Source organism: Triturus cristatus, chromosome 3_1, assembly GCF_964204655.1.
Source record: "Triturus cristatus chromosome 3_1, aTriCri1.1, whole genome shotgun sequence".
Classification (NCBI taxonomy): domain Eukaryota; kingdom Metazoa; phylum Chordata; class Amphibia; order Caudata; family Salamandridae; genus Triturus; species Triturus cristatus.
Genome location: NC_140583.1, coordinates 632,416,998 through 632,489,086, shown reverse-complemented (window position 1 = coordinate 632,489,086; position 72,089 = coordinate 632,416,998).

Here is a 72,089-nt window from a genome sequence, read left to right as displayed (position 1 = left end):
CGAAGTCTAGGGCTCGAGGGGTTGCAGCAAGTAGAGGAGTCGCTGAGTAGGAGCTTCAGTCTAATCTGTTGGCCTTTCAGCATTCGCATCTGTTTTTGCCTACCCTGGGTCACAATGTAAGTGGAAGCAGCGGTCAGCTGTCACCTGTGGGCGGCCACAAACAAGGCGTGGTGGGGGACGAGTCTTTCTGATGTCCAGTCACTTGCTTCTGTTACAAGCCAAGAGGAACAGTTCTTCTGAGGAGGAGATAAACTGTAATTGGAGAATGGATCCGAGGCTGAGAGCCACTATCACCATGGACTAGGTAAGTGGTAGACATTCTTAGTAAATACCTGTTAGAAGTGACTCTAGGCTATTACTAGTGAAAGGCAAATTTCATGTCACAGTACTTATGTCTTGTGCACAAGCAACAAATGTGTCATTGAGGGTGCTTTATGGCATGTACACCGTAGCTGCCTAAAAGGAGAGTGTCAGCTGAATGATGAACAATGAGATGAAATGGGCACAGCACCAAATGCTCTAATAAAAAGTTCAGTTTATTGAAATTTGCTGAACTTACATTGTCTTCCTCAAATGGAAGCACTTCAGGAAGACTATTCCACAGCCTGTACCCTTGAGTTGCCAGGAACACTGGCTTGTATGTTTTTTAAGCTGGCTGAAGAGATTAGATGGACTGAGATGGAGCATAATGTACGGGCCAGTTGGTTGCATAAGAGATATGATCACGATGACTTCCCGTTACTATGATTAAAAGAGTAGCAACACAATGTCATTAGGGTTTGCCATGCAATATTTCTTCTGGGTGGAAAATTGTGAGTTGGTGTCACCGGTCAAACTGTCTTGTGTGTTAATCCATGGAGAAGGAGAGGTTGTTTAATCTGTAATACACCCATATAACAAGTCCAACTCATTCATAAGTGGTGCTGATGCTCTTTCACTAGTGATCCCTTAGGATTGTGGTATCATGTTAGTAGTGGTTAGGGTGGCAGATGTGATTACATACTGGCCAGTGATGCTGCATTACTATCAGTGATAATATCGCTCCCCTGAGAGTCAAGAGCTGAAAGGGTTGTACTTTGCTCAGTTTTCAGGGCCATAGTAGGACGGCCCAGTGCACCATTGGCAAACAACCTCAACCACCACTGTAGAAGTCCATATGCCCCCTCTAAATGGGGTCTGGTAAATTACAGCAAGTGGTGTGAGATCTACAAGTGCCAGTTCCAACTTTCTTGAACACAACAGTAAGATCATCTTAAACATATTTTTGCACATGATAAGGCAGATACAAGTTCATTGGTTGTAGACTGAGACACCCTAGGCCAAATCTACTGATCTTTCACGCAACGCAGAGCAGCAAGGCAACTTGTTGTGCTGTGTTGCGTGAAATAAAAACAGCAGAACGCACCATATCTATTAAGATATGGTGCACTTATGCTCTCTCATAGCACTGATGTACTTCAGACAGTCTAGCCCCAATTCAGGCATCCTTGCACCACAGTGCAATGGTGCCTGCATTACAAACAGAATTGTTTTTGTGCAGGAACGACTACCTTCATGCACAAAAACAATCCCTCAAGGTATTTTCTTCTTTCTGTGTGTGCTGCATAGTGAAACACACATAGAAAGAAGAAATAACAAGGGGAAAAACGATTTGTCTCCCCGTTAGGCCATTCTCTGGGAGGTGTGGTGATTTAATGAAATCCCAGGTTTACATACTTTGTAAATCTTGGATTGAAGGAAATCCATGGGTGGATGCTTGGGAAAGCCCATGATCCACTCATTGAATGCATCCCAGAACTAAATATAATGCAATGCAGGACAAGGTGCTGCGTTGCATTCTATTTCTTTACAAAGCCACACAAGGCGGTGCAAATCGCCCCTTGCGTGGCTTTGTAAATACGTACCAGCATTTTGCATCATGGCTGCGCCACAACAGTGGGGCAACCACAACACCAAATGTTAGTAAATAGGGCCCCTAGTCGTTAGATCAGTTTAGGGATCATTGTTTGGAGAGATGATGGATGGCTCCCAGAAACAAGCATATGACCTAAAAATGTTTTATCCATAACTTTTTCCATCCACATGCCAGGCACCATGTTTTCCCATAGCTTCAAATGTTCTAGATTTGCCTGTCCAGGCCTTTTTCTCAAGCATGTGGGGAATACATTGTTCATTCTGAATAATCATCCGCATAAACCCAATGCTTTTCGGGCTCCATGGCCCTTCATCAGGGGTAACTGCAAAATTAAAAACCACCATTTGTTATTTTGCTCCATTTCACCTAATGTACCACAATCACAACATTTCACATCTCTTACTATAAGACATTCATGTAGCGCATTTTAGAACGAAACTCTTAATTACCCACGTGTTCATCACCCTTTACCCACACTGAAATTCCCCCACCCCTTTCCATCCACCATTCAAAAAATTATATATCACATCACCCTGTGAGTCTGTATTCTACAAAGTATAACCCTGATTAACCTACACCTAACTGCCCATGAACAAGAACCTCAATTTGTACCTGCGAACTCCTCGACCTATTCTCCGTAGTGAAACAGTCTCAGCTGCTTTCCTCCATCGCGAAAGTACAAAAACCATTCTTTCCCCACGTGACACTTTATCTTCCATATCCATCAACGTGGCCCCTCCCACCTACGTACATTCAAACCTGATCCATGAATTAAACTACCCATTACACCCAACTATCAATGCATAACAACTACAAATCCCATCAATCACTTTAACCTCCTCCCATAAATACGCTATGGAATGTTCTATAACTCTTCTTCATTTTGTTGTTTTCAGTTAAACCATTTTTACATGTACTTAATCATGAAATGATCCCCAAGTTCATAGAACAATGTTCTTTGATCAAAATTAAACAACCGATGTTGGCTTTCTGGTGGTTCTTCAAACACGAAGTCGACTACCTCTGATAAACGTACTGCCTGACATGGGGTGAAAGGGGCACAAATTGCTCTTTTACTTTCCTTGGATTCAAATGCACGTGCCAATGGGGCAGAGCATGAACCCAGTCTGCACACTGAAGATTATTTGTTATGCCTCAAGCAATCATAAACAAAGCAAAGAATGATCGTGTGCATTCTATCAGTTAATTTTGACACATCCTTGTGTACCATGCCTACAACCCACTTTGGTATCAAACTTTCAGCACATTAAACCCACACTGATGCTAGTGTGGGATTTAATGAAAAATGCACTCAGAAGGCATCTTAGAGATATGCCCCATGAAAAATGACCTAACACTAGTGTCCAGGCTGAGTGGGTGCTCCCCAGCTGCCACCACTAGACATGTTTCTGGAGCTCCGATTCGAGAGCCTGCTGCTCTCGGGGGCCTGAAACAATGCACATCCTGGTATGAGGTGCCCAGCCTCCTCCCCCAGGTTGGGAAGGGTCCATGAAGGAGAAGCTTCAAAGGTTTGCCACCTTTGTGTGCTTCCCCAGGCCTTTTGCTGCTCCCAGCAATTGGTACTCACCGCTTCTGACCCCCATTTTGGGTGGGAGAACAGGTGGGAGAACCAAGTGAGGAAAGGAGGTGTGCCCACCTTTGCCAACCTCACCCCTCAGGTGGGGGAGGCAAGGTGAAGCACAACTCTCAGTCCCCGCCATCTTGCAGATTGGGGGACCCAGCCAACCAGAGTGAGGCATATGCCCCCCTCCTACTGGAGGGTGGCATAATAGGGGGTTTACCCACCCCAAGGAAGGGACCCGTTGGTCCCAACCTTTTACTTACCTGTAACGCACCTAAATCTGGCATTTAGGGGCCCCCCAGAACCGTGCCTCCTCAGACCAGCCAGCAATGACCAAGAAGAAAAGAAGAAGAAAGACTGAACAGCCGTGCTGAAGCTAAGAAGAGGAAGACGTCCACTGACATGGAACCAGCCCTACCGGCCTGTCCCCACCTCGAACCTGCAGAAGCGAACCTCCGGTGTGTCCTGCAGCCAGCAACCTCAAGGACCTGCACTGCCTTCCAAAGAAAGGTTTTTGTCTCCCGTGAACACCGGATTTGTTCACCCATAGATTCCAGCTCTGGCCAAATCCGCGAGTCTGCACCCGTCGCCCACGGCCCGAGTTTGAGTGGCCAAACACCACAAGTAGGTCACCCAAACGATTCTACCCTGAGATCTGGTGATCTCTGACCTGCCTCGAATCTCCCAGCAAAGCCTGCAGCCTCTTTCTGGAGGATCCCCCAGACCATGACCAGAGCTGAGAGAAACCCAGCTTACCTCTCCAACCGGTGGTCACCTCCAGTAGATCTTCGTCCCCGCGCCTGCAGTTTTTGTTGAAAACTGAGAATCCCTATTGAAACCAACACGGCACCCGATGCCAAAACAGTACCATGCACCCAGCGCCCCTGCGACGCTGTGGGTGTACTTTGAGTGCTAACTCGAATCCCCATTTGCCCTGAGCCTAACACCAGGAGCTTTTTTCCCACAACCCAGTGTCTTGCTCGTAAGCAGCCATCAACCGGAGGCCCCCTATCCCTCACTGGATAACATTGGGCCTCAGCACTCTGCACCCGGCCACCCTAGTGCCAACTCGGCGATGCAGTGAGCACAAGGTAAATAGTTTTATTTATTTACTTACCTTACTCCATGCCATCGTATGTCCGACTCCACTACCCACGCACCCTGCCCCTGCACCGCCCCACTGCACTCCCTCTGCGAGCTGCCACCGGTAACAAGAGTGCATCCTTGACGCCGAGGAAACCCTTGTTCTAACCCCTGAAACTCAACCCCAAAGACCGAGTACTTACCTGGTAACCGTTAACTTCATTTCTCTCCATAGGAAACTATAGACTGTTTTTCTCAGAAAAATGTTCTAAGTGCGGAGTTGATTTGTATGAAAACCTGAAAAATTAAAATTGTGCAAAACTGATTTTACTTCCCTTTTCTCTATTAAATGTCACAGTGTGATATCTAGGCATATCACACTGAGTAGAAAAAGTAACTTAAAAAGTAATCTAAAAAGTAACAAAAAAGTAATCTGTACAGTAAGTTCAATACCTTGACTTACCTGTATTTCAAACAACTGCATTTGAACCAGCATTTACTTGTAAACACTGCATAATCTTTTGCAAAGCATTTAATTCATTTACCTGTGCCAGGCTTGGCTTGGTTCTAGAAATAAAATAACAACAATATTTTTATACGAACAAAATTGGTCTGAGTTCATTCTTTGAGTGTGTGACATCATTTGCTGGTTGATTGTATACAGCAAATGCTTAACACTACCCTTTGATACAGCCTTACTGCTCGTCCACACTACCACAAATAGAGAGTAAGGTGCTATATACTTTTACCTCGGCCTACCTTTGGGGTTGCACTGGACTCTGTGCACACTATACCTCATTTTGGTATAGTATATACAGAAAATAAACAAAGAAGGGGGTATCCTTAAATGGGGGAAAACCCAGGACTCACTTACTCCACAGAGGATGTTGATGCCATTCTGGCAGAATCTTCTTTGTTCGCTGATACCAACATCTCGCAGACAATCTCCCAGACCACTGACTGGGATTCACTCTCAGAAAACAAGAGGAACAGAATCAGAACTATTTTACATGGCACAATTCTGACAGAATATCTAAGGACGAATATGGCACCCAAAGGTCTCCTAGTTACTAATGCCCCACGAATTTTTCTAGATGACCCAGTTTTTAGAAGGGATTGGGCCCAGATAGCGTGGCACTGTACACGAGACTGGATAGTGCTGATAGTTAAAACCGCCAAAAGACTATCAGACGCTATGCTTATCGAAATACAGCTCACTGAGACACACATTAAAACCACCATCATGGGTTATAAGAAAAAACTAGAAGAAATTAACAAAGAACTCAACGAATACAAAGAAAACCTGACACAACAAAAGATCCAGAAATTCCAAAAAGATCTTAAACGGTTTTCATTTGTAAAAACTTATCCGTACTCAGACCCAGACTTCATTCCCCCCCCTAGGACTGACAGGAATTCAGATCAGTCGAGTAATGACTCATCCGATAGTAGTACCTCCAGCACGAACAGTGGTAGGTACAGAAACAAGGGCAGATCAAGACCATTCAGTGGTTGGCCCACCGTAAATCCACCAATGATGGGGGGACCACCTGTCCTTTTCAATCCACATCAGCAATATCCCATGTACGGTTGGCAACCACCTTTCATGCAACCCTCTTTCCCACAAAATATGTTTAGGCCGCCTTTTTTAGGGAGAGGCAGGAGGGGAAGAGGACGAAGGAAGCCGCAAAATCAACAACAGGTTCATTGGGAAGAAGACGAGGGGGCAGTGGGACACAACACGAGGAGCAGGACCAAGGAACCCCAGGCAGGGACGAGCAGCAACAGAGCCTAGTCACAAACCTGTCGAAAAAAGAGCTCACATCGGCAGAAAAACAAGTTTTGGAAAAGGGACTGGGCTTTGTCCCGACACCCAAACTAGATAAGTTCAATCTACACTGTGAACTTGCCACTTTCTTCCGTAAACTAAGACTAAAAGCGTTCTTTGCTACTAAAAGTAACGACATACCAATTGTTGACACTAATGAGACGGGCCTACGACTCAAATCTAGTTTTACACCACCACCACACATGGTCCCTGGTGAAATAAGCACCTTTGAACAAGCGGTCTTCAACGAAATCGAGAGATTACCAGACAAGAAGCCGTTTTTCAATCTCAACAAAGATTGCAAGATTGCTTTAGAGGGTCTTAAGAACTGTGAGGACATCGTAATAAAACAAGCTGACAAGGGTGGAGGGGTGGTCATACTGGATAAAGCAATGTATCAAGCAGAATGTTTGAGACTGTTATCTGACAGGAGAAATTACCTCCCACTCCCCTCTGATCCATCTAATGACCTAAAATGTGACATCAGTTCATTGGTTAACTCAGCAGCCTGTAACAATGAGATCTCCAAAATGGAGGCAGATTACTTGACAACCACGGAAGGCAAAATTCCTTACTTTTACATCCTCCCCAAAATGCACAAAGATAAGTTCCCACCACCAGGGAGGCCCATTGTCTCTGGGATTGGTTCACTCCTGGAACCACTATCACGATTTTGTGACTTCTTTTTCAAGACTATGGTCCAACAATCGGAAACATATCTCCAGGATAACAAAAGTCTTCTGTCATTACTTAAAACAATCCAGGTTGACGAACACACCATCCTCGTCAGCCTGGATATTGAAAGTCTCTACACCAGCATCCCTCAGGATGCGACCCTAAACGTGCTTGAGCAGTCACTCGAGAACTCAGAATGGTCCCATAGAACCCCCAAGGGGTTTATCATCGACTGCGCCACTCTAGCCCTGAAACGGAATTTTTTTGAGTTCGAGGGTACCCTGTATTTACAAACGGGCGGTACTTCTATGGGTAGTACCTTCGCTCCTAGTGTGGCAGGACTCTATGTCTACGACTTTGAGAAGAAGTTCATCCTGACCACATCCAACCCCTTCTCTAGAAACATAACACTATGGCGCAGGTACATCGACGATGTACTCCTAGTATGGAATGGACCCCAGAATGTTCTCAATGAATTTTTCTTATGGATAAATACCTGCGATGACCATCTCAGATTTACTCACTGTAGTGACACCCAGTCCTTAGTCTTTCTGGACGTTGTGATCACTATAGAGAACGGGGCCCTTGAAACCCGCACACACTACAAACCGACTGCGAAAAACAATTTACTTAGGTTTGATAGCTTCCACCCTAGGCCCCTCAGGGAAAACCTCCCTTTCGGACAATACCTCAGAATTAGGAGAAACTGTAGCAAGAGCTCTGACTTCCGCTCCCAAGCTAATGACCTGTCACTCAAATTGTCAGACAGAGGATATCCCGAAAAGATATTGGCAACTTGCAAAAAACGGGCTGCTAATCAGAACCGTGAGGCACTGTTGGAACCCAATCTGAAACAAGTGACGGACACGCCTCTTACGTGCGTCACCACATACAGTACTATCTCGAACCAGGTCACAAGGACAATCAACAAACACTGGAACATCCTGAATACAGGCAATCTAAAATGGGAAAAACCCTTGTTCTCTTTCAAGAGAGCAAGGAGTATTAAAGATGCATTGGTACACACCAGACCAAAACAACCAGAAACACCAACAAGATGTACTGTCCTTAATTCATGGGGACTACCTAACATTACAGGTCATTTTCCATGCGGTGACTGTAGCGTGTGCCATCTCACCACAGCCACAAAAACACTATCCCTAGAACCTGGCAGAGAATGGTCACAAAGAAAACATACAAACTGTAACACCACTAATGCAGTATATTTAATTACCTGCCCGTGTGAACTTCGTTACATAGGGATAACAACAAGGAAAGTGAAGCAGAGGATCTGTGAGCACAGGAGCACTATTAGATGCAAAAAACAAACCACGCGTCTAACAGAACACTTTCTTCAACACCATCACACACCCAACGATATGCGTTGGACGATAATTGAAACTGTGACTGGTACTAACACACAGAAATTTCTGTATGAAAAAGAACAACGCTGGATACACAGATTGTCCACCCACAAACATGGTATGAACGATTGCATACCTTGGAACTCTGTGCTGAACAAATAACCTCATTGTGCCTTGTAATTTTAACTGAATTACTGTTTTCCTCTCTGTAGCATTCCTCCTACGTGTGGAAGGTCCTATTCCATGTAAATATATGTTTAATAATCACTCTTGACTCCCTTTATTTTCTCACCTATGACTAGCCATTCACCGGCAGAAATCGACCTGTCGCTTTAAAAATTGTCTCCTCACTCCAGGCCACGCCCACTAGTCATGTGACCAGGAAGTGAGGAGTATTTAGTTGAAGCCTTGCTGCCCATTCAGTAACATCCGGGCGCCTGGGGGAAGCACAGCAGGTTTGTGGCAGGCAGTCGGTGAGCTGAGGTAAGAGTATGTAGGGAAGAGCTGGTGGCCACGCACACGTGAGGCACTTAGAGTTAAGTGTTCTGACCATTGCCGCCCGTGTTTTGTGTTTCTTGTCCAACAGTAATGCAGCACCGTCTGTCTCCCTTATGAGCCCATGACACGATTCGAGTAAGAATCGCGAGTGAGTCTTGAGTCGTTTCCTTTTTCCACCGTGTTCTGTTTTTAAATAATTTCCTTAGCGCACGCATGTCACAAATAGAGTTTTTTTCACGTGCGTCTTTGTCCGCTCTATAGAATCACACATCAAGTATACTCACAATTGCTGTGTAGCCGTAAGACACCCACGATTTCCACAATGATTTAGTGGGTTGATGCTAATCTCGCATAATATGGAACGAATGCTCGGTTCCAACAACCAATGGTAATTACATGGGGCGCATAACTCAGAATGAGGTGATTATATGCGCACAAATGAGAGTTCACACGGAAATGGGCACTGTTCATTCTAATTCTAAATGGATCATTTTCTGATTGCCCAGAACTGTATGTGCTTTTTTCAGGTTCATCTGTACACAGAGGACTCCTTGAACCCTTTTTACCACCTTCGCAAGTATATGTAGGTGGCACACAGACGCTCCAGGGTTGGATGCACCTTAGTGCGTGTAGACCGCCCGGTGTGTCGATAGGTCCTGACGAAAACCTGTGATTATACTCTAAGGTTGAAACATGTAGACCGTCAATATTTGGATAATACTTTAGGTCAAATTAAACCTACATTAGTATTACACTTCACCACTTTTTTAATCGTGACCCTGCTGCTCCATATTAAATTTGTTAGGGAGTACAGTAGGATTACTTTTAACTTTATTTCACTCACTCACACACGTCACTTACACGTACTGATATAATAACAAACCTGCTCCGCTGTAATCAGGCGTGGAAGCACACCCGAGTGGTATTCGACTGCTCGGGTGGACCCCGATGATGAAGCATGTCACCAACCAGGTTGGTGAGTGAGGGGTTTCATAAAAAAGAAATATTTTCTCTTTTTACTTCTCTGAGAACTCTCTAACAGACAGAAGGTCTTTACCTTCTCTCATTTAAGGATACCCCCTTCTTTGTTTATTTTGTGTACCTCAGGGGACTGGGAGTACCCCTTACAACTTAGTTGTGAAATCCCTTTCTCTCTCTTTTGTTATATTATAGTATATACAGAGCCAGCTTCCTATATTGGTAGATCAGCAGTGGTATATACAACTTTGTTTTGTTGGACTTACTTGGTTACCACCTGATCACACGACAGAACTCTTAAATAGTCTTTAGAATTCTTATTTTTGAATTGACAACATTTTTCTAAATTACTAAAAGTCTTTTTAGGGCCTTGGTTAAGTCCCTTTAGAATTTTAGAAAAACAAAAGTTTACTTTAGCTAGGGATAAGAGGAGTTAGAAGTTATTTTAACAATGTCTCTTAACAAGAACCCAGCTTTTAGGGAAGATAACCACAATAGCATAGAGTAGCCGATCCAGGTGCTCGACCTCACCCCTTATCTCCACTTGGAATTTAGGGAGTTATGGTCTCTATGCAAACGTAAAAATATAATCATGGGGTACCATCCCTCCAAACAAAATCTCCAGGAGCTGTTGGCAGGGTATGCTAAGGACCATCCTTCTGAGAATGGTGAAGACCTCTCAGATGAAGAAGTAGAGGGAGGAGATGAGGATAACTACCAACCTCTCCTACTTCATAGGGAGAGAAGGGCCCCAGTGGCCCTGACTCCAAAAATAAACCCCCCAGCACCTGGAGCCCACACAGGTGGATCAGGTGCTGCTGATGACATTAAGGACAGCCTCAATGAGGAGGACAACCTTTTAGCAAGGTTGACCAAAAGGTTGGATCTAGAGACCAGATTCCTGGCTCTAGAGAAAGAGAGAGCAGAGATGGGCTTAGCTCCCATCAATGGTGGCAGCAATTTACTAAATAAGGATAAAGAGCAATCTTATGGTCCTAAAATCCCCAAAGCGATTGTCTCTAAATATGACGAGAGTGATGATATCACAAAATGGTTCACAGCCTTTGAGAGGGTCTGTGAAATGAGAAAAGTGAAGAAGTCACACTGGGAGGCACTCCTTTGAGAACTGTTCTCTGGTAACTGCAGGGACAGACTCCTGACCCTTCCCTTACACGGGCGGATGCTGGGTCTTATGACCTCATGAAGAGAACTCTGATTGAGGGCTTTGGACTCACAACTGAGGAATACAGAATTAGATTCATGGGGGCTCACAAAACCCAAAAACAATCCTGGATTGACTTTAACTACTTGTTTAAGACACTAGATGATTGGTTAACTGGAAATAATGTGCATGATTTCAATGGATTTTACAATTTGTTTATGAAAGAACATATTTTAAGTAATTGCACTGAGGAAAAATTACATCAGCGTTTGGTAGACCTAGGTCTAATTTCTACCCAAGAATTGGAAAATAAGGCATACCATTGTGTTAAGACAAGGGTAAACAAAAACAGCCACTGGGGGTGACCAAAAGAAAGGGGTTACATAACCTCCCCAGGGGAAAGGTGGTGAGAATCTCCAAGATAAAAAGTTTGAGTCTTCAAAAGGGCCCCAAAAATCTGCACAGGGGGGTGGGTCTCAAAACTCTTCCCAGTCCAATAATAGGTACAGGGGAAATAACTTTGATCCTTTAAAGGCCTGGTGTAACAACTTTAAGAAGTTGGGACACTTAACTGGAGGTGCTACGTGTCCTAACAAGAAGCTCCCTAGTCCTCGTACAGCTACTACTGGTGTAGCCAGTCTCCAGATGGGATCAGTAGTGTGCCCAGAGCAAATTGGGTTGCACACCGAAGCAGTTCTAGTCACACAGGGTGAAGTTGAGTTTGCCACTTTAGCTGTGTGGCCACCCAACTTAAAGAAGTATTTGCAATACCCCTGGATCAATGGGACTAGGATAGAAGCCCTGAGGGATACAGGTGCCAGTGTCACTATGGTGAGAGATACACTGGTTTCCCCAAACCAATACCTGATTGGGAAAACTTACCCAGTCACCAATGCTGACAATGTTACTACTAACGATGCAATGGCTATGGTGATATTAGACTGGGGGGGAGCGAGGGGGTTACTGACCTGAAACAGGTAGTGATCTCTCCAAAGCTTCCAGCTACTTGTCTGCTTGGTAATTACATGGAAACCTCAGCATGGGCTGAGGTTGAACTAAAAACCCATGCAGCAATGCTGGACATTCCTGAGATTGTGTGTGACAAGACTAGAACACAGAGCCGAAAGCAGGGTGAAAAAGAAATGTTGGAGACCGAAAGTATGGCCCAACCTTCCAAGAGGAAAGGTAAGAAGACTGGGAAACCAGCTTCTGTACAGCAAAAGGATCAGGACCCCTCTCCTCAGGGAGAGGACTTAGACACCCCAGAGGGAACTGAGCCCATGGAGCTTGACCCTTACCAGGTTGAACTCTTAGGCCCAGTGGGACCCTCTAGGGAAGAGCTGTGCCTTGGACAGCAGGACTGTCCAACTCTTGAAAGCCTGAGGCAGCAATCTGCTACCCAGGAAAAGAGAAATGTCAGTGGTGCCCACAGAGTCTATTGGGAGGACGGAATACTGTACACTGAGGACAGAGACCCCAACCCTGGAGCCACTAGGAGAGTGGTAATGTCTCAGAAGTACAGGGAATTCCTACTAACATTAGCTCATGACATCCCCCTAGCTGGACATCTGGGCCAAACCAAAACCTGGGAAATGCTAGTTAGCCACTTTTACTGGCCCCAGATGTCTCAGAAGGTAAAGGAGTTTGTCAGTTCCTGTGTCACTTGTCAAGCCAGTGGCAAAACAGGAGGACACCCAAAGGCCCCCTTGATTCCACTACTAGTAGTTGGGGTTCCCTTTGAAAGGATAGGTGTGAACATAGTAGGTCCACTTGAACCGCCCACAGCATCAGGAAACAAATTCATACTAGTGGTAGTGGATCATGCCACTAGGTATCCTGATGCAATTCCCGTTAGGACCACTGCAGCTCCTGCAGTAGTCAAGGCCCTCATTGGTGTCTTCACCAGGGTTGTTTTTCCTAAGGAGGTGGTTTCAGACAGAGGGTCAAACTTCATGTCTGCTTACCCAAAACACATGTGGAAAGAGTGTGGAGTGCAGTACAAGTTTACTACACCCTATCACTCACAAAGCAATGGTCTTGTGAGTGCTGACTGCCAAGATCCTTGCTGCTGAAGGGTGCTGCCTACCTGTGTCCTCGGTGTTCCGTGGAGGGTCCTGCTTCTCCGCTGTGTCCCGCGCCTCTCTCCCGCCGTCGCACACCATCGCGACCGCTGTGTGGGGAGGAGCTCCAGAGGGGACTACAATACCCAGGGTCCCCAGCGAGGCAAAACCGGAAACGGAGCTGTTTGCGCGCCTGGAGGCGCTATTTAATTGAACCTGCCCCGCGTCGCGGGTCCGCGCGCGGGCTAAGCCCGGGCAAAGGGCGGGCCGTCTGTGGCCGTCCGGGGCCGGAAGAGGCCGGGCTGGGCCACATTATTGACGTTTGTGCCTATGTGTTACCTTCCTTGGGACTGACTTACCAAAGGTATTGTTGTTGTAATCATTAGCTCCTTTGGGTTACTATCACCAGCTTGATTTCCAGCCAGCACCATTGTAAATGGAAATAATGTCTAAGCAAAGGAATCCCTCTACGACAAATACGATGGACAACTATCTGGTACAGATTGTTAGCAAAATTAACAATGATAGGAGGGCATCTTTGGGGCTAACATGTTCTCCTAATTCCCCTCCGTCAATTCCTTTGTTTGGCTTACCCTTGGACTCTCCTTCTCAGGCTAATAGTAGCAAGTCCACTGATTTAGTGATTTTAGACAGTGATATTTTTGACTCCTGTGCACCCCCAGCCCCCAATTCGCCATTAGATCTTGTCTTAGATATAGAGGAGGTTGGGGAAGGGGTTGACCCACAGTCTCCCGCTCTTCCTTTGAGAAGTAAGCTAGTTAGAGCGTGTAGAAAATCCCAGTTTAAAAGCAATGGGACTCGTCTAGGTAGAAAAAGGGTAACCACTGAGAAGAAAAGTGTCAATAAAGAAGATATACAAGGGTCACTTTCTAACAAAATTCCTGAGGTTGAGCTCTCTGCGAAGATAGTAGCCATGATTGATACCAAAATAGAAAATCTCATTGCTCCATTGGTAGCCAAAATTGATCATCTAATGGCAGAGGTAGCCAGGCTGAACGCTATAATAAATAGACCAGTGGACGAAGCCACCAGACTAATTCCACTATCCCCAAATGTACGTATTGTAAATGGGGCGCCCCCAAATGGAGGACAAAGCATCGCAGTAAATGAGAAAGCTAATGCCCCAATCCAGCAATCTGGAATTAATAAAACCCCCAGAAGGCAAGTATAGATAACCACAAAGGTCGAACACTGGCAAGTGACCAATTCCAATGTATTACTGAGGCTGAACCCCTATCATTGGTTCTTGCCAATGTCCCTACTTTGACTGCTGATATAACAGAAACCACATCCTCTTTGATCAGCAAATCTTTACATTGGTTGGTGAACAACATGAGGATGTCTCCTTGGGGTGAGCAGAAACTAGCAGGGGAAATTATCATGGCTTGAAGGGTCCAATGGCTAGGGCACCACCCCAAGAAATTCAAAGGAGATTGTGTGGTCCTTAATTTTTCAAATTCCGAAGTGCTCCCAAATGTTTTGGCCAACATAAAACCCCCGCAGCAAAGACAAGGAGTTATCATCCCGCTAACTCTCAAGTACTTTTACCACAAGAGAAATAGAGATACACATAGAGTACCATTGAGGCCAGGGTGGACTCCGTCTTTAAATAAAGGGGGTAGGAGTGAATCTACTAGCAACTGGAATATTAGCCTAGAAAATAGGTTTGGGGTGCTATCTGATTTAAACGCATGTGATTGACTCGGTGATGGAATTATCTTGGCGAACACAAACATAGCATCGCCCAATACTGTGGCCACCTCTTCAATATTTACTAGTCCTAGAGGCGTTGGGACAGAAGGGAACAAACGGGCAATCCAGGTTGACGCCATTGAACCATTGGGGTCGATATCGACTAGCAATCATGGAGGGGCGAGTCTAGCATTTGATCCATCAGTAAATGTTACACTAGGAACTCTAAGTTCTACCATTGACTACCTGGCTAGGACAAATGACGAGACATTAGGCCCATTGACTAACATTCTTCCTTGCCCTCCCGTAATTGATCCAGGACTGACCATCTTATCCTGGAATCTTGCTGGCATAAAAAACAAGCTTCATTCTGGAGTATGGTGCAGCTTTGTTGACCAATTTGATATAATTTTATTCCAAGAATCGTGGTCTTTGGTCCCAGTCTTCCGTTCTGGGTTTCTTAATTTTTACACACCTGCTATTAAAAAAACAAAAGGCCGACCATCGGGTGGATTAATAATTTGGGTACGTCAATCATTACGATGTAAAATCACTCAACCCAACCTTCCATCCGATGATATTTTGTCTTTAAATTTCATTTGGCCCAATGACCAGGGCATGGCTATTTTTATTATTTACGCTCGAGGGATGGTTGGAGGAACTTTGTCTGAGGTGACAACTGTTTTGGACCACCAGCTCGCAGCTCTTCCTCCTGAAACGATAAAAATTGTAGGGGGGGACTTTAACACGACTTTTGAGCCTCTTGGCCCCGAGGACCAATTTCTCGCTGTCGAAGAGGACAACAGGTGGGGTATTCCCCAGCTGGATCTCCCACCAGTCAAGAGATGGTCCGCTGCAGCCATCCAACTAAAAGCTCTTTGTTTAGAAAGAGGCCTTAGAGCCGCCAATGGGCGTACTAAGTCAGATCGCCTGGGCGTAAGTACGTTTGACAATGGCAGGTTTGCTAGCCGTATTGATTATTTTCTGGTGGATGTCAGAGCCTGGAATAGACTGAATGATATGTCTATAATTCAACGTGATGAAAGCGATCATAATCCCCTGTGCTTAGAATTACAATTATTAAACACCCCAAGAGAATCGAAAACTGGGGGAGAGAAAATAACCCTGGACATTGTCGTATCGAACAACATGCGACATGTCAAATGGGATAGATTTGTAGAGAAGATGGGAAACTTAGAGGACCTTAAGAAAGCGACTATATGTGAGGTGGCTAATTTAGGTCCCAAATCAACTAATATCAATTTCCATCTAACTATGCTTGAGGCCCATAATATCTTTTTCTCAAAACTTCAAGGGTTCTTTATGAAGCCCACTAGCGCTGGAAAAGCTATTAAGGGATGTCCACCAGAGGAGGGATGGTTTAACAAAAATTGTAAAATAGCACGTCGTAATTTGAGTGCTGCTCTGAGATCAAGAGACGCGGAAGATGTGAGACTAGCCAGGAAGCTATATAGACAAGCCCAGCTAGTCGCTAAGAAAGATTGGGATGAGAAACAGTGGCAGGATTTGAAACACGCATGCCAGGCCAAAGATCAAAAACGATTCTGGGCTACAGTAAAGTGGGGTAGAGGTGGGTCTGCACCTCCCCCACAAAATAATGTGGCAAAAAATCAATGGGTAGACTTTTTTAAACCACAGTACGCTTCTGCTTCCCCTATAGGAGAACATCCACTTCCTGCCACTATCTATTTTCAAGTGCAGGTGTTCTCAATTGAAGAAGTTAACTTAGCCCTGGACAGCATAACAGTGGGTCGAGCACCGGGAATGGATGGGATTCCCGCGGATGTGTTTTTAACAGACAGACTATCTTGGTGCCAATATTTCCAATGGCTAGCCAATTCAGTAGCCATGGGTGCTCCCATTCCTTCTTCATGGAAAGGGGCGGAAATAATCCCGGTCTTTAAAAAAGGGGACAAATCACTCCCAAGCAACTATAGACCTATTAGTCTCATAGATTCAGCACAAAAACTAATAGGTCGACTAGTACAAAACAAGTTACAATCTTGGGTTGAAGACAATAATATTTTATCTCCATATCAAGCTGGGTTTAGACCTTGTACCAGCTCTATTGACCAAGTTTTTTATTTCTTAGCTCTTTACTGGAGGAATGTGAAGCTGACCAAAGGGACCCTTTACGCGGTCTTTATAGACCTGAGATCAGCCTTCGACCTGGTGCCCCGTTCTAAACTTTGGAGGGTCCTCGCCCAAGCAGGCATGGCCCCGGAACTACTAACTTTACTTGTCCGCTTACATGAGAACAATTACGCACAAATTAGATGGGGAAGCCAGGGAGAGGTGACTGACCCATTCCCTGTCGAACGTGGCGTTCGACAGGGATGTGTCTTGGCGCCCACGTTATTTTCCTTGTACATTAATGGGATAGTTGACCACCTTGGATGTTCCCCCACGGATGCCCCTATATTGGCAGGCTCCAGAGCGCCTGTTCTCATGTTCGCGGACGACACGCTGTTTGTTTCGCGAACTCCAAGTGGACTACAGAAAGCGTTAAATATATTTGCTGATTTCTGCCAAGAACGGGGCCTTGAAATAAATACCTCTAAAACTAAATTTATGTGTCTAAACCAGCGACAAAACTTTAGAGGAGTGATTAAATTTAATGGCATCCCGCTGGAACAGGTTGAGGCTTTTACATACCTAGGAATATCCCTTCAGAATAATATGAAATGGTCAAACCATATTAACATGTCTGTCTTAAAGTTCCATCAGCTAGCAGGTGCAATCATTTCTAAGCATAAATCCTCATTGACCAAACCAATCGGGCCCGCCCTGGAAATTTACAATATGAAAGTTATTAGTGCGTCCCTGTATGGCTCGGAACTATGGGGTTTTGCTAACTTGAATTGCTTAAGATTGGCTGAAAACAAGTTTTTACGTAGCTTAACAGGTGTTCCCCAAAGTACTCCGATGATTCCGTTAAAATATGATTTAGGGAGGAAAAAAGTTGAAGATCTGGCGCGACTACGTCCACTTTTGTATTGGCGGCGGATTATGGCAACGCCAGAACTTGCACACTATGCTAATGCCCTGAAAGATATTATTAGGGCTGACCGTTTTCATTCCATTTTATGGCTCAAAGAAATAAGGAATTTGCTTATAAAACTGGAGCTGGGGCATTTATGGAATGATCCAAACGGTCCAAGCATTCCAGCAAAGCCAATCCTCAAGAAATTGTACTGGGACATGACCTTGACATCTGCCTCTCGTGCTGGCCAAGACTCCAATCTGACTGGTCGTTTTTTGGATGTTAAATTTTTACCATCTTACGAGGCATTTTGGGATATTATAGAGAGGCCCATGGATAGGAAACTGTATTTCCAGTTCAGAATTGGGTCTCTCCCTGTAAAAGCTTTTACACATAAATGGTCATCTTCCCAGGTTGACAAATGTCATTTTTGTTTAGACTTGATTGAGGATATTGGTCATTTGTTGTTTGTATGTCCGCTATATAGTGCTCCCCGCCTTAGGTGGTTAAAGCCAGTATGTTCAAATCTGGGTACACGTAGCTACAAGGAGGCCCTAAGAATTCTAGAATCTGATTCCACCCCCTGCTTGGCTATTGCTGTTGCAAAATTTCTGGGATGGGCATGGATATTACGTCTTCGTGCCCTGAAATCCCTTGAAATTGATCAATGAATGTTTTACCACCAAGAAAAGTCTAATAAATTTTTTATCTAGTGTTGATCTTGTTAAGATTTTTATTGATTGATGTTGTTTTTATCTGATATTATTCGCCAGCATTATGATTTAATGTATTTTTAGTATATTTTAGCTTAGTATTTATGAAATTCTTAGGATGTACCTGCTTTTATGACATGCTGTCGAATAAAGCTTTTGAAACTTGACTTGCAATGGTCTTGTTGAGAGGTTTAACAAGACATTGAAAGGCATGATTATGGGGCTCCCTGAAAAACTCAAAAGGAGATGGGATGTCCTCTTACCATGCTTGCTTTTCGCCTACAGAGAGGTGCCTCAAAAGAGAGCAGGGGTTTCCCCCTTTGAACTTCTGTTTGGCCATCCTGTTAGGGGACCACTCTGTCTTGTAAAAGAGGGTTGGGAAAAGCCTCTCCAAAAACCCAAACAAGACATTGTGGATTATGTACTAGGCCCAAGGTCCAGAATGGACATGGAAAAAGCTTCCAAAAATCCTGAGGCCAGCCAGGAGCTTCAGAATCACTGGTATGACCAAAAAGCTGCACTGGTAGAATTTCAAACAGGGCAAAAGGTGTGGGTTATGGAGCCAGTGGCACCAAAGGCTCTCCAGGACAGATGGAGTTGCCCATACCCCATCTTAGAAAAGTGAGGTAACCTACTTGCTTGACCTGGGCACAAGCAGGACACCCAAAAGGGTGATCCATGTGAATCGCCTTAAGCTTTTCCATGGCAGGGCTGACATCACCATGCTGATGGTGACTGATGTGAATCAGGAGACAGAGAGTGAACCTCTCCCTGACCTCCTCTCATACAACCCCAAAGATGGGTCAGTAGATGGAGTTGTCTTTTCAGACACCCTCACTGCAGCAGACTGATTGCATCAAGTCTTGCAGAAGTATGCTAAGCTCTTTTCCTCGACCCCTGGACAGACAAACTGGTGTTCCCATGATGTGGACACTGGTGACAGTGCACCTGTCAAGAACAAAATCTATTGAAAGTCTGACCAAGTCAAGGAAAGCATCAGAGCTGAAGTCAGCACGATGCTGAAGCTAGGGGTTATTGAACCCTCTGAGAGCCCCTGGGCCAGCCCAGTGGTTCTGCTCCCCAAACCTCATCCCCAGGGTGAAACAAGAGAAATAAGGCTCTGTGTGGACTATAGAGGGCTCAACTCTGTCACCAAGACCGATGCCCACCCTACCACAAGAGCAGATGAGTTGATAGATAAATTGGGTGCAGCCAAATTTCTAAGTACCTTTGACTTAACTGCAGGGTACTAGCAGATTGGCATGGCACCAGGAGCAAAAGAAAAGACAGCATTCTCAACAACTGATGGGCAATATCAGTTCATTGTTATGCCTTTTGGTATAAAGAATGGCCCTGCCACCTTCCAACGGTTGGTGAATCAAGTCCTTGCTGGATTGGAGTTCTTTAGTGCAGCATATCTAGATGATATTGCTGTCTTTAGCTCCACCTGGCAGGATCACCTGATCCACCTGGGGAAGGTTTTAAAAGCCAGGCACACTGCAGGCCTAACTACCACGGCATCCAAATGCCAGAGAGGGAAGGGAACTGTAGTATACTTGGGCCACCTTGTTTGTGGAGGCCAAGTGCAACCCTTACAGCCCAAGATCCAGACCATCCAGGACTGGACAGCTCCAACAACCCAGACCCAAGTCAGGGCATTCTTTGGCTGACTGGGTACTACAGTAGGTTTGTGAAGGGATATGGGTCCATTGTGACTCCCCTCACAGAACTTACCTCCAAGAAGATGCCTAAAAAGGTAAACCGGACAGTTAGCTGTCAAAAGACCTTTGACACCCTGAAAGAGGCAATGTGCTCAGCACCAATTCGACAAGCTCCAGACTATACCAAGCAATTCATAGTGCAGACTGATGCCTCTGAGCTAGGGATAGGAGCGGTCCTATCCCAGACCAATGATGAAGGCCAAGACCAACCTGCTGCTTTTATAAGCAGAAGGCTTCTCCCTAGGGAGCAGCGTTGGATGGCCATTGAGAGGGAGGCCTTTGCTGTGGTTTGGTCCCTGAAGAAGCTGAGACCATAACTGTTTGGTACTCACTTCCTAGTTCAAACTGACCACACACCTCTCAAATGGCTAATGCAGATGAAATGTGAAAATCCTAAACTGTTGAGATTGTCTATCTCCCTACCCCTTGAAGACAAAACAATATGCAAAAAGGGGATATCGAGGAGAGACGGTATTTCAGGTACACGTGGACTATCCAAAGCGGCTTTCAACCTGTATATCAGAGGAGCACGTTATAAAATTAAGTGCTGTCCAGCAGACTCTCTCATTAGAAAAAATCCCATTGGAAGATGACAATGCCTGTTATGAAAACACAATAAGAAAACTGGTGGAATTCCTAAGGGTAAAAATTAAATGCAGTAAACCCGGGGCAGCCAGTAATTATAGATCCCACATTAAAGATCGTCCATGGTTTGATGAAGAATGTCGTAAAATAAAAGCATGCATTAGACAAAAGGAAAGAAGACTAAGAGTAAGGTTTAACGTTGAATTATCATCTTCCCTCCAGAATCTAAGGATAAAATATAAAACGACTATTAAGAATAAAAAAAGATCCCATAAAGATAGTTGTTGGGCAAGCATGCTAGCCGTAATTGAGTCCAAAGACGTGAAAGGTTTCTGGAAGTTGGTCCAAGAAAGCTCCGGTAAAATATTAGGGTCTCTACACTGTTCAGTCCCCGAAGATAACTAGGTGGGTTACTTGGTGAAAATGTATGGGAAATGGCCAACGTTAGAGAAAGCAAGTGCAATAGTATGGACAGGAGTGAGGGTGGAGTTAAAGGAACACTTTACCTCCAGCCATATTAGGAAAATAATATCTAGTTTAAACCTAACCCGGGCCACCAGGCCGGATAATCTGCCGGCAGTGATTATAAACACAAGGCCTGAGTGGTGGTCAGAGTATTTTGCAAAAATGTTTAAGAGGATACTTCACACAGGTATTGTGCCAGAAAACTGGAGAGGAGCTATCGTAAGGCTAATCCATAAAAAGGAGATGTAAATGCCGCAAAGAACTATAGATTAATAAATCTCCTTGACATAGGAGAAAAAGTCTTTGATAAAGTAGTCTTGGGAGTACTTAAGGACTGGGCTGAAGTTAATCGGATCGTGCCCCCGGAACATGGGGGGTTTAAAGAGGGACATTCAACGGTCGACCACTGTTTTGCGCTCTGGGCCATTGAGCGGAAGTCGATTGAGCAGAGGGGCAATTTGTTCTGCTGCTTCGTGGACTTCCACGCAGCATTTGATCTGGTGGATCGGGAGCAGCTGTGGGAGACCTTGATTGGGTATAACATCCCAAGAGACTGCTAGTGCTGATTCAAGTACTTCATACTGATAACTGGGCCCAGATAATCTTAGATGTAGTGGGGGGTCTATCTCAGAAAATCCAGATTGGCAATGGGCTGAGGCAGGGGTTCGTATTGGCTCCCCTGCTTTTTTCCTTGTTCATTGCAGACTTGCCCTCAATTTTAGGCAATGTAAGTGTGGAAAGCCTGAAGCAAAACGGGAAACATATCTCTTGTCTACTTTATGCGGATGATCTTGTAATTATGGATCAAACGGAGATTGGCCTACAAAGGAAGCTAAAAAGGTTCAATGAATACTGCCAATTTAAAAATCTCGTTCTCAACATGGATAAGACAAAGATCTTATGTTTTGGTCGAAGAAAAATAGGGTTTACTTGGTTTCTGGGCACCGTGAAGTTGGAAAAGGTAGCAGAATATTGGTACCTGGGGATGTGGTTTGAAAGAAGCCTGAAATGGCATACGCATCTTGACACACTAAAACTGAGGGTATCGCCATCGGTCAAGGGTTTAAAAAGATGTAACAGTGCTTATGGTAAAATGTCTGACAGACCGGTCCTAAAAGCTTAATCAGCAATGGTACCACCTCAATTTTTATATGGTGCAGAATTGCTTTTTTTGTGTGGCAAAATTGGATGGGATGTTGAGGAGGGAAACATTCTGAAAAATCTATTCTCATTGCCTAAATCGTCAATGGTCCAGGCAGTGAGATTGGAATTGGGAACCACCACATGGGGCATAACAGCTTGTATGGCCCTAATAAGTTTCTGGCAGCGTCTGGGAACGGGAGAAGATTATAAAATCTCACAATGGTGCAGAAATGAGATTGTAAAGAGTGAGCTAACGTGGGCAAAAGAGATGAGAGCTACCATCAGCAAAGCGTGCGGTATGATAAAGCTCACACTGTCCACTCAGACCCTCCAAATTAAGATCAACAAGAGGGAAATTAAGGCCCTGGGGAAAGATATTTCTCGAATACAGGACCAAGATTACCTCTTGAAGAAAAGCTCTGTTCATTACATGGCTTCGGCGTGGCAAAATGATCAACATTTCCCTTATTTCTATTTCTATTTCTAGATTTGGTAAAGCGCAACAGCTACCCCAGCAATGGGGTGTCCCGGCGCTAGCAACAAGCAAACTCCTACTGAACGGTGGAGGGAGGGCCAAGAGCCCTAGAGAGCGGGGAAGAGGTGGGTCTTGATAGCTTTGCGAAAGATTGGGAGACAGTCTATGGAGCGGATGCTGGGTGGGAGATCGTTCCATAGTTTGGGCCCTAGGACGCTAAAGGAACGGCCACCAATGCGACTAAGTCTGACTCTGGGAACTGTCAGAAGAAGTCGATTAGAGGAACGAAGGTCACGGCCAGGGACGTAGAGTCGGGCCAGCTTTCGCAGCAGAGGGGGATTTCCCTTTTTGACGATCTTGAAGATCGTGATAAGAGCTTTGAATTTCACTCTCTGTTCTACGGGCAGCCAGTGCAGTTTGCGGATGGTGGATCTGGCTGAGCATCTACGAGGGAGACCGACCAGAGTTCTGGCCGCCGTGTTCTGGATGCGTTGGAACCTGGCCGTCTCAGCTTTATTTGCTCCCAATAGAAGGACGTTGGCATAGTCCAGACGAGACAAGATGGTTGTCTGGATAATTAACTGGCGAGCTTTAGAGTCAAATAGCCCGAGTATAGGCCGGAGGTTTCTTAGGAGCCCAATGCAGGTGGCTGCCACCTTTTTAGTATGTGACTGAAAGCTGAGGTTGGCATCCATCCAAACTCCCAAATTTTTTACACAGTTTTTTGGGGATGGAATGGTGCCAAGGGATGACGGCCACCAGTGCTCATTCCATAGGCAGGTGTTTCGGCCGAGGAGTAGCACCTCGGTTTTCCCGGCATTAAGCTGGAGGTAGTTGTCCGTCATCCATTGAGCCACTGATTCCATGCCCTCTTTGAACTTGGATGCCGCAGTGGACGGGCTTTCAGAGAGGGTGACGACAAGCTGGGTGTCGTCGGCGTACGAGACCAGCGTAAGCCCCCACTCTTTGGCCACATCAGCAAGCGGCTGGACGTATAAGTTAAAGAGGGAGGGGCTCAGCGCTGAACCCTGGGGGACTCCTTGGGCTATGGGGTGAGATTTAGAAATAAATGGGGGGGCTGACACCTTAAATGATCTGTCCTTTAGGAAGGATTGGAACCATGAGAGAGCACGGCCTGTCACACCGGCCTCCTCTAGACGATCCAAGAGGATGTCGTGGGACACCGTGTCAAAGGCTGCGCTGAGGTCTAATAGAATAAGCGCAGCACTTTGTCCGGAGTCCAGGATCGTCCTGAGGTATTCGGTGGTGGCCAATAAGGCAGACTCAGTGCTATGGCCCGCACGAAAGCCATTTTGGGAAGGAGCCAGGATTCCGTGACGGTCCACATGTTTCGAGAGAATGCCGTTGACATGGGCCTCTGCTATCTTAGATAGCCAGGGTAGAAGGGATATTGGACGGTAGCTTTCCGGTTTGGAAGGGTCGAGGGAGGGTTTTTTAATTATAGGTGATACCCACGCTTGTTTCCAGGCAGTGGGTACAGAGCCCGAGGAAAAGGACAAGTTGAGAATGTCCAGCATGGGAGATAAAAAAAGTTCCAGTGAGTCCAGGAAGTGAGAGGGGCTCATAGGGTCAGCGGGGGAACCAGACTTTACCTTCCTGCAAAGTATGTTCAGTTCGGCGGCCGAAATGGCGGGAATTTGGGTGAGAGGAATACGGCTGGGGGCTAAAGTTGCAGGCTGTCTGGATTGAGGGGAGTTCTGTAGAAAGGTGGCATATATTTTTTGAACTTTTTCAACGAAGTATATGGCAAGCTGCTCACATTGTTCGTTGGAGGAGATTTTTGGAGAAGGTGCCCTAGGGTTTTGGAGATCTTTGACTAATTTAAAGATGGCTTTAGCTGGGTTTGAGTTGGAGCTGATTTTGTTAGCATAAAATGAGGCGCGGGAGGATCTGATGGCTTTATGGTAGATTTTAAGTTTGGATAAATAGTTTGTTTTATCCTGATTATCAAAGTTTTTCCTCCATTGGCGCTCAGCTTTTTTACAATCCTTGCGTAGCATTTTGAGTGTATCGTCGTACCATGGATTGGAGGGCGTGTTGCGTCCTTTAGTCAGTTTGGCTGGGATGAGAGTATCGAGGCCATTGGTATTGACAGGCTACCTAGCAGTCTGTTAAGGAGAGAGGTGTTAAGGTTAAGAATTGGGGTAAACCCATGCTATGCAAATTACGGGGTAAAAAGATCTATGTTAAATATTAAGGGAAAATGCATATGCACTTTAGGAACAACATGTGATATCTTACATATACTTTTGGATTGCCAGATGGTTTTAGAGATACAAAGAGAGTTTTTATGTTCGATTTTTAAAAAGTCCGATATTAGAAATAGGGCTCAAGCAGTAAATCTTGTAACAGAAATTATTAATTTAGACATAGCTTGTGCCATGGGGAAGTTCATACTAAAGGTTAAAGAATTGCTCAAATGTGTTTAGAACTGAGATGCCTTTTTTTTTTATAGTTTTATGTGACTTACGTGTTAGGAAATATTGAAAGGAATGCAGAATATAATATAGGAAGTTTTATGAGGTAATATAATGAACTGTGATTTTAGAAATTTTTTATGTAGTTTTAAATTGTTAAGGACCATTCGATTAAATAGATTCGTTCTGAAGATTGAATTATTGCTTTTTGCACAGTACATAATTTGCACATGTATCTTACTGAGTCTATTGGTTTTGGATTTTACGACAGAATTGAACTACAGGGCTGGATGCCTTTTTCCATTTGTATTTTCTCACCCCATGAATTGTATGTTGTTTTTCTTGTATACCTTTATGGTCGTAAAAGACTAAATAAAGTTATTCTGACTGACTGAATGGACTTTGTAGTGGAACACAGACCTGCGACTGCCCATGCCAATGCAGATGGACTTTCCAGGTTCCTCCACTTAGACAATGAAGACTCTCCAGGGAAAGGTTAGTCTCATCCTCTTTCGTTTGGGGTGTGTGTGTAAGAAAGTGCCCTCTTTTTTCATGGTTGCCCTCACTTTTTGCTGAATTGCTGATGTACTTTGACTGAGTGTGCTCTGAGCTCCTGCCAATCAGGTATCCAGGGCCTATGTTCTTTCACTAAAACTGCATTGAAGACAAAACCCAATTGGCAGTCTCCTGCCACAGGTCAGCCCCTGGTAAATGGTACCACAGGTACCCAGGGCACTGTGACCAGGGAGGGCTTCTAAGGGCTACAGCACTTATTGTGCCACCCTTAGAGGCCCTGTAGCTTTACACTCGCACACTGCCTTTGCAGGTTGCGTGTTTTGGTGCAAAACAAAGTGAAGAGTCGACATGGCACACATCCATGAGAGCGAAGGCCTATATCGGACCCAAGGTCCGAAATTGAGTTATCTTCATCGTCGTCATCGTCTTCTCCCTGATCATCCTCGTCGTCCTCCTCATCATTCACTGAGAAAAAGACGTCATCACCCGGGGAGCCAGGAATAAGGGTATTAATGTCTATTTCTACCGCAGTACCTCTTTTTGAAACTAATACTGTACTATTGCGGTTTAATTCCAGATTTCCCACAGCTGGGGGATCTCTTACTATAAGCATCTCTGCCAATGTAGCACCTTTCCCCTTCAATTGAGATTTTGGGAGCGTGGGCCTGTCACACACCACATCTGCAATTAACTTACTACTATTCTCCATAATATCACTTCTCATAACGTGTTCATTATCCAGTGCGTGTATGTGCCCTCCCTCATGCTCTCCAATATTTCCTCCTACTTTGCAGCTTGTTGACAACCGCTGCCCATCCTGGCACTCCTGTAACTCCTGTAAGTCTGGATCTACTACCTGAGATACAGCTCTCAAAGCCTTGGGAGATCCGTGTTTTTCCGGATAGTTTAGCTCCTCATCCAGGACATATACCGTGGTGCTCTCTGTGCTCTGCGTGCTGTCCTGCGGTCTCTGCGCCACCAGGCGCTCTGAACTCCCGATCGGCATTACTGCCTGCGTACGAGCATCTCCAGCCATATCCGGAGCAACTGAGGTCGGGTTCTGTAACCCCAGCATCAGTGTCGGTGTTGGTGTAGCAGAAAAGGAAGCGAAGGATTCCATCAAGGTAGATTGGCGCAGAGATGCCTCCCTCACTGAGCGGTCGTCTCCTTGCTGTACTTGACTGTTGTTTCTTGCAGGCAGCTCATTTTCTTTACTCTTTTCCTTATCTCCGTTCTTCCTCTCTCTCGCCTCGGTATTTTCAATATTACATCGTGCTTCAATACCTTTCTCCGTTGCTCCCTCCAGTGCTCTCCTAGTTTGAACCTTTGTTGGGGCTTTTGCTCTTACATTTAGCACATCAAGACTCCGGGGTGCAGTTCTTCCCCTTTCAGTCTTCCCCTTCTGCTCCTTTGAGGGTTTCTGTGTTTTCGGTGCCATAGCTCGCGCAGATTGCAACGGACGTCCCAACGTTTCCTAGCCGTCAAAGCAGTTAAGATTATTGCCTGTAGAGATTTCAAATATCTTCTCTCAGAGCCGTATAGCTGAAATTTCATAAGCGTAGTCATATTACAGCTAGTTCCGTAGGCATTCTGTAATCCGCTTCTGGAGATAAGCACAAAAAAACCTCCATGTTCATAGATGCAGCATCTCTTCGGTTTTCATCTGAGAGGGGGGAGAGAGCGACTGCTCCCTACAAGCTGACAGCGGCCATCTTGCCCCTTGAGTTCTAGCACAAATTCGGAACTTCTGATGGAAAGCACTATAAACAACACATGACAGAGCCATTCGGAGTGACTCTGTAGATTCAAGCACCCGTTGTGGTTTAGTGTGTAGTAAAGGAAGCTGTGCTTGAAGTCATATCCTCTTACTCTCCCATTGTGAAAATATAATTGAGAACTCCACAATGCAAGTGTCTACACAACATTTAGATTGTAAGGTTGGAGTGTTGATTTGTAAATTGAATTGTCTGTTTTCCTGGCTCCAATGGAGTAAAACGTTGTGCAGTTGAGGGCTATAATTAACTTAAATGTTAACTTACCTGTACGTTGTGTCATTAAACCGTGGCATATCTCAGAAGGACCACAGTCTGAATCCCTCAGCTTAGTCTACCTGTGTAGGGTGTAATGCCTTCTTACACTCCAAAAGGTAACTAACTAACACATTGTCACTGTGGCATAACATGGCTGTTGGGTCAAGTAATGTGCACTCTGCCCATTTACACCTCGGCAGCAAAGGCCATTCTCCATGTTTGAAGAAGACTTGTCAAGAAAAAAGAAAAAATATGGATCTCTTGTTTCAAGTGACAGGAAAAACCACATTGAGTGTGTTGTAAGAACCAGCTTGTCTAGAATATCACTGCCTCCTCAAGGTGTGTCTTGAAATGCAGTCAGGGCTAGAGAAAAACATCCTTAAGCTAGAGCAACTGTTTACCAAAAATGACCTTCATAGGAGCCGAACAGCCCCAGGGTACTGTAAAGAACTTTGCAGCTGCCCGAGGCACCCTCAGAGGGGCAACCAAAGACCATATCCAACCAGAAGAGACTAGCAAGGTGACAGAGTCGCAAGGACAGACTGTTTCTCCTGGCACCACACCTGGAAAAGGTCTCATGGTGGGTGGGTGACTTCATGGTTGAAAACGTGGGCTGACTGAATGGCCAAGCCTGGTTTGCTGGACAAATTCTGCTGTAGGAGCATTTCCAAATCAGGCACCTAGCTGGTGAGAGGTCTGGTGCAAGAGAACCAAAGGTTCCTGAGAACTTTGATTCACGAGAAAGACTTATTTCGGTTGATGTACTAGGAAAATCTCTGCCACTCTGGCTCAATGCCACCGAATTCCAGGGAGATGCCTATGAAAGAGAAATAAATGGCCTAAAGGGCATCTACTTTCCACACCCACTTTGCAAGCTTCCACCAAAGGGAATCTGGAGACGAATTCAGAAGACCATTATACTTTTCAGCAAAGATGTTACGTTTCGAAGATTAGCCCTTCACCAAATATGAGAGAAATATTTCCTGTGAAACACTAAAGCCCTGAAAAAACATTCATGCTCAAGCAGTCAGCCAATGGTTGATTTCCGTTCCTTCTCAAGTAAGTGTGCTAGGGGACATCAATGTTATGCTTATGAACCTAAAGAAACAATGCTCTTGATAAATCACCATTAAACTCCAGGTCCTGGGGAGTAAAGAGGTGTAACTTGCCCACGTTTTACAGGATGCTTTTGGAAGTTAGGAGATTGGATACTCTTAAACTTTTCTATTGACAGGAAAGAGAGTGCTACAAATTATTAATCCAGGTCTCCATGTAACAATGTTTACTTGTAACATGTGTTGCAGTTTTCTGTAATAGTGACAGGAACGGGAGTCTTACCATTTATTTATCCAGGTCTCTGTGTAAGAACGTTATCTTGTAACGTGTGTTGGAGTTTTCTTTAATTAGAAATACATATGTGCTTACAAATATGAGGTGTTCACAACTGAAATGAAAAAGCTATGATGTGTTTTTATGGCCTAGTGCTAACTAGGTCTCAACTAAGACCCAACTCCATCTTTAACCCCTTCCCTGCTCATGACGGAACCGTTCCGTCATGAGCCACGGTTGCCGTGTGCTCATGACGGAACGGTTCCGTCATGACAATCCTGTCGGCGGCCGCTCCGCCTGCGCGGCGCTGTTTCCCCGCCTGTGCGGGGCGACAACGCAAATGGGCGGAGTCATGACGGAACCGTTCCGTCATGAGCACAGCTCAACTGTGGCTCATGACGGAGCGGCTCCGTCATGAGCACAGGCCCGCCGCGCTGCCCCCCTGCCCCCCCAGCGCTGCAGCGGAATGTCCGCAGCAGCGAAGGGGTTAAAAACCATGGCTGCTGACTTTAGGAAATTCTTGTGTGTTTATATTTTCCCTTTTCACTACACTCCGCAAAATGTGCATTGTTTGTTTTGTAATGATATATTTTTGTCGAAGGACTCCAGAGACAGCCTTTGCTACATGCAAGGCACTTCCTACTGGCATACTGTATATCATCATTCAAGATTATTTTCATTGCTTATGTAACCAGTTTGTTCTAACACCTCTGGATGACGTTAGGCCAGAAGGGGTGAATCAATATTTATGGAGTGGGATAGTGCTAGAGTGACTGGGTTATATGACGTTTTATAATGCTGAGCTACAGGAATGGCCCATGCAGGTAAGAGCGGTGGGGAAGTGGGGACGATAAAGAGTGAAAATAAAAAAAGAAAACCACTTACCTTGCGCTCGCCTCATCGCCGAGTCAGTGATGCAGTGAGCGCAAGGCAAGTGGTTTTCTATATTTTATTTTATTTTCCCTCATTGTTGTTTGTCAAATACCCCCCAGCTCACCCTGCCCTACCGCTCTTACCTGCTCGGAATGCTCCTGCTGAGCTATGATTTGCCGACAATATGTTACTTTTACTCGCACCATGCTGACATTACAGTTTCTATAATATTCTATGGTGAATTGGCTATATAAACACTCACATTTGGGGGTCAACCTGCTCTTTTTGGGTCTCTGCTAGGGATGCTGCCAGATTCTCTATTGATTTGCTGCACATTTGAGAATTAGTCAATTTTTCAGATTTTGCTCATTGCTGCATTTATTAGAACTCCAAGGGCCTTCATGGCAATTGAATTCTAGGTCCTTTGACTTATTATCGAGAATGTTATATTATTATTTGTGTTGTATTGTACTTTAATATTTTAATAATCATGATTTTTCAAATCTCTGATCTCAAACCAACTTTTTGAGTCCATCTTCACGTCTCAATTGTATTCTATTGAATATTGTTCGAATCTTGTATTTAGGGACATATTGCCTCATCTATTCTTGAGGACAGCACTGTCCACAAATCCGCAGTTTGGTGCTATGAGTACTATGAGTTAAATGTAGATTATATAAGAGCTAGTGCCCACAGTTTTTGGGGGCCCCTACAGGGAAGATTAAAGATAAAATGACAGATCTTTCTTGAAATACTTTTTGACCCAGTTCTAAAATCTCTCTCCACTGTTCGATATCCATGACCAGACCAGGATTGGATTATTTGCAGTGTCCCATCATTCCATAATTGTTCATGAGCTGCGGAGTATGAGTATTAGTAGGGGTAATGTATTGTAAGTGATTGCGATACTTTGCATTGTGGGATTTGTAGTTGGAGATTGTGGATTTGTATTGAATTGGTTTATGTGCTTTTGATGTGTAGTTCAATAGGTGGATTGATTACTGGATTTTTATGATTTTGTCATATTTGTGAGTTAGGGTCTGATTTGTATTTTTGTGTTGGAGAATATTGGATTTCTATGTTTATTGCTAGTTAAGGTAATCAGATTTGTCTAGTCCAGTATCTCAAGATATTTTGTTAAATTTGTCTGCAAATGGTTATGTGTTTATGTGAGGCTACACAAAACGGAGAGATAGGTATTTCTGAATTAATAAGAATCTTGGAGTTGAATGTGTTCTAACTTGGATTAGATTGGTATTTGTTTATTCTTTGGTCCACAGTAGCAAACGTACTGTTCTAATTAGGTGCATTACCACTGGTCATGGATCTGCCTTTGTGCAATTGACAGTGCTGAAAGGGTACTTATTCTCTTCAAACTGTGATTTTCTTTTTCTTTTGCCCTCTTATTTAGATTGACCAGACAGGGTTTATTTATTTGTGTGTATACAGGTAAAGGCATTGCATCGATTTTCTATCATGAAGAAGTCACGCTGCAATTGGTTTCACAGGACTGGAGAGCCACAGAGGGATTGGTGAGACACCCTGTCATTGGTCAGTTGATATTGTAGGTTGCGCTGTCATTGGTTGACATTTGCCATAGCTGCACCATGATTCGTTTATTGTTTGCTTATTTGTTTCTGCGTGGTTGTGTATATTTTGATCAGAAGAAATGGGTGCTGGATTGAAAAAGTCTGAGGAGTCTAAAGTTGTTACTATTATGAAAGGTGAAAATATCGCTCCTGTGGATTGACCTGTGTTTGAAATGATGACGGACATGGATTTTCATACGTGTGTAGTTAAGACTGGAATGCAATTACATCTGGTGGTGAGAACTTGTGATTTCCTTTAAAGGGTACATTTAATGTCAGGAAGCTTAAATATCTCAGACATGTGATGTGCGAGAAAAAGCCACAGCCTAGACCTACACAATTTAAACCATTATATGAATGGTATTGAGTGGCAATTGAGAAGGAGAATAAAATAATGAAAAAACAGTTCAAGAATAGAGTGGGCTAATAGTTAGAGTTAAAATGGAGCATGCAGAAAAAAACAATGGAAACAGGACACAATGTTAGGAGTTTGTAAGTGTCCTGCGGTAGTTAGCAAAACTGACAGGAAGAAAACTAAGAATAAGTCTGATGAATCTAAAAATGAAAGATGAAGGAGAGACAAAGAAAATGACTCTGACCAGGAGGATAATTTCTTAAATGATCTTTAGATTCAAGACCTCCTCATTATACTCATGATGCACAGATACCAAGACCGCCAACACATATGGGTGGAGGGTTACCTAGCTTAGGTATGCATAAAATAACAGCATTTGGTATTGCAAGTGCTCCACATGAGGATGTTTTACCTGGTCCCAGTGGAATTACTGTTCCATCTACAACTGATGTAATTGTCCCAGTCTCAATGGCTATTTTTCACTGTCTTATCCCGCCAGATAGATGGGTGGACCATTTTAGTGGTCTTTATTCTGAGATTCATCAACCTAATCCAGTGAATTATGGGGATATTAAACAGGCTTCAAAAATTCATTTTAAGGACGATGAAGTCCAGGAGGCCATTGTGTCAATGGCAAAAGGTAAAGCACCAGGTCCGGATGGCGTCCCTGTGGACCTTTATAGGGCAGATCCAAGGTACTGGGCAAAGATTTTAACTTCTGTTTTTAATGCAGTATCAAAGGCGGGTGCTCCTATGTCATGGGGCAAAGCAGTTATAGTTCCATTATTTAAAAAAGGTTCAAGAGAAGATCTGGCATGTTACCGGCCCATCTCTCTCTTGGATTCTGCTATGAAGATAATGGGTAAAGTAGTTCTCGTTCGATTAACAAATTGGTTGGAAGATAAATCCATAATTTCTGACTTACAATATGGGTTTAGACAAGGTAAGGGCACAGTGGGTCAATGCCTCAATTTACATCTTATCATTGGGAAGTACACGGTCGCTAAGCAGGGGGACTTACATCTGGCATTTATGGATTTGTCCACTGCTTTCGATCTTGTAAATCGTCAAAAATTATGGGCCTCCCTAGTGGTACTGGGGCTTGACCCTGTGTTGATATCCTTCCTGGCGGTTATTCACGAGGACACTACCGCAGTCGTCCGCTACAATGAAGACGGGAGTCTGTCAGAAGCATGGCAGGTAAAGCGAGGGTTAAGACAGGGGTGTATTCTTGCCCCCCTGCTTTTCTCGCTTTACATTAATAATCTGGGTGAGGCTCTAAACTCGACCAGTAAGGATATTCCCAGAGCCGGCTCAAAATTTATTCCCGCATTATTGTATGCCGACGACACGGTTCTGCTGGCAAGAACCGTGAGAGGCCTACAAGCCCTTTTAAACGGATTTAATGATTTTATGGTCTCTTTAGACTTAACAATAAATTTTAAAAAATCACATTCCATGTCAATTGGTAGTGGGAGGGTGAAAAAGGCTAAATTCTACTGTAATGGGCAGGAGCTCATAAAAGTGCAGACCTTCCCATATTTGGGGATTGTTTTTGATGTTAGGAGATCTTGGGTCATGCAACGCGCCCAGAAAAAGAATATTCTTGCTAGGGCGACAGGAGCGCTGTTGGGCTTTGCAAAACGTTTGGGGTGTAAACCCCTACCCGCTCTTATGAAGATATATAGAGCTAAGTGTGTTCCTATGGCCCTATATGGCAGCGAGGTATGGGGTTATAAGGCTACGACTGAAATCCAAACAGTAGAAAATGCCTTTTTTCGGAAAATGTTGTCACTCCCCCCTTCTGCTCCTATTTTTAATATACATGAAGACTTGGGGGTAGGTTATCTTACTGATCAAATTTCTGTGGCTCCATTGTTAGGTTGGTTGAGAGTTTGGGCACATCAACCCCCGAATCTAAACCAACTTATTATTCAAGACTGTTTGTCTCTTGACAAAGCCATGTCTATTCCATGGTTTCGATATATTAAAATTAATTTGGAGTCACTTGGCTGCCTCGAATTGTTTGACAAACCAAGTGCGTTGAGTAAAGCGGAGATAAAGGCTTTTAAGACTCAGTTCTTGAGTAGAGCGATGTTATTGAGGGAAGGAGGTGAACTGGGAAAGCCGGCAGTCAGGTGGTTTGTCACACTTAGCATAGGTAGAGAGATCCAGCCATACCTGACCTATATAAACAAACCATTCCATCTGTTTTTGTTAATAAGGTTCAAGCATGGCATGCTTCCCTGGCTATTGGCTTACCCTAAGGGTTTTTTCAAAGAGGGAACCCTGGGGCCCTGTCCTTGCGATAACACCTCAGAACAAAACACGTTGCATTTGGTATTTTTTTGTAAATTTTACTCTTTGCAGCGTAAGAAATTTATTTTTGCCATTTTTAAGAACTGTAATTTTGAGCAAGTTAGGCCCGCACTGGTTTATCTGCAAATGCTTGGGTCACCACTGGTATGCTTCGGGGTAGCCAGCTATATTACAGGGGCCATTAGGTATAGAAATAGGGCGCAGTCTTCTTAATAACCTCCCCATATTTTATTAGTATTGTTTTTGATAGTTGGTGAAAGTGGACTGACTGATGGATTTGTGAAAATTGTAGAATCAGTTAGATGATATACTTTTATTGTGTATTACGTGCCAATTGTATTGTATTATTTATTATTTATGAAATGTTGTAAATTGTGTTTTAATCTGTATTGTGTTAGTGGTCTTATTTGATTTTTTGTAACTGTAACTATTTGCATTATGAAACATTGTCCTGTGCTTTGATGGTTTTAAAATTTTTAACCGAATAAAGCAATCTTTTTGACTTTGACTCAGACTTTGGCTATTTTTCAACCAACTGAAACTGAACCAAAAAGTAGAGAAATTAATATTGCAAATTTGAAAATTGAGTTTGGAGACATTTTACAGGGTGCAATTGATGCAGGGAGCTTGTTAGTGTACAACTGAGATGAATTAAAATATTTCATCAAAGAAGAATCTAGGTGTGCTTGTGAAGCACATGACAGACTTAAAGAGTTGGCACAAGAAAACAACATAGATATGTACAGAAAAACGAATTTGCGAAGAAACTTCAGAAAGGATTTCAGTGAAGCTGAAACTGACAACATAGGTTTATTGTCGTTACAAGCGCATATTATAGAGTTGGTTGATTGCATCAAGGACTGGGGGCATTTAAGGAAGTACAGAGATAAATGGAAGAAAAGGAGTTATATTAAAGGGAAAAAGATTGATACCGAAAAGAGAGTGAATGTGGTATTGGGTGAACCTGAAAAGGAAATAGTTGTGTCAGAATTTCCTCTTGTACAATCACCCTCGGGGGATCCGAGCACTGTGGTGCGGGTATCATTAAAAGAGCCAGGTCTTGAGTCCCTTCCTGAATTCGGTCAGTGATGGTGCAGTGAGGAGGTGGAGGGGGAGGGTTTGGTAGCGAAGTGGGAGAAGGAGCGTCCTCCAAAGCGGCTGCGGTGGATATGTGGTGTCTAAGCAAGGTCGAAGTGTGTGGAGCGGAGTCTTCTGGTTGGTTGGTCGGTGGAAAATCAGGCGGTGGTTCATGTGGGCTGGTCCTTGGTTGTGGAGGGCTATGTAGACGTGGGTCAGGAGTTTGAAATGGCATCTCTTCTGGACGAGAAGCAAGTGAAGTTCTTTTAGGTGCTGGGTGATGTGTATTCTTTTGGGAAGGTTAAGGATCAGTCTGGCTGCAGCATTCAGGACGGTCTGGAGTCTTTTGCATGAGTTTGGTGGTGGTCCTGGCTTAGAGTGTGTTGCCGTAGTCGAGTCAGCTGGTGATGATAGCCTGCATCACAGTTTTCCTTGTGCTGTTGGGGAGCCATCTGAAGATCTTGCAGAGCATGTGGATCATGTGGAAGTAGGCCGAGAAAACAGCATTCACCTGGCGTTCTATGGAGAGTTCACAGGATAATGCAGGCATGGTTTTTCGGCATGTGGGTGGGTCCGAGTTTCGCTGGCCACCAGGAGTCATTCCAAAAGGCTGTGTGTCTTCCGAAGATCACAACTTCAGTTTCGTCCTTGTTGAGTTTCAGGCAGTTTTCCTTCATCCATGACGTGACGTTCTTCATGAAGTTGTGGAAGTTGGTCTTCGTCGAGTTAGGCTCTGCAGAAAGTGAGAGGATGAGCTGTGTGTCATCAGCGTAAGAGAAGATGTCAATGTCTTGCGATCCGACAATGTCTGCAAGAGGTGTCATGTAGATGTTGAAGAGGGTTGCGCTAAGGGATGAGCCGTGGGCTACTCCGCAGATAGTGTGCTTGGGTTGCAAGGTGAATGGGGGGCTGAATTTCTGGGTGCATCCCGTGAGGAAGGATGCCATCCATTTGAGCTCCTCGTCTGTGACTCCAGTCCGTTATAGTTGATCTATGAGTTTATATTTGGAGATGGTGTTGAAGGCTGCGGAGAGGTCTTGGAGGATGAGGGCGGCTGATTCTCCTCTGTTGAGTAGGGCTTGAATGTCACTTGTTGCGGCGATTAGGTCTGTCTCTGTGCTGTGGTTGGCTCTGAAACCCGATTGGGATGAATACAGTAGTTTCTTTCTTTCCAGATGATCAGTGAGTTGGAGGTTGATAGCCTTCTCCAGTACTTTGGTGGGGAACAGGAGAAGGGAGATGGGACGATAGTTCTGGAGCATGCTGGGGTATGCCGAAGGTTTCTTGAGGAGGGTTTTGACCTTTGCATGTTTCCGTGCATCAGGAATGGTGGCTGTAGTAATGGAGGTGTTTAGGATGGTGGTGAGCCGGTGGCTGATCTCGTTGCATCCGATGTTAAAGAGTTGATGGGGGCATGAGTTGGTGGGTATCCCTGAGTGGACGGAGTTCATCAGGGTGGTTGTTGTCAGTGTGCTATGTGGTGAGCAGGTGGTTGTGGTTGATGGGTTACTGAAGAAGGGCTGGGGGTCAATGTTTCTGTAGATGGTTGCTATCTTGGTGCGGAAGTGGTTGGCGATCCACGTCTATGCTTATACAATGAACTTCCAAAATTGGGAGAGAAACTAGATAAGTGGTACATAGAAGTTGAAAGAAAGTGCTTCGAGGGGATTTGATCACATTGAAATTTTTGTTCTAGAAGATTTGTGAGCTGAGTGCAAAGGGGCTGTTACCTGGGTAACAGATGAACATCAAAGTTTAGCTCCCAATAATGGTTCATCTCCTCCTGTGATGGAGAAATAGCAGTTATCGAGCATTTGGAAAAGAAAGTGCCAGGGAAGGAGGTGAATTAGGCAAATATTATGAGAGCTACACAAGAGACAATGGAGTCAGTGTATATACAGTATATGAGAATTATGGATATTTATAGAAGGTACAGTGGAGTTGAAGATCCAGCAAGTGAAGATTTTATATCGCCTTTCGTCTTGGGTTTGCAGCTGGAGCATAGTTCTCATATTTAGCAGAGCATGTTGTGTTGGCAAACTAAGACTATAAATGAGATTCACAAGTATGCCAAATTTTGCTGTGATTGTTTTGATCTTAAACAGAAAAGGATTTGGGAGAAATTGAAGATTGCATCAATGAAGCAGCTTCAAAGAGGTGGTAAAAATCAGATGATTAATTCAGGTTGTGATTTTTATTATGCTGAAAGTGAAAGTTGTGCATATTCTGGTGTAGATTTCGGAACACAAGAAATGTAAAGTGTTGACATACAAGGAAATAATATGTTGCCTCCAAAAGCTGAGAAAGTGGTTCTACAAGGCAGAGATAAATGATCCGTGAAAACTCCTGGAACAAATGCAAACTTTACATGCTTAAGAAAAGTACTGCTTGTCTTCTCTAATGGAAATTTGTTCACTTGAAGTGCAAGTGTTGACAGAATCCAGGTCCAATCCAAAATGATTTTGTTTCTCAAGTGCAGCAGAATGCAAATCAGTTACAAATACAGATTACTGTCCCAGTCAACGATTGTGAGCAATTCCATATGAACATGCCTGTAGTTCTAATGTTACAGCAAAACATGAGACATAAAATGCCCCAATACTAGAGATCGGGGTATCAATAGGATTCTTTGATTCTGAATAGTGATTTTACCCAGTTTGCGCAGTGTTTGATCAATTCACAGTGGCGGTGCTTGAGAGGGAGGACGATTGCATGCTTTGTGCAGTCTTAGTGGTAGACCACAGTGGCCCATATGTAGATGGTAAACTGAACAGCCACCCCATATATTTTTGATCAATACTGGTGCAACCTGCTCCACGGTTCGTTGAATGGAGGTCCCAAACCTACCACTCTCAGGAAGAGAAGTTGTAGGAATCAGCAGATTACTTATCAGGTTTCAGCAAGTGTCCATGTAAAAATAGGCTTAATCGAAAATGATCAATTCATATTGTGTGATTCAAGTCCTGTTAATTTGCCTGGAAGGGAATTGTTGTGCAAGATGAATAGTGTGATCTACTATATACCAGATGGTGTTGCAATTCAAACTCAATATGAGGATTTAGAGTTTAAAATATAATCAAAAGTCTAAACATCAGTTATTTCCAGTTGTTACAAAAGATGACCTGCCTCGTGACTTAAGACACACAGTGAAAGATTAGGTATGGGATTTCACAGGTAAAAATAAGATTGATAAAAAGTGTAGAGCCAGTAAAAATTACACTGCAGCCAGATGCAGTTTACCCTCGAACCTGTGAATATAAACTTTCAGGAAAACAAAAGGAAGGCATGAAGCTCGTCATGGGAAAAAATATTGAACAGGGAATTCTATGAGAGGTGCTTGGTAAGCCTTGCAACTCTCCTGTGATGGGCATAAAAATTAAATGGTAAATCGAGATCTTAGCAAGATTAATAAAATTGTAATACCATGTTGTCCAGTGGTACTGAATCCTGCTGTGATTTTGTTTATGTTTCGTTCAGAGGCAGAATGGTACACAGTCATCAACTTGTACCAAGTGTTCTTCTCCATTCCTCTGAGGATGGCCAATATCTTTTCGCATTTCAGTTCATTAATAACATTCTTGTTTGGTATTGAATCTCATATGGGTACACAGAGAGGCCCTCAAACTTTAGTCAGATCCTAAAGACAAAATTTGGAGAGTCTGCAACTGCACTGGAACTCAGTACTAGTGGAGTATATTGATTAACTAATGGGAGTATCCAAAACAAAAGTTGGATACAACTGTACTCTTAAATCCCCTTGCTGACAATGGGCATAAGGTTTCACCTACAAAGATGCAGTACTGTAAAAAAGAAGTGACTTACCTTGGTCATCATATTGAGAGGGGATAAACGTGCCCAAAGAATATGTTTCTGCAATCCTGAGAACGAATCCTCCAACTAACAAGAGAGAAGTGAGGATGTTTTTGGGAATGGCTGGTTACTGTTGTCAGTGGCTTCCAAAAATTTCAATGATTGCAAAGCTTTTAGTAAGACTTACTCACAGCAACATAGTAGATTCAATACCATTTGATGAAGAATGCATGAGTGCCTTCCTAGAACTCAGAGACAAACTCTGCAGCCCACCAGCTCCAGGAATGCCTATTTATGATAAAGAGTTTTATCTTTTCTGCAATGAAAATGATGGGGTAGTCAGGGGTTGCAGCTGTGACCTCTAGCTTGCTCCCTACTACTCCTGGCACTTCCATTGCGACCCCTGGCCTCAAAAGAGGCAAAGTGTTTGCCCATTGTGAGGCCAGGGGTCGCAAAAGAAGTGGCAAAAGTAACAGGGAGCGAGCTAGAGGAAAAAGCTGCAACCCCTGACTACACCCAAATGACGTCAATGTTACTTCTCTGCGACATTAGATTCAATAGCCACAGCTCTTCCTGGTTGTTTGAAGTACGTAGCAGCTGTTTGCCTGGCCATTGAACAGAGTGAAGAGAATGTGATGGGTTACCCACTTATTGCTAGTCCCACATTCGGTTGAGATTTTACCAAGTCGTACACAAACTCAGCACATAACATGGCAAGCGGGCATCATACAAAATACGAACAAATGATCTTGGCTGCTAACATCGGAATCAGGAGATATACTACTTTGAATCCTGCAACACTGCTGTGGATTCCAAACAACTCATTTTAGTGGTTGTTTATTTATTGTCTAAATGGGTGGAGGCCTGAACAGCATGACAGTGGCCAAATTATTGTTCAGGGAACAGACACAACAGCATGGAATGCAAACTTCTATTGAGATAAAGGTACCCACTTTAAAAATGAGATCGTAAAGTTTCTATGTACAGCTTTGCAAATTAACCCAAAGTTCCACTGTAGTTACAGACCAGAAGAATCGGGTGTAGTGGCAAGGCTGAATGGCACAATAAAATCCAAGCTAGCCAAGATATTTGAATAACAACTTGGGGTGCCGTTCGTGGTTGGAGTTTCAGCGTGTCTTTTAACCTGTTCATTTTTAACTTCACGAGTGCTGCCATCGGAGGTGTTGCCTAATCAACCATTGGTGAATGCTGCCTGAGGGAATCTAATACGGGACTGCGAGGACCAGCAGCCCCGTAATTGCAGCCAGCTGTGTCCTCTTCCCGTACTCCCGCCCTGACGCTATAAGACTCCTCACGGCCCCCGCTTCGCGGGAGCCGTTCGTGGTTGGAGTTTCAGCGTGTCTTTTAACCTGTTCATTTTTAACTTCACGAGTGCTGCCATCGGAGGTGTTGCCTAATCAACCATTGGTGAATGCTGCCTGAGGGAATCTAATACGGGACTGCGAGGACCAGCAGCCCCGTAATTGCAGCCAGCTGTGTCCTCTTCCCGTACTCCCGCCCTGACGCTATAAGACCCTCACGGCCCCCGCTTCGCGGGAGCCGTTCGTGGTTGGAGTTTCAGCGTGTCTTTTAACCTGTTCATTTTTAACTTCACGAGTGCTGCCATCGGAGGTGTTGCCTAATCAACCATTGGTGAATGCTGCCTGAGGGAATCTAATAAGGGACTGCGAGGACCAGCAGCCCCGTAATTGCAGCCAGCTGTGTCCTCTTCCCGTACTCCCGCCCTGACGCTATAAGACTCCTCACGGCCCCCGCTTCGCGGGAGCCGTTCGTGGTTGGAGTTTCAGCGTGTCTTTTAACCTGTTCATTTTTAACTTCACGAGTGCTGCCATCGGAGGTGTTGCCTAATCAACCATTGGTGAATGCTGCCTGAGGGAATCTAATACGGGACTGCGAGGACCAGCAGCCCCGTAATTGCAGCCAGCTGTGTCCTCTTCCCGTACTCCCGCCCTGACGCTATAAGACTTCTCACGGGCCCCGCTTCGCGGGACGCGCGCGGGCGTGCGCCGGGCCCGTCTGAACCCGTCCGAGATCGTCAGAGAACGGAACTCGCACAATTTTTTAGTGCGAGTACAATCAGTGCTTGCCAAGGACATAGAATTAACAGAAAAAAGATTATCTTTAGACATCCTTTGTGACAAGAGGTCTTCTCTGGGAAACATAGGCAACATAAGATCACCACCGTGCCGCCAGTCTGTTATGTCAAATTCCCCCGGCTTCAATATCTCCTCTGGTGGAGGAGCGCACTGGTGAAATAATGACATGTTCTCCTTCCTTAATTGAAATACCGGGTGAAATCGATGATATTTTGAACACTGATAAAGTGGTTCCAATCTCTAAGCCTTTGCCAAGCATAAACACCCGCTCTGCCAGTAAAGTGAAAACAGTTCCTGCCCATCAACAACTAGTCCAAACCCTGAAAAAAAAACGTAGGGGAAACCAACAGACTGCCGCTGGGAAAAATGCTAAACCTGATCTTGCTTCTGTTTCAAGGAAGGACATAGTTCCATGCCCTAAACCTATAACTATTGAGGCAAGGGCTAACTCATCATTACCTCTGGGGCCAAAAACTACGGAAGATTTAGATATTGTTTTGGAAAAAATTGGAAAGTATTGTAAAGGATCTATGTGATCCAATTTATGAAAGGTTAGGCTCTATCGAAAGTATGCTTGTTTGTATGGAACTTTCACTTGCCTCGGCCCAGTCACAGGGAGGTAGAGAGGGTGTGGGTCTGCAAAAGGATTGCCCTAGTGTGATAGGTCAATGCACTGAGATCAAATCTACCACCAATAATCCAACAAGTGGCATTGCGAAAGACAATCCCCCTATTTCGAAGGTGCCTCAAGTTATCTCAGTCGCCGACAATCAGTTAAGAGCTGAACATCTTCCACCACGTGCTGTACCAGATAGTCCCGGGGCAGCAAGAGTTAGAACTGCTAAGCAGCCTACATCTGTACAGCCTTTAGCGCAGGCTTCATCAGGTTTAATTGATATACATCTACCCCCCCGAAGCAGCCCCCTATGTGGTGGTTTTAACAGGGGTTCCACCATTGGCGAACGGAACAAGGGAATCTTACAGGGACCTAAAGAACAAATGTACATTTTGGCTCAATGTTAAGCGACCATTGCCGTCCCATACGTGTGCTGAAATTTTGTACGCTAGAAGAGTAAATTGGGTGGGCAGGAGATCCAAGTTGATTAAGGGGGATTGCATTATCATTCATTTCAGGGATAGGCGCTGTGTGGAATACATCTGCTCTTGGCCCCAGGATGATTCTTCATCTTTAATCTGCACAATGCCATTGTCTTATTTTTACGCTCCCTTATCTCTGCCCCCAGGTGGGGTAATACGTGGGGGACCTCTGACAAATGGATGTACTTTTGAGGACATAAGGTCCATTAACAGATTTGATGTGTTATCCGGGTTAGCGGATTGTGATTGACTGAACGGTGGAAGAAGATATCCCAATCATGAAAAGCCATTCGTATCTCGAGAGATAGAGGAGGGTATAAAGCAAGGTGTGTGGTCTATACTAGATAGTAATAGAGTCGATGTGGAGCCTTCCGCTCTAATAAGTACTATCTGGGCTGGGGAACGAGGCCTACAAGTTGTGCTACAAAAATAAATGTTAAGTAATGAGGGTAATCTACCTTTCAGGAATGGTGTAGCTACTCCTCCTATGTTAAATATAAGGAGTGACGAAGGGGGTATTAATGCTGTAGGTCACATCACGTTTTTATCTTGGAATGTGGTGGGCGTGGGATCTAAATTATCTTCTCCCCTTTGGTCAGACTTCATTAATGAGCATGACATTTGTCTTTTCCAGGAGACATGGTCACTAGAGCCCGTGTTTATGTTGGGTTATTTGAATTTTTTTGTCCCAGCAGAGAAAAAGCCCAAGGGCCGGCCAGTAGGAGGTCTGGTTATCTGGATTAAACAAAGTTTGGAGTGTAATATTCAACCTGTCCCAACTCAGAATAATGACATTTTGGGAATTAGGTTGATTTTCCCGCCAAACTTCAAAATTGTTATATATAATGTGTATGCAAGGGGCTTACCAGGCGGGAAAAGATCGGAGGTGGTATCAGCACTAAATACCCTGGTTGAATCCAGTTCCATTGATGTGCTCCCACTGATTGCGGGAGATTTTAACACGACTTTTGAGCCACTGGGGCCTCATGACATGCTTTTAACAGAGGAGGAAGACCTTAGATGGGGTGTCCCACAGCTCGAGATAAAGTCAGTCAGCAAATGGACAGAGGCGGCCCTGTATTTGAAAGGGTTTTGCCTGGGTAACCAACTGAGGGCAGCAAATGGCAGAACTATATCAGACAGGATATGTAGTAAAACATATGATAATGGTACCAGGGCAAGTAACATAGATTACCTTTTGGTCCACTTGAAGATGTGGCATACTCTAGTGGATATGGTGGTTACGTCACGGATTGAAAGTGACCACAATCCATTAGTTGCTATTTTTAATTTGGGTTTGGGAAATAGAAAGGATCGAGCTTCTGAAATGGCATGTCCAGCTGCTGCTTTATCAAATGATGAACGCCACCTTAAGTGGCACAAAGTTGCAGAGCATCCTGATCTCATAGCCAGCATTGAGACTAACGTCGAAGACGCGCTGACATCAATAATGGCTGGAGGCTCCAAAAGTCAACCTCCAGCTGTAATTGAGAAAATACACGAAAAATGATTTGCTAATCTTAAATCCTGTTTTTGTAGACCCTTTTCAGCAAAACAAGTCCCTAGAAGTAAACAGGAGGAATGGTATAACGCCTCCTGTAAACTAGCTCGTAGAGATCTGGGACTTGCTCTTAAATTAAAAGATCCAAGCAAGATTAAAGTAGCTCGTAATACCTACAGAAAGGTCCAATGGAAAGCAAAAAAGGAATGGGTTGAGAGTAAGTGGCAAGACCTAAAGACAGCATGTACTGACAAAAACCAGAAAAAGTTCTGGGATATTTTTAAGTGAAAGAGGGGTGAAATTACTGAAAGCCCGCACAATCATGTTCCCCATAGGTCCTGGGTTGAATTTTTTAAGCCACAATATGCAAAAGGCGTTGAGGAAGTCAGTATGCTTCACCAGGAGAGGGTGTTTTATAATAATCCTGTTTTTAGTGTTGAGGAGGTTGATATGGCGCTTGATATGGTAACCCAGGGACGTGCACCCGGCATGGATTGTATCCCGGCCGACGTATTTTTGCACGATAGACAAAGATGGTGACTATATATTACCCATTTAGCTAATGCTATAGCTCAGGGAATGGCCATTCCCCAATCCTGGAGAGGTGCCGAAATTGTCCCGATATATAAAAAAGGGGATAAATCGCTGGCTAGTAATTACAGGCCTATTAGTTTAATTGATGCTATGCAAAAACTTTTGGGCCGGCTGGTCCTGGGCAAAATCCAGACCTGGATGGAGGCTAGTAATATTTTAAGTCCTCTCCAGGCTGGGTTCCGTCCAAAAACCAGCACTATAGACCAGATTTTTAGGTTCATTGTCCTCTATTGGAGGACTGTGGTCTTAGGAAAAGGGGTTTTGTACGCAGTATTTGTCGACCTGCGGGCGGCATTTGATCTAGTTCCACGTAGCAAACTGTGGCAAGTACTGGAGGGGCTGGGGATGGCACCGGAGTTGTTGGCATTGGTCATTCGTTTGCAGGAGGACAATTTTGCCCTGGTCCGGTGGGGACGGCAGGATGAGGTTACGGAGTCCTTCTCCGTAGAGCGAGGAGTCCGGCAGGGTTGTGTTTTGGCACCGACCCTGTTCTCGCTCTTCGTGAACGGGGTGGCCGAATTCCTCTCCCGAGTCCCCTCGGATGCCCCTGCTATGGCTGGTAACCGCATTCCAGTCCTCATGTTCGCGGACGACACTCTGCTGATTTCGAAAACTCCGAGCGGCCTGCAGCTTACCCTCCGGCGCTTTGAAGAGTTTTGCTCGCTACGCGGCCTGGAAATAAATGTTACCAAGACCAAGTTCATGGTCCTTAACGGTCCTAACCCGTGTAGGTCTTACAAACCCTTCAATGGTGTAATCCTTATGAATAGTTTTCCTTTAGAGCAGGTTGACGCATTCACTTACTTGGGAGTCACACTACAGAAGAACATGCGTTGGAAAAGTCAATTAGATTTGTCTATATTGAAGTTCCAACAACAGACAGGCTTCCTTTTAAAAGGATTTAAAACCTCGCAGACACAACCAATTGGCCCACTCCTCGAGATATACTCGATGAAAATTCGCAGCTCGTCCTTATATGGTTCTGAGCTATGGGGGTATGGCAATAACCCAAAACGTCTGAACTTTATGGAGAGCGAGTTTATTCGGAAAGTGGTCGGTGTGCCACAAAGTACTCCCTTGTTACCTCATTTTTGGGACCTTGGTTTGAAATCCTTACAAGATACAGCTAATTTGCGGCCTTTGCTGTACTGGCGTAGGGTTTGGTCAACCGAGGAGCTTAAGCATTATGCTGCGGGTTTAAAGGAAATTATGGAAAAAGATCTTTTTCATAAGATAGACTGGTTGAGGTCTATAAAATCATTACTCTATAGACTGGGATGGAGTAACCTATGGGATGATCCCCAAAATGCGGTGTTCCCTCCAAAAGAAACCCTTAAAGCTAAGTATTGGGAATTGATCGGTTTGGAATCAGTTTCTAAGGGGAGCACATCCCATTTAACAGCTAGATTCCTAGAAATTAAGGCCTACCCTAGACAGGAACTATTTTGGGGCCTGATTGAAGCACCAACTGATCGTAAACTTTACTTCCAGTTTAGAATAGGCACCCTCCCGATTCGCACATTTACATCTAAATGGGTCAAAGGGTCCCAGGACAAATGTCCCAAGTATTGGGACATGACTGAATCTTTGAGTCATTTTGTGTTTTTTTGTCCCCTTTATGTGCTCCCACGCAAAAAATGGGTACTACCTGTCTGTCGACTAATAGGCGCCCAAAGGCACGAGGAGGCCATAAGAATCCTGTGTACAGACCCAAGCCCGGCAATTGCAATAGCAATGGCAAAATATATAAAGTGGGCCTGGATAATACGGTCCAGACAGATTAATACTAAAGTGCCCAACGAATAGGCGCCCGTACTTATCTATTTACTTATTCCTTCATTTATCTATTCATATATATAGAATCTTTAGTCTAGGATATCTTGTTGTTTTGATTGTTTACTCTAGAGGTGGATTAAACATTGTTGTATAAATATGAAATGTCTTTATCCACCTGGATGTATAGGCACTAACATTGTTTATTAAAAATGGAGAATAGCGCAGCTTATGGTGTTTAAGTACAAAAATTGTGTTGATAATCATGTTTTGTTTTAACCTGTATCGATGTAAATGGTTGACGTATGATACTTTTATGACTTAATTGTTGAATAAAGTTTTTCTGAAACTGGAATAACAACTTTAAATTTGTCAGATGCACTTCCACGTGTGTTACTGAACATTAGAAGCACTCCAAATAAAAAGACTGGTCTCTAACCACATGACGTTTTGATGGAGAGGGCACTGAGAATCCTGTGCCTTCCTTCAACAGCAGTTGCCTCAATAACTGATGACATTATATTGGACTATTGCAAATGTCTGGCTGATGTAATGAAATCAGTCTCCCACCAGGTGATTGTGGTAACACTGCCAATAAAACAAATCCAGTGTCATGCACTGCAGCCGGGTGACTGATCACTAGTGAAGAAACATGTTTGCAAGAAGTGCTTGGAACCATGATGGCGAGGATCTCATCAATTGATTTGCATGACTAACACTGCTGTGAAGTGTGCTGGAATCCCACAATGGATCCATGCAGCTTACTTGAATATAGTGAAGACTGTAGAATGTAGATAAAGAAGTGGTGCTGACAATCACTGATTCACAAAGTCAAGCTCTAGTCCACTGCGAGTAGTCCCACTAGGCCCTAAGTTTGGTTAGACTCCCACCTGCTCAGCGTCAGGATACTCTCTCGAGTGATAGTGTGCTCCACAATTCTGCATAATATCAGCAGTGGGGAGAAGAAATTTAAGCTGTTCCAGTAAACTAAAATCAAGAAGAAGCAACAGTGCAACACATTCCATTTTGTGAGAAAGTTAAACGGAAAAATCAAGTATCAGGAACCCGCAAGGGAAACCAGTTTGCAGTGATTCAAGTTACTAATGAGACGAGTGAAGAAGATTCAGCAGCAGTCACAAGAGAATCTGATGAGAATGTGCATCAAGGAAACCAGTGGCCAGACTCTGTACATATTGGCGTCGATCACGATCCTGTAAAAACCGGGTACGAACCGTCGGACGGAGCATATTCTCCGTCCGACGCGTACCCGGTCGTCAAAATCTACCAACATGGAATTACGATTCGCACGGAAACACCATTTCCGTACGAATCATACAAAACCCCGACCGACGAAAATAAACCTACAAATGCGATCCGGGAAAGCGCCGACCTGACGTCGGGACGCTCGCAGCCTGCCATTCACGAACCAGGAATTACGATTCGCACCGACGTCATCCCGCACGGTGAATATTATCCGCCAGCCAAAAACTGCCGGGAAATCAGGACGACGCGAACAAGGAGTACCAGTACGCGACGGACAGACAGGACGACGCGAACAAGGAGTACCCGTACGCGACGGACAGACATGGACCCGAACCTACGTGTCATCCCGGCCCTCATAGCAGTCGACCTCCTCTACAGGTTACGACGCAGACGCCGCAGAAGGTCAGAACAACTAAGGGAGGGGGGAAAGTGGGGGGGGGGGTGGCAGGACCAGGGCAGGCCACAAACCCCCCACCAAAGTCACACAGCACACATACCCTGGACATACCTGACTCTCAGGCCCTGGTCACTACGAGGGGGTGGGGGCGTGTCCAGCTAAGCCAGCGACCGCCACAACGGAAGTTCTTGACGACGCGAACCGGCAACACAACCAGACAGGTACGTCCCGTACCCACGCCTTAAGGGCGTGGGTACGAGTCGTACCACGCCCACACCTACGTCACCCCAACAATGGCGGGACGGCTCGTACCCACGTGACAAAGGCCTGGGTACGGGCCGCACAAGCATCACATAGCGTGGGGACGGATATGTACGGACCGTACCCCCACCCCGTATGCATGGAGCGTACCCCCACCCCAACAGTGTAAGTACGACCCGTACCCCCACCCGCGTATGTATGGAGCGTACCCCCACCCCAACAGTGTAAGTACGATCCGTACCCTCACCTCGAATGCATGGAGCGTACCCCCACCCCAACAGTGTAAGTACGACCCGTACCCCCACCCGCATACGTATGGAGCGTACCCCCACCCCAACAGTGTAAGTACGATCCGTACCCTCACCTCGAATGCATGGAGCGTACCCCCACCCCAACAGTGTAAGTACGATCCGTACCCTCACCTCGAATGCATGGAGCGTACCCCCACCCCAACAGTGTAAGTACGACCCGTACCCCCACCCGCGTATGTATGGAGCGTACCCCCACCCCAACAGTGTAAGTACGATCCGTACCCTCACCTCGAATGCATGGAGCGTACCCCCACCCCAACAGTGTAAGTACGATCCGTACCCTCACCTCGAATGCATGGAGCGTACCCCCACCCCAACAGTGTAAGTACGACCCGTACCCCCACCCGCGTACGTATGGAGCGTACCCCCACCCCAACAGTGTAAGTACGACCCGTACCCTCACCTCGAATGCATGGAGCGTACCCCCCATGCAAACATTGTACGTACGACACGTACCCTCACCCGCGGACGTATGGAGCGTACCCCCACCCCAACAGTGTAAGTACGACCCGTACCCTCACCTCGAATGCATGGAGCGTACCCCCCATGCAAACATTGTACGTACGACACGTACCCTCACCCGCGGACGTATGGAGCGTACCCCCACCCCAACAGTGTAAGTACGACCCGTACCCTCACCTCGAATGCATGGAGCGTACCCCCATGCAAACATTGTACGTACGACACGTACCCTCACCCGCGGACGTATGGAGCGTACCCCCCACCCCAACAGTGTAAGTACGACACGTACCCCCACCTCGAATGCATGGAGCGTACCCACATCCGTGTATGTCATGAGCGTACATATTGTGAAATAGGAGGGGTGTGTGCAGAGTCCTCCCAGCAGTGCCCTGAGACAGGAGGTGTGTGTGCAGAGTCCTCCCAGCAGTGCCCTGAGACAGGAGGGGTGTGTGCAGAGTCCTCCCAGCAGTGCCCAGAGACAGGAGGGGTGGGTGCCTATCACTCCCAGCAGTGCCCAGAGACAGGAGGGGTGGGTGCCCATCACTCCCAGCAGTGCCCTGAGACAGGAGGGGTGTGTGCAGAGTCCTCCCAGCAGTGCCCTGAGACAGGAGGGGTGTGTGCAGAGTCCTCCCAGCAGTGCCCTGACACAGGAGGGGTGGGTGCCTAACACTCCCAGCAGTGCCCTGAGACAGGAGGGGTGTGTGCAGAGTCCTCCCAGCAGTGCCCTGAGACAGGAGGGGTGTGTGCAGAGTCCTCCCAGCAGTGCCCAGAGACAGGAGGGGTGGGTGCCTATCACTCCCAGCAGTGCCCAGAGACAGGAGGGGTGGGTGCCCATCACTCCCAGCAGTGCCCTGAGACAGGAGGGGTGTGTGCAGAGTCCTCCCAGCAGTGCCCTGAGACAGGAGGGGTGTGTGCAGAGTCCTCCCAGCAGTGCCCTGACACAGGAGGGGTGGGTGCCTAACACTCCCAGCAGTGCCCAGAGACAGGAGGGGTGGGTGCAGAGTCCTCCCAGCAGTGCCCTGACACAGGAGGGGTGGGTGCCTAACACTCCCAGCAGTGCCCTGAGACAGGAGGGGTGTGTGCAGAGTCCTCCCAGCAGTGCCCTGAGACAGGAGGGGTGTGTGCAGAGTCCTCCCAGCAGTGCCCAGAGACAGGAGGGGTGGGTGCCTATCACTCCCAGCAGTGCCCAGAGACAGGAGGGGTGGGTGCCTATCACTCCCAGCAGTGCCCTGAGACAGGAGGGGTGTGTGCAAAGTCCTCCCAGCAGTGCCCTGACACAGGAGGGGTGGGTGCCTAACACTCCCAGCAGTGCCCAGAGACAGGAGGGGTGGGTGCCTATCACTCCCAGCAGTGCCCTGAGACAGGAGGGGTGGGTGCCTATCACTCCCAGCAGTGCCCAGAGACAGGAGGGGTGTGTGCAGAGTCCTCCCAGCAGTGCCCTGAGACAGGAGGGGTGTGTGCAGAGTCCTCCCAGCAGTGCCCTGACACAGGAGGGGTGGGTGCCTAACACTCCCAGCAGTGCCCATGGAACGCAAAGGGTGGAGTAGCCACAGATACCATGCCCACAAATGTCAGTCAGGTGCACAAAGACCCTGCAGTACATGTACCACATGTGTGCGAGGCTGGGAGTATACGCATGCATAGGGCCAAAAAGAAAACATGTACACATGAAGTCATGTCAATAGTCCACATACACAAGTACAATGACTACCAAGGATGCCACGAATGATGCAGGTGGAGACATCGCTCAGCATGCATGTGCAAAGTTGAAGGAGTCCGTCACACACCCAGCTAATGTACACACAGCTCGGCGCAAAATATTGTGAACACCCTGCAGGGAAGAAGTCAGGGTACACAGAGGAAGGAAAACACCTTGGGACAATTGCAACATGCAGCAACTGCTTACATGAATTGAGAAAGCTAGCTAACACCGTGTGATGGCACACAGATCCCATGGTCCCCCCTATGAGCAGCACACTACTACATTTCCCACACACCCAACACATGAACACCACCCACAACCATGTAGCAGCCCCACCGACAGCAATGCCAGCAAAGCAGGAGTGTTCCAAGGGCAAAAAATAAATAGCTTTATTCAGCATGATCCAAAAACTGGTATGTAGAAAGTTCAATATTTACAAAGCCCATAGGGCAGTCCAGGAGTCACAGCTGGATGGGGGACACAGTGGGATGCGTGTCCCCTAGCTTGCCTGCACAGTCACAAGCCGTTGTCTTCCACAGGGGTGAGGGCATCAAGTGGGGGGGAATGAACAGGCACCGCAGGGACAGGAGGGCGAAGGGTAGGCGACGTGGGTGCAGGGATGGAGGACTCCACCACAGGGGGTGGGGCAGGGCCAAAGGTGGATTCTAGGAGCGCGCTGCACACCTCGGCAAGGTCCTCCAGGGACTCCCCTGCACCCGAAGGAACCACAGGCCCCAAGGAGGGGGGGGGGTCAGAGGGATGGGTCGCAGCGCCACTGGGGGAGGGTGTGGACGGGGGGGGGGACTCAAGCACTCTGGCTGCGTGTCACACGTTTGCCCCCCGACCCAGTGGGTGTGCCTACTTCACCCTGTGTGTGTGTGCCAGGAGGTGTGCGTTTGACCTTCCCTGCTGGTGTGGTGCCTGTGTCTGTTGTGGTGGGTGCATGCTTACGTCTGTGTGTATGTGGGACAGGCATGGGAGTGGGAAGTGTGGAAGGAGCAGGGGTAGGGGGTGGGACGTAGCGCTGCAGGAGACCCACTGCTGCAGTCAGTGTGGAGTCTATGGACCTCAGCAAGTTGCATTGGTCAGCCTGCGATGAATGAATGCCCTCCAAGTATGCCTCCATGTTGTTGAGGACCTGGCTGTGGGCATGGAGGACATTAAGGATCGCAGTCTGACCAATCTGCAACTGCCGCTGGATGTCCACAGACTCAGCATTGGCGGCAGCAGTGGAGACAGGGGCAGGGGGTGCGGTGCCTGGCAGGAAGGAGACATGTGGTGACCGGGCACGTTGGGAAGGGACACGAGCACGTGGGAGGCGGCTGATGCCAATGGAGGGGGCGGTGCGAGATGTAGGGCTGCTGTCAGATGGTGGTGCAGCCACCGCCCACTCGGAGAGATCATCCTCGGACCCGTCAGCTTCATACTCTGTTGTGCCAGTCGACAGGTCCCCGGGTTCACTCTCCTCCGCCTCTGTCCCACTCGAAGTGCCAGGCACGATGCCACCGCTGGCACTGGTGCTCGGTCCCTCCACGCCGTCTGTGTCCATGTCTCCCTCCGTGTCCCCCAACGATTCTGTGGGCAGGGTGAAGAGACAGAAATTAATCATACACCTGTATACATATGTCACATGAGTCAAATCTACTTAGGTCACAGTGCATAGCCTGAAACAAAGGAAGAGTTACAACTACAAAACAAGGTACATATGTAGGCCCTGCAAGACACAGTTGTGTGACCCACCATGCCATGGAAAAACTATGGAGAGCATGACACAATAGCAAATGAGATGACATGGAATTTTGACTGAGGAGCAAGGCCCTGGGGACAATCCAGCACTGCATCTGCACCACACAGCGTGGCAGGCAATAGGGATGAGCAGGGACCACATCCAGGAACTAGAGGCACATGCAGCATAGGTAATACTGATAACATGCCCACCCTGACTGGCACAATGCACCTTGAGTGTATGTCCAGACAAACATCACACACTGGCCAGTCCTAGCAAGGAGATGACAGGTCTTGACATGTAGGCCATGCCCGCACCACCCACCCCCTACATGAGACAAATCTGTGGAGACACAGGAAGCACTTACATCTCTTAGTCAGGGTGAAATACACATGGGATGCAAAACTTCAATATTGCACACAAACTACCCAAGGTGCGGCTGTCCAAATTATCATGTACAAATGGGCATCATCAGATGATTGCAACAAGACACAAAGGCAATGGCCACCGTGAGTATGTAATAGGAAAATCAGGTCAGGCTGTACAGTGGACACTTGTAATACATCTCACGTCAATATACATGGTGCCAGGGGACAATGGCACAGAGCACAACCTATGCTGTAGACACAGAGATTGTCGACATTCTCGGATTACACACATGATACCTAGGAAAAGATGCCCCTGGGGACAGTAGTGGCCACACAACTCCATGCTCCTGAATGGAAATGACTGCAACACACGCTAACATCCCTGCACTATGCGTAACGCACAATCATGCACATCATGTCACAGGCCACCACATGGGACATGCCTGCTGGAAGGCCTCGCACTCGAGAGATTAACTCCCATGTCTGGAATCAGCATTAGTGCCAACTTACATGGAACCCACAAGTCCAGAACTGGACAGGGCACAGGCAAGGTCACTAAACCTGTTACACACCACCCCCACACATGATGCTGCAGGCATTGTACACTTGGAGAAGGTGTCAGGCTACATAACTTTGTGATGGAGTGACTACACAGAGACCAGTGAACACATTGCAAGGTGGGGAAGGGAGGCAGGAGAGCCCTGCAACACTGTGGGTAACAGGATCTGCACAGCACCATAAACCCTGGAAGTGTATCCATGGAACAGTGCACTTACAAATGCTGGTGAAACACAACAAACACACACATGTACCTACCCCCTTCCGGCTGCTGCATCTCCTGTAGGCGCCTGTCCAAGTCAGGAAAGACCACCGCCAGCACACGTTTCTGGATGTGGGAGAGACGGCGGCGCCCGCGGTTCTTATGGCTCTCAGGTGAGTCCCCCAGCAGGACCCGTGCGATCCTCCGCGTCCAGCACCGGATATCCTGCCAGCGTTTCCTCACCTGGGACAGGCGCCGCTTCCGACCATCCGCACTCCTCACGGCGCTGACGGCGTCCAGCCATATCTTCTCCTTGGCAGAGGCGTCTACCTGTGAGGATGGACAAGTGACACTACATCAATACACCTGGCACATGTCACAGGGACACAGATTACAACACATTTGCTGTTTACAACAAGGCATAGTATGCATCCAACGCATTGCACCTTTGTTATAGGGACATGATCCTCTGGGGGAAGGCCAAAAGCAGTACGTGCCATTGAAAGGACACAGGTGGAATGAGGGCAACTACACAATCAATGATCCAGGCTCACACTGTGCATCACACCCACCCCTCCTGTCTCAGGGCACTGCTGGGAGTGATAGGCCCCCACCCCTCCTGTCTCAGGGCACTGCTGGGAGTGATAGGCCCCCACCCCTCCTGTCTCAGGGCACTGCTGGGAGGACTCTGCACACACCCCTCCTGTCTCTGGGCACTGCTGGGAGGACTCTGCACACACCCCTCCTGTCTCTGGGCACTGCTGGGAGGACTCTGCACACACCCCTCCTGTCTCAGGGCACTGCTGGGAGTGATAGGCCCCCACCCCTCCTGTCTCTGGGCACTGCTGGGAGGACTCTGCACACACCCCTCCTGTCTCAGGGCACTGCTGGGAGTGATAGGCCCCCACCCCTCCTGTCTCAGGGCACTGCTGGGAGTGATAGGCCCCCACCCCTCCTGTCTCAGGGCACTGCTGGGAGTGATAGGCCCCCACCCCTCCTGTCTCAGGGCACCGCTGGGAGACATCAGGCATTCCCCCCCTGGGACCCCCCCTACAGTACATAGCATATGTGTCACACCTGGACACAATGGCAGAAGTCACAGTCACTAAAAAGGGACACAGTCTGTGCCAGTGGACACTGCACTCACCTGATAACCTGGTCGCCCATACAGCATGGGGTACCGTGGGAGGATCACATCCACCAAAGCCATGTTCTCCTCCAGGGTGAATGGCTGTGACCTCTCCACAACCCTTGACATGGTTCCAGGGAATCAGTAGCAGCAGCTGGGTCGTGGAATACAAAGATGTGCAGGCAAGTGCTCCCTCATGGGACCTGGCTGCCTTATATCTGCCTTGCTGGCCCATCTCATGCACAGGAGTACAGAGTGATTGGTCACTCACATTTGCATCCTATGTTTCCTCCAATCCCTTCAAACCTAGCAGTCTGTGGGTTCTCAATCAGTTTTTTTCTCCTGCATGATGTCAGCCCCACAAACACATTGCAACAAAGTAGATTCATTCCAACTGACTTCTGCCATGCAGCTTCCTGAACAAATTCAAAATTTGAACTTGGTCTCCATGACAACCAGCATGCATGTAGGCCTTAATACTTGTCCCTCATGTGTCCCCTATGTAATTTGGAGCTTCACACACAGGTACGGCGCGTTCCGGGGCCCTAGGGCACCCCAAATGCATAGCAACGGCCCGTACACGCGTGCCTACGTTCACTATCACTCTGGGTGTCCTCGCGTATGCGTACTCGTAGTGGTACGGGCCGTACACGCGCCTGTACGCTCCCTATCACTACGTGTACGCATACGCGAGGACACCCAGAGTGATATGGAGCGTACAGGCGTGTGTACGGTGCGTACCACTACGAGTACGCATACGCGAGGACACCCAGAGTGATATGGAGCGTACAGGCGTGTGTACGGTCCGTACCACTACGAGTACGCATACGCAAGAACACCCATAGTGGTAGGGCCGTACACGCGCCTGTACGCTCCATATCACTATGGGTGTTCTCGCGTATGCGTACACGTAGTGATAGGGAGCGTACAGGCGCGTGTACGGTCCGTACCACTACGAGTACGCATACGCAAGAACACCCATAGTGGTAGGGCCGTACACGCGCCTGTACGCTCCATATCACTATGGGTGTTCTCGCGTATGCGTACACGTAGTGATAGGGAGCGTACAGGCGCGTGTACGGTCCGTACCACTACGAGTATGCATACGCAAGAACACCCATAGTGGTAGGGCCGTACACGCGCTTGTACGCTCCATATCACTATGGGTGTTCTCGCGTATGCGTACACGTAGTGATAGGGAGCGTACAGGCGCGTGTACGGCCCGTACCACTACGAGTACGCATACGCAAGAACACCCATGGTGGTAGGGCCGTACACGCGCCTGTACGCTCCATATCACTATGGGTGTTCTCGCGTATGCATACACGTAGTGATAGGGAGCGTACAGGCGCGTGTACGGTCCGTACCACTACGAGTACGCATACGCAAGAACACCCATAGTGGTAAGGCCGTACACGCGCCTGTACGCTCCATATCACTATGGGTGTTCTTGCGTATGCGTACTCGTAGTGGTACGGACCGTAAACATGCCTGTACGCTCACCATCACGATGGGTACACATACGGCAGCACTCCCATAGTGATATTGGCACGTACACAGGCCCTCTTAGCAGCAGTACGGCGGTTTTCACACATCACAGTGGTGACAGGCAGCACACAGGAAGGAATAGGGCGGACATACTTGTCCATGGATGGACATCAAGGCATTGTCTGTGCATTACTACATGTGTGGGGCACAGGTGTGACAGGCTGTGATGTGGAACATTACTCCTGAGTCGAGAAGGCACCAGATGTATGATGAGATGTGTACAGATGTAATGTGTGACGGTGCAATGTGTGCCAGGCATGCCCTTGACTCCTTTGACATGTGTGCATGTCGTACTGCACACTTGGGATGAGCGTCACTTGCATGGCACGGACACAACACACGGAAGTGTCCCCTGATGCCCGGTACAGGGGTTACCACACCTGACTTGTCACTACCCGCGGTGCACGATGTGACTATGTCATGTATGTGTGGGGGCTTCCCATTAGGTTGATGTTGGAGCACCCTCAAAAGCTGCAGCTGTTGCAGCAACCAACATGTGTATGTGTGTAGATTGACATTGGACACTGTTCCGCACACCATGCCACATGTGGTATCGGATGTGAGGTGCGTATGTATGCATGGGACACGGAGTAGCGTGACAAGGACATGTCTGCATCCTCTCAATTAATGTGTGGTGAGTCATGACATGTGCACCTTCATGGCAAGGTGTGTGGGCTGTCCTAGTGTAATGTCATGTGACCTGTGGCTCTAGTGTTCCGCTACCAGTCTCTGCAATCGGCATCCTACTTCTGCTGATGTGTGGGTGTATGTCACTCCTGTGTTGCGTCTGGCTGTTCACTTGCACTGGGACACAGCTAATCCCATGGCATGGCATGTGGAGGTTCTCAATCTCCGTGTGTAGCTGGGTCTTGGTAGGAGTGTCACCTGGCAGCCATACGTGTCCAGGGCATGTGGCACATACCTGACTCCGTATGTAGCATATGTGTATAGACAGATTAACATGTGCTCAGTACAAATTATTTGTTGTTGTGGGGCACTCACTCTTCCGTGTCACTTCCAAATTCCTGCAGAGTGCCGCCTCTTCCCCGAGCAATTCCGGACTTGGCTGCCATGCGGGAGAATGATCGTATCCGGTGCTACCGCTTCCCCCAACGGTTGATTCTGGAGTTGACGGCGAGACTGGCACCACACCTGCAACCGCTGCACAGGTATCCTACGGCACTGACACCCAAGCTGAAGGTAATGGCAGCCCTACATTTTCTAGCCACGGGTACCTTTCAAAATACCATAGCTCATGTTGGTGGCATGTCCCAGAGCATGTTCTGCCGTGTGCTGCATGATTTCTTAGAGGCCATGTTGATTCACCTGGATGACTTCATCAAGTTCCCAACCCCTGAACAGTTGACTGGGGTCAAGCGTGGATTCTATGCCCTGGGAGGGATGCCCCATGTCATTGGGTCCATAGATGGGACACATGTAGCTTTGGTACCACCACACGCACGGGAGGTAGCGTACCGCAATCGGAAGCACTACCACTCCATCAATGCCCTTGTGGTGTGTCTGTCCAACATGGTGATTTCACATGTCTGTGCTCGTTTTCCAGGATCAGCACACGGTGCCTACATCATGAGGCGTAGCAGGGTGCCTGAAATGATGATGCAGCTGCGCAACGAACGAGCATGTGTTGTTGGTGGGTACAGTCTGTCTGTCCTGTATTTTGCATAGCCTACCAGCATGACCGCTTCACCAGTTCTAACGATGTCCATGTGCTTCCCATGTAGGGGACGCTGGCTATCCCAACATGCCATGGCTGCTCACACCTCTCCGCAACCCCATCACGCCGGCCCAGCTCCGCTACAACACCGCCCATGGCCGGACAAGGCGAGTGATAGAGAGGACGTTTGGCCTGCTGAAGAGCCGATTTAGGTGCCTCCACAAGACCGGCGGCGCGCTCCCATATGCCCCTGCGAAGGTCTGCAAAATCTTCATGGTCTGCTGCATGCTGCACAACATGGCAGTTGAGAAAGCTGTGCCACTCATCCTGGATCAAGATGACGAGGACCATCCACCCGTGGAGGACGAAGGGCTTGGCAATGGGGCTAGTGATGTGGAGGATGTGGAGCCGCAAGAGGACATACGGACTCGGCTCATACGCGACTTCTTTGCTTAGTGGTGAGTACCAGTGTCTGAGTGTGCACACATTGCTCCACGTGTGGCATGTGTTGTGATGTGTGTCTCCACCTGCATGTATGGCACGTGAGTCAGAGGTGTGTGTGGGTGTGTCACTGGAGTGATGGTGGCAGTGATGGTTGTATTTCCCCAGTCATAATTGTGACCTAGCATGTTGTCATCCATACATGTGTAGAGTACATGCACATGCAAGTGGCTGTGCTTTTTGTGGCTGACTTCTTGTGTGTCTCTCATCCCCAGGTACTTGCGCATGCCGTCTGCTGCTTGCATTGTTGTGGCACTGCTATTCCTCATGGACACGTCATCGTGTGCTGACTCAGCGTTACACGCACGGACAAGTTTGGAAGTCTCCTTAGGGTAAGGGATGCATCAGGGGTGTATTGGGTGTGGCAGTTGTTCACGATGTATGCACACTGCCCCTGTCGATGTTTGGTTCCTCTGCAGCCATGTAGCATCACCATGGGACACAACATGCAGCTGTGTACACCTGAATAGATGGTCTGACTGGTTGACAGTCATCAGTGATGGGATAGTGGATTATGATGATGGCATCAATGTGTGTAACACTGCCCTCGGACACATACGGTTTGCATTGGCTTGACATGGTGTGGGACTTCTACATCAGCGGATCAATGGTGTATGGCAGTCTCTCCGTGAGCAGCTGTGGGTGTTTAGCTGTTGGCCGACAATTGTGTGCCAGTTCCATGGCTATCACGCATTTGTGCTGCAGAAGGGGGGGGCCAGTGTTGGACCCACATGTTACTCCACATGAAGTGTTCATGTGTACTTCAAGTTGCCTCTGCAATCCCGAAAACATGACTAATAAAGGTGTCCCTATGCCTCCAAGGTGCCTCTTCTCAGTCAATGCTGGTGTGTTGCCACGGTGCATCCAGCATGTCTGGCATGGTTTCCCCGGATAGTGGCTATGTGTCTATGTGTCGAGTAGCAAGATGCAAGCTGTGTGTGTGGGCTGAGACTGTGTATTGTGCATGATGTCCATGACTGTGTGGGTATTGTGACATGTGCCATCCCCATGCATCCAACGTTGGCCAGGCCCCCATTCTCTGCATCCACCGGACTCAAGCTTGCAGGACATGGTTCTGCCACCTGTCTACACATACCTGGGTGCCCCCCAGGACACTGGACTGGATCCCTGACCTCTGCGCATGACTGTTGCTGTACTCAATGTGTCTGTCAGCACGGTTGTGCGGCCACCCCCTCAGCTGGTTGGGCCCATCACGGGTGTGTATGGTGCTCCATGTCTGTCTTGCCTAATACACTGTGGCCCGTGTGTCCTGTGCCAGACTCAGGCCCCAGGGTGTGGATGGTTGAAGTCAAAAGATAACTCAGGGATGTTTAGACTTTACAAGACACATGTAAGGTAATAATGCAACCAGCAGGCATCTTCTCTTCATGGTGTGAATTTTTATTTTTGTGGGGGGGTGGGTGGGGGTATGACGTGAGGGGCTTTCCGGGAGTTTGGAATCCAAAGTTCAGTAGGGGAGTTGGTGTCCTTGCCATTGGAAATCCTCAGAGTCCATGCCACAGTCTTTGTCAACATTGGTCAGACAGTGACCAGCAAGGCCATGTGGCAGAGAATGTCTCTTGATGCTGTGATGCTGTTCCTCCAGTGGGCCAGGTGCCAGGCCAGGTGTCCTGGGAGATGGTGATGTAGCGCCGACCCTCACGGTCCTTTCCGTGGACGACCCGGCCTCCTGCGGGGACCCTCAGAAGCAGGCCGTGACGATGTTTGGGATGCTCCATCGGATGTTTCCTCCTCCTCCTGATCCCTCCCTGTGGGTGGTGATGTTCTACACCTTCTGGCACAGGGAGGGTTGCCCATGTTGTCGGCCATCCGACGGAGTGTATTGTGAATCCCCTGGAACACCGTCACTTGCTCAGCCTGTCTGTCCTCCATCCTCCGTTGGTGTTGCAGTAGACAGGTATGTTGCTCCGCATGTTGCTGGGCCTGCTGGGTCTTTATCTCATCGAGGGTCCCCTTGATCTCATTGAGGGTGGACACAACCTGGGCCATGCCCGTGGTGTCCTGCCGGTATGTGTCCAGGATGTTACGGACATGGGAATATACCGGTTCCCCAGCCAACTGGTCAGGCTGGCGCCTCCGCCGTCCTCCACTCCCACCACCCCTGCCCACTTGCACCTGGCCTGCCCTTGTGGGCACATCGGGTCTCCGGGACCCCTGAGGGGTGGCATTGGCGTTGTCGCCTGCCTCCTCCTGGGTGCCCGGGACACCGTGTCCCTCCTGGCCAGCCTGGCTGCTTTGTGGTGGTGGGGCAGGGATCCTGGGTGTCTCCTGGGATGTGGCAGGAGTGGGGGTGGTGGTTGGCCCCGTTGTACCTGACGCAGGTGCTGCAGGTGGTTGGACACCAGAGGTGCCAGGTTGGTCGGGGTCGTCCACAGAGTGGTGAGAGTCGTCGCTGCCGGTGGGATCGGGCTCCCGCAGATCCGGGTCCTGTGAGTCTTCCCCCCCAGTGTTGGGGGGTGAACCACGAGGTTGACCTGTGTGTGAGAGAGACAATGTTAATTTTGGTCCATGCAACATCCATGTTTCATCAGTTTCAAAGTTGGCACATTTCCTCTTGGAATTAGGATCTGTCTTGCATTCCACTCACAGTGCACTTGTGCATGGGTGTGTCCCTTGGGCACCACTTTGGCCCCTTTAACTATGTGTGGCACAGTCTTACTTGCTGCGTCAAGTGTGACTGCAGTCAGCAGTGGAGTGGGCAGGTGTGGCGAGCCATGCATTGGCGCCTTCCGTGTAGCACTGTACATGTGCACATGGAGTGGATCCACACACTTATATAATGCAGGTAGCTGTCGTTGTGCTCGTGAACAGGTTGTGACATGGCCCTGTGTTTTGCCATGGAGAAGAGGGGGGGTTCTGGCACTGGCCACCCTTAGCTACATGCACGCAGTCTACCTGCTGACGAGCAGACATTCCCACACACCACACGGCTGATTTGCTCTCCCTGTGTCTCCCTCCCTCTCTGTCCCCCTCTCCCTCCCTCTGTGTGTCAGCCTCCTCCCTCTGTCCGTGTCCCTGTGTCTCCCTCCCTCTCTGTCCCCCTCTCCCTCCCTCGCTGTCCCCCTCTCCCTCCCTCTGTGTGTCAGACTTCTCCCTCTGTCCGTGTCCCTGTGTCTCCCTCCCTCTCTGTCCCCCTCTCCCTCCCTCTGTGTGTCAGCCTCCTCCCTCTGTCCGTGTCCCTGTGTCTCCCTCCCTCTCTGTCCCCCTCCCCCTCCCTCCGTGTGTCAGCCTCCTCCCTCTGTCCATCTCCCTGTGTCTCCCTCCCTCTCTGTCCCCCTCTCCCTCCCTCCGTGTGTCAGCCTCCTCCCTCTGTCCGTCTCCCTGTGTCTCCCTCCCTCTCTGTCCCCCTCTCCCTCCCTCTCTGTCCCCCTCTCCCTCCCTCCGTGTGTCGGCCTCCTCCCTCTGTCCGTGTCCCTGTGTCTCCCTCCCTCTCTGTCCCCCTCTCCCTCCCTCCGTGTGTCAGCCTCCTCCCTCTGTCCGTGTCCCTGTGTCTCCCTCCCTCTCTGTCCCCCTCTCCCTCCCTCCGTGTGTCAGCCTCCTCCCTCTGTCCGTCTCCCTGTGTCTCCCTCTCTCTCTGTCCCCCTCTCCCTCCCTCCGTGTGTCAGCCTCCTCCCTCTGTCCGTCTCCCTGTGTCTCCCTCCCTCTCTGTCCCCCTCTCCCTCCCTCCGTGTGTCAGCCTCCTCCCTCTGTCCGTCTCCCTGTGTCTCCCTCCCTCTCTGTCCCCCTCTCCCTCCCTCTCTGTCCCCCTCTCCCTCCCTCCGTGTGTCGGCCTCCTCCCTCTGTCCGTGTCCCTGTGTCTCCCTCCCTCTCTGTCCCCCTCTCCCTCCCTCCGTGTGTCAGCCTCCTCCCTCTGTCCATCTCCCTGTGTCTCCCTCCCTCTCTGTCCCCCTCTCCCTCCCTCTGTGTGTCAGCCTCCTCCCTCTGTCCGTGTCCCTGTGTCTCCCTCCCTCTCTGTCCCCCTCTCCCTCCCTCCGTGTGTCAGCCTCCTCCCTCTGTCCGTCTCCCTGTGTCTCCCTCCCTCTCTGTCCCCCTCTCCCTCCCTCTCTGTCCCCCTCTCCCTCCCTCCGTGTGTCAGCCTCCTCCCTCTGTCCGTGTCCCTGTGTCTCCCTCCCTCTCTGTCCCCCTCTCCCTCCCTCTCTGTCCCCCTCTCCCTCCCTCCGTGTGTCAGCCTCCTCCCTCTGTCCGTGTCCCTGTGTCTCCCTCCCTCTCTGTCCCCCTCTCCCTCCCTCCGTGTGTCAGCCTCCTCCCTCTGTCCATCTCCCTGTGTCTCCCTCCCTCTCTGTCCCCCTCTCCCTCCCTCTCTGTCCCCCTCTCCCTCCCTCTGTGTGTCACCCTCTGTCACCTCAGCCCAGCTTCCTGGGCACACACTGTTAGCAGATCTTTGAATGGCCCTTGGCTTGTTGATGTGAGTTTGTTTCTGATCTCCAGGCACCCATTGGGTGTAGTGTGTGTCTCTGCGCTGCTGCTGTGGTGGTGTGTGCTGCCACTCTTTCACAATGTTGGCTGTTCATTAGCTGCTGTCATGTGCAAAACAGTGCCTTCACCCCCATGTGTTGATGCAAGGCGTCCGCCATTTGCCGGCGAGTCTTTCCTGTGTGGGGACACAGTGTTTGTCTGGCTGTGACCTAGGCCATATGGGCAGAGGGCATTGTTGTCTGCTTCTGAGTTGCACTATGTGAATTTTGGGGCCCACCCTCCCGCCATCCGGGTTACCGTGTCATGTGTTGGTGTCTTCTGTGGCCTGTGACTTGAGATTGTCCAGCTGGGTGCATGGGGCATGGTGGCGGCAGTGGCATGTGCGTGTTCATGGAGTGTGGTTGAGTCATGCGATAACTTGGGGTGGTTGCGTGCCTGTTAGTGATTTTGGTTGTGGATGACGTTCCCCCCATGTGAGGTGCGTTGTTTGTGTACTCACCCGGGTCTCGGAGTCCTCCTAATCCTTCGACTGCCTCCACCGGCTGTATGGCCATCACCCTCTCCTCCCAGGGCTGGTAGTGTACGGGTCTGCGGGAGGGCCCTCCTCCAGTGGCGTTGGCCTGGTTGTGTTCCTCCAGCACCTTGGCTCGGACCCTCCTCCGCAGATCGTACCACCTGGCTTGGCATTCATGCCTGGTCCTTCTGGTGTCCGCAACAGCATTCACAGCATCGACGATGGTCTGCCACATGGCTGTTTTTGCTGCCATGCTGGTCTGTCTGACCAATGTTCCAAAGAGCTGTGGCTCGACTCTGAGGATTTCATCGACAAGGACCTCCAACTCTCGGTTACTGAACTTTGGATTCTTGTTAGTGGGCATGGTGAGGGGTGTGGGTGTGGATGGTGGGGGGGGGGTGTGGATGGTTGTGGGTGTGTGGATGTGGTTGTGCAGGTGTGTGTGTGTGTGAATGTGATGAGGGGGTGTTTGTGAAGGTGGTTGTGTGAAGGTGTGCAAGTGTAAGGTGTGGTGAAGCTTGTAGTATGGTGCTGTAGGTTGTCTGTGGTGTCTGGCAGCAGTGAGTCTGTTGCAAAGGCTCATGGTTTGTGTGTGTGGGCCCTTTTTATTGGTCCATTGGTGGGTGTGGCTGTGTTTGAAGTTTGGGTGGGTGTGTTATAAGGAGTGGTGGTGTTTTGGGCCTCTGTTTGTTTTTGGCAGTTGCAGGTCAGTGAATGTGTTTTTTTAGTGTTTGTTGGACATGTTTTGTGGCTTTGTGCCATTCGAATGGTGTATTCTTGTGTTGTTTTGGTTTGTCCTGGTTGTGTACGTGCGTTTTTAGCGTGTGTACGGTGTGTACATGGGCCATTTGGTTGTACGGTGCTGTCCTTGTGTGTGGCTTGGTACGACTCATACATGCGGTTGTGATGTTGGGGCCTGGGGTGCGCTCCGTACTTAGGAGGTTGTGGTGGGGGTGCGACTCTGACGTACACGGGTGTACATACAGGGGGGTACGACACGTACAGGGGTGGGGGTACGACTCGAATGTACAGGGGTGTACATACAAGGGGGTAGGACACGTACAGGGGTGGGGGTACGACTCGGACGTACAGGGGTGTACATACACGGGGGTAGGACACGTACAGGGGTGGGGGTACGACTCGAACGTACAGGGGTGTACATACACGGGGGTAGGACACGTACAGGGGTGGGGGTACGACTCGAACGTACAGGGGTGTACATACACGGGGTAGGACACGAACAGGGGTGGGGGTACGACTCGGACGTACAGGGGTGTACATACACGGGTGGGGGTTCGACACGTACACGGGTGTACATACAGGGGGGGGTGTACATTAACGGGGAGTACGACTCGAACTTATGGGTGCTGGGGGGAGTGTTGGGCGCGTATGCGGGCACATGTCTCCATGGTTGCAATGGGAGTTCGGTGCGGACGGTGTTTTTACCATACGGTTGTGAGATCGGACGCACGGGTTGGATCGTGATTCCTCGGTCGGACTTCACTTTTCACATTTGTACGGTAAATCGTCCGAGGACGTGTCGGACACATTTTCCGACCCGAGGACGTGTGGGGAAATATTCCGAATGCGGTTCGTATGGACTTTTTACCATGCGAATCGTGATTGCCAGTTTGTACGGCACTTGTACGATTCGTACGGTAAAAAGACTGGATACGAGTCGTACGGGGAATTTTTTTACCGGATCGTAATTGGCACCATTGTGTTGGAGAATTCAAAGATGAGAGTCGATCAGAGAAAAACCAGAGACAATTGAAATAGACTCAGAAAACAGTGAGAGTAAATCTCTAATAACCAAACGGCCGGCAAGAGAAAGAGTAAAAAATAGAAAGTGTGCATCACCTGAATGGACCTATTTGGCATCTGTAAAGGCTGATAATGCTGCAAATGAAGAAATGATGTGGAAGATTTGACAAATATCTGCCAGTTCATCTTTGAGAAAGAGTTACCTCAAATACAAATAGAGAGAGGGGGTTTTGATGAACTTTTGAGATTAAAGAAAAATACTGGGCACTGTACCAGAGAAATCTTTATGATCAATTTTTCTTTTGTTTTGTTCTGTTTTGTCCCTTTGGTATCCAGTCAAAGACCAGAGGGTTTGTTAATTCTATGGACTGAGGTAATGATCCTTAATGGTACATAAAACTTGAAGAAACTTGCAGAAATAGAAGTTTGATTCTTGATTTTTGTTCCTGATTTTGTACCTTCCTTTAGAGTTGGCTTACCTATCTCATTTTCACATTTGCTCAGTAGAAGGATGGCTTATAATAGATAAAAATGTTGTAAAGTGTTTGGAGTATTTCCATTGATAATGAAATTAATAATTTTAATTGGCCTGTTATGCTTATTATCTCCAGCTGAATACACACCATCACCACAAGTTAAATTAACTACTGCACACAATGATATAGTAAACATGAAGTTAACACAGAGATAGCTCTGTAGGTAGCTATATGGAGAATATATATTCAAATCAATTAAATTAATCTGCACATATTTTTACCGCTTTGATTGCAGACTGTGCAACATATTCCCAATTGAATAACATTCAATTGGGTTTTATCAAAAAGAAGGGGGAGGAAGAGGAAAAAACGGCATACACCCTCCTCAATAGTATATCCTCTACAAAAGAAAAACCCAACAGTGGGAAGGGCTAGAAAATGGCAAACTCTCCTCCATGATAGAAATGAGTGAAAAACATAGTTTTTCTAAAATAAAACTCACTCATCAGGGAAACCTCTTGGTGGCATGCTTCATCATTGGGGTTCCTCCCGTTCTGCTGCGGATTGAGGCGTGCTGTGACCAAGCGAATATGCGGGGGCACTTGTTGGTAAAGTCTATGATAAAGACGGTGTTTGTGAGAGGGAAGTGGAGTGAAAGTGCTATTAAGTTAAAAATACATGACTAGTAGGACATCCTACTTTATTCCTGCCTCTAGCCTGTACGGTTAAAATCAGGGAGTTAGTGGGAAGAAATAGGTTACAATGAGTCTATCTCTTCAAGTTGGACAACATGTTTTGAGCCCTGCCCCTATTGGCTCTTCGTCAGGACCAACAGGAACCTAGTTTCTATTGGTGCCACCCCTTACTTTCCCTATTAAGAACACAACAATTAGCATGCCATGTGAATTCACATAACATACATACGATTCATATTAGTGTTTGCTGTAACATCACTGCGTATATTGTGGACTAGTGCACCATGATCTTGCCGGGGATGAAGGGGTCTGTAGTCACACCTTCATCAAGGCTGTCCTCGGCCATTTCACCAAATCAGCGCCTCCGGGGAGACCCTGCAGGGTTTTTCTTTTGTTGAGGATATAACATTCGATTGGGAACATTCTCTCTTCAACTGAATTGCAGCTACTCCAACCAGGCTTCTAACCAATCATGTTGCTGTCCTATGGATACTAACAGACCGGCTCTCCGCATGCGACTCCCACTGTTGCTATGAGCACCCTTTCCATTAGTCCACCTTCTCGAGGCCATATACTACAACAGAGACACCTAAGGGCTGACAGATGTCAGACACAAAGGTAATCTTATCCACAATACAGACTCATAACTACGGCCAGGCACAGCGTTCATGCACACCCACCCTGGAAGTTGGAATGTTGTACATTCAACTCCAGAATAGGAAGGAAACACCTCTGCATTATTATGTATGGACTCCGGTCTGTACATAACTGAGAACTATGCCAGATTACCTACAGCATTACAAGGGCATTCCAACAACAGTCTGCATTCTGTTGCACATAAACGCTTCTCCTCGCTCAGCGACAGCAGCGAGGGCTTTTTAGCATAAAATTGTGTTCTATTCTTTTTTGCTGCTATTTTGTGTATTTTAATGTTGTAATTGTGTGGTTCAATTTTTTAAATAACTTTACCTTTAAAGAGCTGCCTTTCTTTTTAATTCATCGTTCTGCCCTCTCACTTGCACCTTAAAACTCGAAGCCATTCACTCGCCTTGCGAGACTCCTCCCCTTTGTCCCGGTGCCTATCATTGGTCGCCATCTTTGATTGGGTCCCTGGAGGAGACTATTTGTATCAGGCCTATGCAAGCGCGCAGTCCTACGACCGGAAATACTCTTTCTACGAGCATTCTGTTGCACATAAACGCTTCTCCTCGCTCAGCGACAGCAGCGAGGGCTTTTTAGCATAAAATTGTGTTCTATTCTTTTTTGCTGCTATTTTGTGTATTTTAATGTTGTAATTGTGTGGTTCAATTTTTTAAATAACTTTACCTTTAAAGAGCTGCCTTTCTTTTAATTCATCGTTCTGCCCTCTCACTTGCACCTTAAAACTCGAAGCCATTCACTCGCCTTGCGAGACTCCTCCCCTTTGTCCCGGTGCCTATCATTGGTCGCCATCTTTGATTGGGTCCCTGGAGGAGACTATTTGTATCAGGCCAATGCAAGCGCGCAGTCCTACGACCGGAAATACTCTTTCTACGAGCATTCTGTTGCACATAAACGCTTCTCCTCGCTCAGCGACAGCAGCGAGGGCTTTTTAGCATAAAATTGTGTTCTATTCTTTTTTGCTGCTATTTTGTGTATTTTAATGTTGTAATTGTGTGGTTCAATTTTTTAAATAACTTTACCTTTAAAGAGCTGCCTTTCTTTTAATTCATCGTTCTGCCCTCTCACTTGCACCTTAAAACTCGAAGCCATTCACTCGCCTTGCGAGACTCCTCCCCTTTGTCCCGGTGCCTATCATTGGTCGCCATCTTTGATTGGGTCCCTGGAGGAGACTATTTGTATCAGGCCAATGCAAGCGCGCAGTCCTACGACCGGAAATACTCTTTCTACGAGCATTCTGTTGCACATAAACGCTTCTCCTCGCTCAGCGACAGCAGCGAGGGCTTTTTAGCATAAAATTGTGTTCTATTCTTTTTTGCTGCTATTTTGTGTATTTTAATGTTGTAATTGTGTGGTTCAATTTTTTAAATAACTTTACCTTTAAAGAGCTGCCTTTCTTTTTAATTCATCGTTCTGCCCTCTCACTTGCACCTTAAAACTCGAAGCCATTCACTCGCCTTGCGAGACTCCTCCCCTTTGTCCCGGTGCCTATCATTGGTCGCCATCTTTGATTGGGTCCCTGGAGGAGACTATTTGTATCAGGCCTATGCAAGCGCGCAGTCCTACGACCGGAAATACTCTTTCTACGAGCATTCTGTTGCACATAAACGCTTCTCCTCGCTCAGCGACAGCAGCGAGGGCTTTTTAGCATAAAATTGTGTTCTATTCTTTTTTGCTGCTATTTTGTGTATTTTAATGTTGTAATTGTGTGGTTCAATTTTTTAAATAACTTTACCTTTAAAGAGCTGCCTTTCTTTTAATTCATCGCTCTGCCCTCTCACTTGCACCTTAAAACTCGAAGCCATTCACTCGCCTTGCGAGACTCCTCCCCTTTGTCCCGGTGCCTATCATTGGTCGCCATCTTTGATTGGGTCCCTGGAGGAGACTATTTGTATCAGGCCAATGCAAGCGCGCAGTCCTACGACCGGAAATACTCTTTCTACGAGCATTCTGTTGCACATAAACGCTTCTCCTCGCTCAGCGACAGCAGCGAGGGCTTTTTAGCATAAAATTGTGTTCTATTCTTTTTTGCTGCTATTTTGTGTATTTTAATGTTGTAATTGTGTGGTTCAATTTTTTAAATAACTTTACCTTTAAAGAGCTGCCTTTCTTTTAATTCATCGTTCTGCCCTCTCACTTGCACCTTAAAACTCGAAGCCATTCACTCGCCTTGCGAGACTCCTCCCCTTTGTCCCGGTGCCTATCATTGGTCGCCATCTTTGATTGGGTCCCTGGAGGAGACTATTTGTATCAGGCCAATGCAAGCGCGCAGTCCTACGACCGGAAATACTCTTTCTACGAGCATTCTGTTGCACATAAACGCTTCTCCTCGCTCAGCGACAGCAGCGAGGGCTTTTTAGCATAAAATTGTGTTCTATTCTTTTTTGCTGCTATTTTGTGTATTTTAATGTTGTAATTGTGTGGTTCAATTTTTTAAATAACTTTACCTTTAAAGAGCTGCCTTTCTTTTTAATTCATCGTTCTGCCCTCTCACTTGCACCTTAAAACTCGAAGCCATTCACTCGTCTTGCGAGACTCCTCCCCTTTGTCCCGGTGCCTATCATTGGTCGCCATCTTTGATTGGGTCCCTGGAGGAGACTATTTGTATCAGGCCTATGCAAGCGCGCAGTCCTACGACCGGAAATACTCTTTCTACGAGCATTCTGTTGCACATAAACGCTTCTCCTCGCTCAGCGACAGCAGCGAGGGCTTTTTAGCATAAAATTGTGTTCTATTCTTTTTTGCTGCTATTTTGTGTATTTTAATGTTGTAATTGTGTGGTTCAATTTTTTAAATAACTTTACCTTTAAAGAGCTGCCTTTCTTTTAATTCATCGCTCTGCCCTCTCACTTGCACCTTAAAACTCGAAGCCATTCACTCGCCTTGCGAGACTCCTCCCCTTTGTCCCGGTGCCTATCATTGGTCGCCATCTTTGATTGGGTCCCTGGAGGAGACTATTTGTATCAGGCCAATGCAAGCGCGCAGCGCGCGCGCGCAGCGGGCGCGCCGATGGCGCGCCGGAGGCGCGCCAGAGGCAAGCCCGTCTGCGCCCGTCCGCGCCAGGACGGGCCGAGGGCGAGGACCCTCGCTCCCTACCGCAGACATTCGTCTGCTCTACGCCCGGGAGGAAATGCTGTCACTGCGCGCCCCGAAAAGTGCTGCATGTAAGTACGTGCATAAGGGGGTCGACCCCTTTATTGTCTGCTCGACCTGCAACACTATACAAGCGGACAGGGGCAAGCCTACACTGGCAATGGCCCTGCTTAACTGTCGTTCGCTGCCATGCCATGCAGTAGAGATTAATCTCCTGATACAAGACCACAATCTAGACATCCTGTTCTTAACTGAAACATGGATCACACCCAATTCAGGGGCGAGCGTGGTATGTGCTCTCCCCCCAGGCTTTCTCATTTACAATCTTGATCGACCCTCTGGTCGAGGGGGAGGCATAGCCATCATCTATAGAGATGTGTTTGTATGCAGGGCCTCTAACAGTGAGATTCAGGACTGTGAAAGCTGCCAGTTCTCTTTACGGATTTCCTCTACCACGACAGCATCGGGTCTGCTTATATATCGCCCCCCAGGTCCTTTGGGGTTCTTTACTAACTCTCTTTTGGAAACCGTTATGCAGATGGCCACTGCTACCTCCAATTTCATGGTACTGGGGGATTTAAACCTTCATTTTAATGATCCCTCCGACTTTACAGCCACTGACTTGGGTTCGGACTTGAAGGCTTATAATCTGACCCTTAGCAATCAGGGAGCCTCTCACATTAAAGGTCATCTTCTCGACCCGATCTTTTCTAATATCCCCCATGTAGAAGTTCTACCGGCCTGCCCCCTGCCATGGTCAGACCACTTTTTGATACCTTTTTCCATGCAACGTGACACCAAGGCCAACCCGTCCCCTGGAGTTTATTCCTTGGAAAGGGCTTGGTCTAAACTTTCATTTGAAAGCTGGACAGCGCAGCTACAGAGCTCCTTCCCTTCCCTGGCCGATGATCCCTCCATGGCTGACTTGGCCTTTGATCAATGGCTTACCAACTCTCTTGATTCCATCTTGCCAAAAAAGAGAGTTGCTAAGAGTAGGAGCAGAACGGGTTCGGCCCCTTGGTACACCGCTGAACTTCGCACCCTTAGGAGATGCTGTAAGAAGCTGGAGAGGACATGGAGAAGGGACTGGGAGGCGGCCAGTCGAGAGAACTATCGGGTAGCCATGAGGTCATATAAGAAAGCCCTTCGCGCTGCCAAGGCCAAATTTTTTGAGGAAAAAATTACTAGCGCCTCTAACTCTTCTAGAGAGACATTCAGAGTGATTAACCCCTTCGCTGCTAGGCCTTTTCCCCTCCTGTGCTAAGCCCTTTTTGGGCTATTTGAGGTAGTGCGCGCTTAGGCCCCTGTAACTTTTTGACCACATTAGGTATCCACGCCAAATTTGCGTCCTTTTCTTCCAACATCTTGGGGATTCTAAAGGTACCCAGGGTTTGTGGATTCTCCTAGAGGGGTCACAGAAATTAGTCAAAATACAGCAATTTTTTTTTTTTTGTGAAAAATGTGAAAAACGGGCTGCAAATGAAAGCTTCTGGGTTTTTCTCTGCAAATGGTATCAAAAAAGGGTTTGTGGGGCTGAAATCACAATTTCTCCAGCTTTTAGGGAATGACAGACTTTTGTTAGAAAACCAACATTTTTTACACAGTTTTGGCATTTTTCTGGGACATACCCTATTTTTGCTATTTTTTGTGCTTTCAACCTCCTTCCAGTTAACGGTAGAAAAGGGTAACAAAACAATAATGGATCCTGGAAAGCTATACATTTTTGAAAAGTAGACAAAATTCTGAATTCAGCAAGGGGTCATTTGCGTAGATCCATCAAGGTTTCTTTATAGAAATTTACAGGCAAATATAGGAGAAATTAAAAATTTGTTGAAAAAAGCAGCCTCTTGAGTCAACGTTTTTACCTGTAACTTCTTCGAATTATGACATCTCTTTGAAAGCAATGTACCGTTACATCCGGTAGACCTTCCTGGTTGTGTGGACATATAGGACTTGTAGGTTCA